Below are 72,089 nucleotides of genomic sequence, written 5' to 3'. Positions count from 1 at the left end.
GTACACCTAAAATGTTGGACTCTTATACTACTAATATGTGTCTTGATTCGTGGGGAAGAAGCAGTTTTGCTAGAGCTTTTGTGGAAATATCGGCTGAAAAAGATTTTAAAGATGAACTCTCTATAGCTATCCCGACTTTAGAGGGTGAAGGATATACAAAAGAAACTATGAAGGTAGAGTATGAGTGGAAACCCCCTCGATGCAAAAATTGCAGTGTATTTGGACATGATGATCTAACTTGCCCGAAGTATATTAAAGCAGGTACAAATGCAACAACTCGAGTGGATAAAGATGGATTTGAGGAGGTACGACGTAAAGGTAAGGCAAAGACGGGATTCAATGTCAATAAACAGAAGCCCAAATTTGAATATAGACCGATTGCCAAACCATCTGCCTCTACTAGTACAACAACTAAACCCGTTACTACAAAAAACCAGTTTGAAGCCTTGGCTGATCATGGAAAAGAACCTGTTACTGAGCTGGTTCATGATAATGTTAAAACAGGGAGATCAAGTACATTGAGTAAAGGTTATGAAACCGAAGAATCAGATGAGGAGGAGGTCATTGAGGTGTATAACAAAATGGATGAGTATATGAAGTCTCAGACCGAATCGAAGCCAAATTCTGAGGGGGCAAGCACTCCCGGTTCGAAAGGTGCTAATGGGTAGTCTTGCTGCATGGAATATACGGGGATTGAACCGTCCCCTTAAACAAAAGGAGGTTCGACAGGTAGTTAGTGAAAATGGTCTTAGTATATGTGCAGTTTTGGAATCTCATGTTGATATTTCAAAATTGTATGATGTGTGTAAAAAAGTTTTTCGTAGTTGGGATTGGACTTCAAATGGAAAGTCGTGTGCGAAAGGTACTAGAATAATTCTGGGATGGAACACCGAAGTCGTTGATGTGATGGTACTTGGCCAATCGGATCAAACGGTCCATTTGCAGGTTGTTTACAAACTTGACAGGAAATCTTTTTATTGTACTTTTATTTATGCAGACAATTACTAAATAGAAGACGAGTTTTGTGGAATGACCTTCGTGTCCATAAAGCTTTTGTAAAAGATAATCCATGGGTGCTTCTGGGTGACTTTAACTCGGCATTGAACTTAGAGGATTCTTTTTCGGGGTCTTCTAGTATTAGTATTGGAATGTGAGAATTTAAAGAATGTGTCGTAGATATTGAAGTGATGGATGTTAACTGTTCCGGTTTTCATTACACGTGGACTCAGAAACCTAAAAAGGGTGTTGGAATCGTGAAGAAAATTAATCGAGTAATGGGTAATATTCAGTTTTGTCGAGACTTTCCTGCTGGACATGCTATTTTTCAGCCTTATAGAGTTTCGGATCATAGCCCATGCGTAGTAAAACTCCCTAATGTACAAAGAGAACGTCCAAAAGCGTTTAAGTTCGCAAATTTTCTTGTGCATAAAGAGGAGTTTCTGGACATAGTAAAGAATAGTTGGAACGAGAATATTGATGGCTGGAAAATGTACAGAGTAGTGAAGAACCTTCGGACCTTAAAGCATCCGATGCATAGCCTTCTTTACCAGCAGGGTAATATTCATAATCAAGTTTCAGCTCTTCGTGAAGACCTTGACCGTACTCAAAAAGCAATTGACTCTGATCCTGGAACTGAGGGACTTCGTAAACAGGAAGCAGATATCTAATGAACTTTAAAGCTTCTGTGCTTGATGAAGATCGGTTTTTAAAGCAAAAAGCGAAGATTGATTGGCTTGAGGTTGGTGATTCAAATACTAAATATTTCCACAACTCCATGAAAGCAAAACATCATCAAAGTAGAATTGACAAGATTACTGATGTTCATGGGATCGATCATGAGGGGGGTGAAGTCCCAAAGGCCTTAGTTGCTCATTATGAATCGTTTCTTGGAAAACCAGGGCCAACGACAGAGTTTAATAGTGTAGGGGTATTTGTTAATACTCTCGATAGTACCAAAGCTAATATGATGATCCAAGCCGTTACTGATGATGAAATTAAATCAGCTCTTTTTTCTATCGATGACAACAAAGCTCCAGGTCCGGACGGGTACTCTTCTTTGTTTTTTAAGAAAACATGGGATATAACGGGGAAAGCTCTATGTCTTGCTGTTCACGACTTTTTCAAAACTGGTCGAATTCTAAAGGAAATAAATCACACCTTTCTAGCTTTAATCCCGAAGGTACCCACTCCTCGATTGGTCACGGATTATCGATCCATTTCGTGTTGCAATGTAGTGTATAAATGCATTAGCAAAATTATCACGAATAGAATCAGGGGTGGGCTGGATGATATCGTTGACATCAATTAGTCAGCCTTTGTTCCTGGAAGACGTATTTCAGACAACATTCTTTTGACTCGATGTGCGTTTAAGGTTGATATACAAAAGGCATATGACACTATTGATCGGAAGTTCTTACGAGCGATCCTGATAGGATTTGGGTTCCATACCATTATGGTCGATTGGATCATGACATGTGTAACGAGTGCTTCATTCTCTCTTAGCATTAATGGTAATATTTATGGTTTCTTCAAAGGCGAGAGGGGGCTTAGACAAGGAGACCCGATGTCTCCTTATCTTTTTACACTAGTCATGGAGGTTCTTTCATTGATTCTGAAGAAGGCTGTTCAAGAAATAGGATCGTTTAAGTTTCATAACCAATGTAAAAAAGATCAAATCATTAACATTTGTTTTGCAAATGATTTCTTCCTATTTGCTCGTGGTGATTTGGCTTCGGTCAAAGTGCTCATGGACGGTCTTGGTGTGTTTACCAAGGCATCTGGTTTGAATCCGAGTATCTCAAATATCACGGCGTTCTTTTGTAATATCCCTGATCATGTAAAACAGGCCGTGTTTGGTATTATGCCGTTTGCTGAGGGACAACTTCCAATTCGTTACCTTGGAGTCCCACTTATCTCGTTTAGGCTGCTACATAAGGATTGTAAAGTCCTTGTTGAAAGAATGGAGGCCAAGATTAGCGATTGGAAGAACAAGTCATTGTCGTTTGTCGGAAGGTTACAACTCAATAACTCTGTTCTTTCATCTTTACATATTTATTGGGCATCGGTGTTTATTCTTCCTGCTAGTATTATTAATGACTTGGAAAAGAAGATGCGAAGCTTCCTTTGGTGTCAAGGGCCGATGTCTAAAGGTAAAGCAAAAGTGTCGTGGAAAGATTGTTGTTTGCCTAAAAATGAAGGTGGTCTTGGTATACGAAGAATTCGGGATGTTAATAAAGCCCTTATGACGTCTCATATTTGGAGTGTTATTAACAAACGAAAGTCCTTGTGGGTGAAATGGATATACTCGAACAAACTTAATGACAGAAATTTTTGGGATGTACCACTTCGGGCAGGGAGTGAATGGGGTTGGAGGAAAATGCTACTCATGCGTGATGCTATCCGTCCTCATATCAAATTCTACGTGGGAAATGGACACTCGACATTTGCTTGGTACGATTCTTGGTTACCAATAGGTCCACTATGCAAATATATATCGCCAAGAGAAGTTACTTCAGCTGGATTCAGGCTAGAAGCAAAAGTGAGCAATCTGATCAATAATGGTAGTTGGCTATGGCCATCAGCTTGGTACGATCTATTTCCAGTCTTAATTGGAATGAATGTTCCTATTCTAAATTGTGATGAGGAAGATACTATTTTTTGGATTGACAAGGATGGAAATGAGGTTTCGTATTCAACTAGTAGTACATGGGACTCCTTGCGTTGGAGCCAACAACGGGTTGATTGGTTTGATATGGTCTGGTTCCCTCACTGTATCCCCCGGCACTCGTTCCATGTATGGTTAATTTTGAAGAAGAAACTCAAGACTCAAGATAAACTAAGGCAATGGGATGTTAGTGGCTCCTCTAACTTAAACTTGCTGTGTTGTTCCTTGTGCAAACGTGGTCCTGATTCTCATGAACACTTATTCTTCGAATGTGACTATTCTTCACAGATTTGGAACTTGGTACGCCCTCTTGCTATGTTCCAGCATGTTTCGTGCAGTTGGGAGAATATTTTGCAAGCTATTCTTGCTGATAATCCGAAATTAGCAAGAATGGTTATTGGGAAATTACTTGTAGCTGCTATGACATACTTTATATGGCAAGAGCAAAACAACAGGTTATTGACCCCAAATGAAAGAACTGTTAATCAGATGCAGGACTTAATCGTGTCAACTGTTAGATTGAAACTGGTGACCTTGAAGATCAAAAGGAAGACGCAAGGACGGAGAATTTTGGAAGCATGGAATATACCGAAGATGTAAGCTGGTTCGTGCTAACCAGTTAGGGCTGTACTACTTACTAGATTATGATGTATGCTGTATTTTCCACTTTGTCTGGTCTAGCATGTTAAAGTAGTTGAGTACATGCTTATAAGCGTGTTAGTTTTGCTTGATATATGCATACGACATGCCGTATGTATAAACTAATATGGTACTTCTGCCATATTACTTGTAATAACTGTTTTGGGTGATATATAAAAGCTTACCGGGGTTTAAATTCCCCTTTACCCAAAAAGGATGGGTATATTTGATACAGATGAGTGCCAGACCGATCTTTCTCCCCAGGTTTTTCAGGAGAGCTTTACTGAGAAAGAATTGATAAGGGCGAAGATTGTGAAGAAGATGTCGGGGGGGGGGGGCAGAATTCTAGATTATTGGATGATACAGGTGTTATTGTTGCACCGCCTCCGATTGTGGAGGCTGTTGAGGATGTACAGATGGAGGATGCTCCACAAGAGCAACCTAGGCCACGTGCTCGCACCATTCCTATCCCGAGTTCATTTGATCTCACACTGTTGGGACAGACGGTGCAGACTATTTATGATGATCAGCAGGCCAGCAGGAGAGCTATCAGTGACGGATGGACCAGGATATGACGTGGATAGGGTCACAGCAGGCTTATACTAACTATACTCTGGATTATTATCAGCCGATGTGGCATGCACAGTACGAGGGTCGAGAGTTTGTCAAACCCGATCCCATTCTTGATTTTAGCCCACCACCTATCCATGTTCCCACATATCAACAGGGCGGCGGTTCTTTCTTTCCTATGTCTGCCCCGGGGGACATGTCTCCACGGCCCCATGACTTGGGAGGATCTCCTAGAGGGCCAGTGCAGTTTGGCGCCTTTCAGGGTGGTGTGCAGGGTGCTGGTGCTTCATCTTCTTTGGCTGGTGGTTTTGTTGCAGGTACTTGCTCTGGATTTGCTGATTTTGCTAGTGGTTCTGGAGGATTTGCAGGTGATCAGACAGGTGGTGGCTATGGAGGGTCCGGTTTAGGGCAAGAGGAGGAGCGGAACTAGGTGACTGACCTCTTTGCTCCACCTAGTTTCCCACATGGATATCACGGTCAACAGCAATGATGACGATGATGATGATTCCCATTCGGCCCCGTGGGATGGAGTCATATGATGGTTGATTGTTATTCATGATTGGTATTCGGATGACTGTACTGTTACTTTATTTCTTATTTCTGTTGGTATCCACCCTACGGGGTGATGAGACATTGTATTTTCTTTTCTTTTCTTTAGGTTTATTTTCTGCATTGAAATAGTAGGAACTATGATATATTTGGAATTTTTGTGGTTTGTTATTGATGCAATTGAAGCAGGTTTTTCGTTATTGATGGCTATAGTGAAACTCAAGTGTGGGGGGACCCACTAGATTCTCTTCTCATCTCTATTCTATGGCATCAATGTGTTGATTGTGTGATGGTGTACGTATGCTGACAGTAAGTTCAGCGCATTATTATTGTTGCTATGTTTGCTGCACACACAACTCTCACACCATCCATTTTGGTACAAGTTGTTTCTCCCACCAAGCAAAGTGTTCTTCCTTTTTCGGAAGCGCCATTTGTGACACGGGGTCGATTAACTTGTATCAAAACGGAATGTGTCCTTATTCCGGTATGTGCTCTTATTTTTCTATGTTGCTTACCCCTATTTACCTTTGTTTGACCGAGTATGGACATTGAGGGCATTGTCCATCTTAAGTGTGTGGGGGGGGGGGGCAAAAAGGTTTAAGCTATCGGGTTTATCGCTTTTGTTGTTTTGCCATTGAGATTTCTACCGGTTTTGTTGATGTGTCCCTCTCGTAGGCCTTTAGATTCCATCTAAGGGTAGGAGTCTCCATTTCGAGCTCTTCACTGTGATGTGCATGTTTAAAACTGATGCTTTCAATTTGGCGGGATGATAGAAGTTGATATGATTTTTAACTTGAGTTGAACTTGTCCTTGTGGTAAATTGCTTTTGTCACTTAATTTATGATAACTTAATAAGCAATATTACTACAAAATTTTTCCTTGACAAAAATTTTTAATTGGCGAAGTGTGTTCTGAACGGTTATTTGGCTAGTCTTTCGGGATTGATAACATTACTTGCATACTCATATATATCCAAAACACCCAATTGTGAGATTTCATCATTTCATATATAGTTGTGTCAAGTGACGGTTTTGGTTTGATTGCCTCGTAAATACGTCCCTCTCTTAGGCTCTTGGATTTATTCGGGAGTAAGGGTTTCTATTTTGATGGCCTGCACTAGGATGTGCGTGTTTGAGGTATATCTATTCCATTTCCGAGTTCTTCTCTCGATAAGAGTATACCGGTGATGTGTTGATTCTAGAACTTGGCCTAGTGATCGTGACGAGTACATCGGATGACGAATTGGCATTTAGGTTTGACCATACTTTTTTCTTTCTTTCTTTTCACTTTTCTTTTGTATATCCATACCTCTACTATACAAACCTTTATACATATACTTATATATACATACACTCTTCTTTTCTTTGTATACCTTAGTGCAATTATACACATATACAACCCTTTTAACTTAGCCATTTCCTTTGTATAAATCCACTCATACATGTAAACTTTACCTAATTATACCTTACTATACCGATACTCTGATCTGGGGGCCATTGATTGTCATTGGTTTGTTTGGATGGTTTGGGAGAGCTTCAGTGGATTGATTAGTGGAATATTCTTGTCTATGAGAATACGTCAATGGGTCAAGTTATTGAGGATTATCTTAGATTGTTCAAACAAAGAAAGTAAAGTGTATAGACATGTTTAACATTGTAAGAGGGTACCTACTAGTAGAGTAAAAGTGGTTCAAAAAGAATAAAAAGATGAAAAACAGAAAATTAAAAAAAAAAAAAAAGAACTTGGGCTACTAGTGGGTATTTCTCATTTTTAAATGTCTAGAAGATTGTTGTATCATTATTATGGAAGATTTGGTTGATAATAAGTTTTTTGAAGTTGATACACTACAATGATGTAGGGTTTTGCTTGGTACTTTGGAGGTGTGTTCACGGGATGACATCTTAGGGGTTGGTGGTTTGTTGGCAATCAATGGTATGGGTTCGATTAGACTATTTTGTACATTTTTCATATATAACTTATACTTTTGATTATTACCTTTCATCTTTAACCTATAAATTTCCCTTCCTTCATTGTAAACATTAGTTTAACTATACAACCGACCTTTATGCCAATTTTGACGATGTACTTGGTGCTTGCGCCGTGTTGGTGGAGCGATGATCCTAGTTCAAGCCTATGGTAAAACAGTATACATCACGACCGACCTATGAGTGATTCTTCATATATTCAACCCCAAAAGTAAGTTTGTTGGAGTAGAATGATATTGATAGGTTCGTTTCTTTCACTTATGCTTAGTTGAGTTATCGTGGCTTGCGGATTGTTCAGGTATTGTCAAACATTTCGGGTTTTCATTTAAGAATAAAACTGCTTCACCCGCCTTTTGTCATTTGACATGCTTGGTGTTGCTTCTTTTTGATACTTGTAACTTGTTTTGATATTTTGATTGTCAAGGAATATTCTTTCTTAAAGTTCGAATTTGCTTGAGGACAAGCAATGCTCAAGTGTGGGGGGATTTGATGTGACCAATTTATACCCATCGCCCACATCATTATTGGCCATTTATTTAAGTGTTTTAAGTCGATTTTATGTGCATTTGGCGCATTTATGGGTTTGTTAGTGTTTTCAGGCTCTAAACCGGTTATGCGTTCATTTGGTACATTTTCAGAAGATTTATTGGCCTAGAGGTTGATTTGTATTATCGAGAGTTGTTTCAAGTGGAAAAGATGGAGAAATTCGGCAAGCATTCAAGATCGAAAAGAAATTCTTGGACGTCAGCTTACCACTGCGCCGCAGCGGTGGTTGGAATTGGAAACTGCGCCGCAGTCACCAAAAGAAGAAAACTGGACGTGGAATTTGGCTACGCCGCAGTAGGGGTATGATGTAGCCACTGCGCTGCAGTTGCTTAGAAAGTCAACAATTTCTAATCAAAGCCTTTGACTGCGCCGCAGTGGGAAGCATCACTTGCCTACTGCGCCGCAGTGGCTGCACGGGATCTGAAGTCTTTGGACGAATTCTGCATCAGATTTTCGAAGGGTAGAAATACAAACTTAAACCCTAATTCCGAAAATTATCAAAGTTCTTTCTAGGAACTGCTCTACAAGGGGTTCTATCAGGTGTCCAAGCAAGATTTCTTAGGCGGATCCACTGAAGATTCACGAGCACCCATCTAGATCTTATTACGTTACTATCTTGCAATTTTCTATTTTCTCAAACGATTGGTACAATATGTTCTTCTCTTATTTTGATTATTATTGTTATTTAATCATGAGTGGCTAAACTATTTATCATCCACCTTGATGAAACTAGACGAATGATGTGATTGCAATATTTTTAATTCAAAGGGTTTATTTAATTATCGTTGTTCCGTGATCTTGATGATTTAATTCTTTTTAATAATTATTATGATATTGGTTGCATATAAATTCTTCGTTGGTAGTACCAGTTGAATGTATGTGTGATTTTAAAATGGTTGTTTGTCTATGAGCAATTATCACCAGTTCATGGTATGATAGTGAATATCATTTTAATAAAAGAGTAATTTTGTCAACGTAATTTATAACGGTTGGTGGTACGACATTATTGTTACATAAGGTCAACTGATAATTTGATAGCCAGTCAAACTAATTATTAGAAAAGTTGTCTTAGCACTGGTTGTAACACCCCACCGTTGGCAGAAACATGAGGTGTCAAGAAAAGTACAGCACGACATGGAATTACATAGATACCGCTAAATGAAATAGAATATAATAAATATATTCCCAAAAACATGAGTTTAAGTCATAACAGTGAGTTCGTAGGTTTTATGTCAAAAGTCTAGTCAAGAAATATGTCTTTTGTCGATTCTTTTAAGTCTAAACAAGTAATTGTTCAATATATAACGAGCAGAGTTACGCCATAATAAGTCCAGAAGTCTCAAGTCTCAATGTTTCAAAGTCCGGTCTTACAGTACCTGCCTTAGTCCAATGTCTCAAGTCTCAAGTCTCCAATACACACAAAAATCACGTCAAATAAGCACGACCATCAAGCACATAATCACATACATACAATCAAGAACATAAGTACGTCAAATGGCATAAGTAACTCTATACGCACAGGCTCAATATTGAACATAAACAGAAATTGACAAAACTGTTTAAAAAGAAGAAGTATACTTTTCACTCGAAAACATGTAAAAAGAGGGGCTACGAAACTCACCTGAAAGCAGCACAAGTATAAATATCCCAGATCAACGAACAAGAACACGAACAGTCAGATACACCTGAAACAAGCTCACTATATGTCCAAAAGTCCTACATTGTCCACAAGTCACCCAGTAAGTACTTAAATTTGACTGTACTTGTCTATGTCTTATACTAGTGTCTTAGGAAATGCCATTATGTCTTGTCAAATGTCATAATATATATAATAGTATTGTTGTCCTTATAAATTGTCCAATATTAATGTCACGTCTTATGTTTATATCTCGTCAAGTATTCATTTGGAACGTCACGGTATAATTTGTCAAATTCGGAAAGTCGTATGATTTGTATTGTCTTTATAAAGTCCTTGGATATATATATATATATATTTATAGTCATAAGTCCATATTAAATAAATCCTTGTATGTATATCGTATGTCCATATCAATTTAATACCATGTATATCTAATTAAATTAGTCTTTTTGTATATATTTATTTATGCTTATATATATATATCCATATTAATTCCATTATCATGATAGTTGGGATTTAATTTTAAAAATGAATCAAATATATAATTTAACTTTATTCTAAAAGACTTTAATTTTGACTAAAATACCAAAATAATACCCAAATCCAATTTTTGAACCAAAAACATTTCCTGGCTGGTTTGACCGGCGTTGACCAACAGTTGACCGGCGTTGAGCAAAACGGAAAACCACAAACAAGTCTAGATTCGATCGGAAAGAAGAAAGGAACAAGATTTCAAAGTGATACATGCGACTACAACTCGGATCTAACCTAGATCTAACCGAAAACAACCCAAAAGTCATATGTAAATTCGGATCTAAAAAGTTTTTGTATCATAGTTTCCGGATTTGGAAGATTTCGGGTTTAAACATTCCGGATTTAAGGATTTCGGTTCATAACTTTTCGGATCTAAAAGATTTCGGATATACATACTCATTTTCATACACCAAAACCGAATTACATATGTTTTAGTGACACTTTTCGGGTTCAAAGCCATGTTTTAAGAGGAGGAAGAAGATTCATAACCGAAAATATACACATATATATATATCGTATATATATAGCCTCATATATATACAAAAACCGATTTTTATTATTGAACAATCATAGATTCATTCAAAACTTACCAAAATCTATAAGAAAATAAAAAAAATGATGAATATTGATGGTGGTTCGTGGTGGTTGCAGGTGGTCGGCCGGAATTTTTAGAGAGGAAGAGGGGGGGGCGGCCACAAGAGAGAAAGAGAGGAGGAGATGTGTGTATGAGAAAGGGAAATGAAAAATGGGAGGCTAGGGTTGAGAATTTTAGGGTTTTGTTTATTCTTTTCCTTCCTTTGACCGAGTTTGACCAGCTTGACATTCTAAATTATCATTTGACTCGACAATTCAAGAAGACTCATGACCCATAAACTTATTTTGTTGACATATTTGAATGTAATATTTCAATAGCTTTCCAACAATAATAAATATGTCTATATTTGTTCATTAAATCTTTAATTGATTTAAATTTAAGTATTTTACTTAATTTGACATTTCTACAAAACAACTAGTATTCCTTCCGTTCTCGAGTCCATATGCAACTATTCTACAGTCTAAATGTTCATAAAGCCCGAATAAAATATAAATCCATTATTTATTCAAATGATAAAAGTCTTAAAAACTAATGACGTAGATAAACGAAGCGAACTAAATTACGACCAGAAAGTACTTCGGGAAAATACGCTCAGATGACGGTTGTGACAGCATTACCCCGTTAAAGAATTTCGTCCCGAAATTCAACTCGAACTAGTCCCATTAAACATTTGGGGGTATTTTGTCTTGAAATGATCTTCCCGTTCCCAAGTATACTCAGGCCGTCGCTTTGAATTCCAACGAACCTTGACAAGTATATACTTGGTTTTCTTTAGTTTCCGCACCTTGCGATCCACAATCTCTAAAGGTCCTTCAACGAAATTCAACTTATCGTCAATTCGGATCTCGTCCATAGGCACATGACGATCTTCTTCAGCTAGATATTTTCTAAGATGCGACACATGAAATACGTCGTGAACTCCCTTAAGCTCTTCCGAAAGTCTCAATCGATAAGCTACCTCGCCAACTCTTTCTAGTATCTCTAAAGGTCCAATAAATCTGGGTCCGAGTTTTCCACTCTTGAAAAATCTAACTACTCCTTTCCAAGGGGAAACCTTAAGAAGTACACGATCCCCGACACTGAATTCTAAGGGTCTACATTTGACGTCAGCATACTTCTTTTGACGTTCACGTGCTAGTCTAAGTCGCTCTTTAATCTGGATTATTTTCTCGGCAGTCTCTTCAATAAGCTCAAGCCCAACCAATTGGCTACCGCCAAAGTCAGACCACACGACAGGTGATCTATACTTCCGTCCATACAATGCCTTAAAAGGAGCTATATCAATACTCGCGTGATAACTATTATTGTAGGAGAATTCTACCAAATGTAGATGATCATCCTAGTTACCACCAAAATCTAATACACAGGCTCTCAACATGTCTTTTAAAGTCTGAATTGTGCGCTCACTCTGAACATCGGTTTGAGGATGGTACGCCGTACTCATATCTATCCTAGTCCCAAAGGCCTTTTGAAACCCTCGCCAAAACTGAGAATTAAAGCGAGTATCTCTGTCTGAAATAATCTAAACTGGTATGCCATGTTTTGATACGACTTCCTTTACATACTTCCTCACCAATTTCTCTGTGGGGTCTTTTTCACGAATGGCCAGGAAATGAGTAGACTTTGTCAATCTATCGACGATCACCCATATCATATCATGACCCTCCTTCATCCTAGGTGGTTTGGTAATGAAATCCATAGTTATGTTCTCCCACTTCCATTCAAGAATTTCTGGTTGTCTGGGTAATTTAGCAGGCTTTTGATGTTCCGCTTTCACCTGTAGACATGTCAAGCAACGACTTACAAACTCAACAACATCTTTCTTCATGCCAGGCCACCAATATAACTCACGCAAATCATAGTACATCTTGTCAGTGCCCGGATGTACGGAATACTTTGTATTATGAGCTTCGTTTAATATCAATGTTCGTAAATCACTAGTGGAAGGAACCCATAGTTTGTCCACAAAATACAAGCCGTCATCGTTTCTTCTGTCCAAATGTTGTTCCATTCCTCGTAGTTCTTTCTTAAGAAGATCTTTATCGCCAACAACCACCAATTGTGCTTCTATGATTCGATCTCTAACACTTCTTTGCACTGTAATACTCATAAGACGGACTCGTCTAGGCTTAACCATTTCCTTATGACTTAAGGCATCGGCCACTACATTGGCTTTCCCCGGGTGATAACGAATGTCACAGTCATAATCACTGAGTAACTCAAGCCATCTTTGTTGTCTCATATTCAAATCTTGTTGATTGAAAATATGTTGTAAACTCTTGTGATCCGTGTAGATTACACACTTGGTTCCATACAAATAATGCCTCCAACACTTTAATGCAAAAACCATTGCTCCTAATTCCAAGTCATGAGTTGTGTAATTCTTCTCATGGACCTTCAATTGTTGTGAGGCGTATGCAATCACCTTGCCTCTTTGCATGATCACACAACCTAATCCTTGACCCGATGCATCGCAATACACTACAAAGTCATCAGATCCTTCAGGCAGACTCAAAATCGATGCATTACATAGCTTATCTTTCAAGATTCGAAACGCTGCTTCTTGTTTTTCACCCCAGACATACAGCCTATCCTTCTGGGTTAATTGCGTAAGCGGCAATGCAATCTTAGAGAAATTCTCGATGAACCTTCTATAGTAGCCATCTAGTCCAAGGAATTGTCTGACTTCAGTCGGTGTCTCTGGTGTTCTCCAGTTCTTGACTGAATCAATCTTGCTAGGATCCACGTGTATTCCATCCTTACTCACAACATGTCCCAGAAAGTGTACTTCATCAAGCCAAAACTCACATTTAGAAAATTTTCCGTACAGTTTTTCCTTTCTCAGCAATTCTAGTACTTTTCTCAGATGTTCAGCATGTTCTTCCTTTGTCTTTGAGTAAATTAGGATTTCGTCGATGAACACAATTACAAACTTATCCAAATACGGTCGACACACTCTATTCATCAAATCCATGAATACTGCTAGTGCGTTAGTCAATCCAAAAGGCATCACTGTGAACTCAAAATGTCCATATCTTGTTCTAAAAGCAGTTATTGGTATATCGTCCTCGTGTACACGCAATTGATGATACCCCGAACGTAAGTCTATTTTTGAGAAACACTTTGCACCTTGAAGCAGGTCGAACAAATCATCAATCCTAGGAAGGGGATAACGATTCTTCACTATTAACTTATTCAGCTCGCGATAGTAAATACACATGTGAAAAGAGCCATCCTTCTTTTTGACGAATAAGACAGGTGCTCCCCATGGTGACTGTTTAGGTTTGATAAATCCCTTGTCTTGAAGTTCTTTTAATTGCGTGGCTAACTCTTTTAATTCAGTTGTTGCTAATCTATATGGGGATTTTGCTACAGGAGCTGCATTAGGAACAAGACTAATGCGAAAATCAAGTTGTCGAGACAGAGGTAAGCCATGTAAATCATCAGGGAAAACATCCTGATAGTCCCGAACGATGGGGACATCAATCAAGCTAACCTCTTTAGCAGACGCACTCATGACACGACCCTCAAAAGAATCAGTGACCTCGCCCTGAACTTCTAGTATCTCGCCATTTGGTAAGGGAATTCTAACAATTTTTGCACTACATAGAATCGTCGCATCGACCAAAGACATCCAGTCCATACCAACAATAACGTCAAAACTCCCCATTTCAAAAGGTACTAAGTCAATAAAGAAAGCATGATTATTAAGAACTAATGTGCACGAACGGATGACTTGGTCTAATCTGACTAACCCAGCATTAGCCATTTCTACGTCAAAACATAAATACATAGGCCTCGGCTTTGCACTCAATAAAGGAACGAAACTAGTCGTGACAAAACTATAATCAGCTCCAGAATCAAAGAGAACGGTAGCATAATGACCATCTAGCAGCTGGAGCCTGATTGCCCCTATTCTGATTGGGTCCAGTAATATATAGCTGGTTAGGATGAACTGCCACTTAAACCTGTTGCCCAACCCATTGAGGACACGTGTTCCGATAGTGATCAGTGGCCCCACATTCATAACATCCCCCACGAACTCCGGTTGGTCTTCTTTGATTCAATGGTACAACATTCAATGGTGCTCTATTCAATGGTGCCACTTGAGTCCTTGGTTCCCTACAATAGTTTGCCAAATGCCCAGTCTTATTGCAGGTGTAACATGCTAAGCAATTCTGATTTGCTGCATGGTGAAGATTGCACTTGGTAAACTTAGGGTGAGGACCCACATATTCTTTTTTGCCAGCATCAGTCATTCCAAATACCTTGCCTCTATTTTGTCTTTTCCCATCAGATCACCAAACTTTCTTATTATTACTCGTCCCACTGCTTTCCTTCTTTTTCGCCCCAACAGCACTAATAGTTCCACACTGAACAAACTCCTCTATCATAGCTTCATACCTCAATATAGCTTCCTCTAAGGTAAGTGGGTGAACAACAGCCATAGTCGACCTAACCTGAGGAATTAACCCACGAAGATACTTCTTTATACCTTTGTTCTTAGGTTCAACCAAATGTGGAACGAGCCTTGAAAGTTCATTAAAACGGGTAGTATATCTAGCATGATCAGCACCGACCATCTTATGTTCCAAAAACTCTCGTTCTAGCTTCACCAGTTCGGTTGCTGTTCAAAACTTTCTCATCATCAACTCTCTGAAGTTATACCAAGACATCGCCTTTGCCGCTAATCTGCCTCTGATTCGGCACTGGGTATTCCACGAAGACAAAGCATCTTTAGTGAAAGAGTTTGCCACATACTTAACCCTTTGTTCAGGAGTACATTCACTAATACCAATCACAACTTCCATCTTTTCTAACCATTGGATAAAATTGACTGCTCCACCTCTACCATCATACTCTTGCATGCCACAATCCTTGAAGTTTTTGTAAGTACAAGTCTTGACACCACTTCTAGGTCCCCTTGGCACATTCCCAATTCGAATTCCTTGATCAACATCTTCATAATATTCACCATCCTGATCATTCTCTGCGTCCTCATACTGAGCATCATCATACTGAGCATCCTCATACTAAGCATCTTCATTCTCTACATTTTGTGCATTTTGGCATTTTGTGCAAGTATAGTATTAACCACTTGGGTAATCATGGCAGTCATGGCTAGGTCTGGTTGCATTCCAGCTTGCTCATTATTAGTTTCATTTTCAGCTCCACCACGACCGCGTCCACGACCATTACCTTGGCCGCAACCGCGGCTTGCACCACTACCAACGCCACGGCCAGCACCTCGACCTACACCATGTTCATTTCCACAACCAGCACCACAGCCAACACCTTGAACTACCTCAGGCCCAGTGCCACGACCAATACCACGACCTCCACTCTGTCCAGTCCCTCGACCAATACCACGACCTTGGCCAGAGTCTTCGTTTTCAGCAAGGCCTCTTCCACGACCGCCGCTAGTTCCAGCACTAGATCTTGTTCTCGCCATTGTCCTATAACCACGCATCGTTAGTCGGGAAAGAATACACTCGACGATGTTAATATCACAAGATACTCTTAGTAAGCCCTCTCGTCTTATGGTCTATGGGATGCTATCTAGAACATAACTAGTCATGCAATTCATGCCAATGCAATACATATATATATACTAATAATGTATAACCTTAAATCGCAGTTAAAATGTGGTCCGAATCTAACACCTATATCCGTTGCACTAGTGGTGTATGTATACAGGGTGTACCAGCGGCTAACCCTCCACACCCCTAGTACATCTAATGTAAGGTCTGATCACGGTACTGATATGCTCTCTAGGTTTTGGCTAGGTATGTATACAGGGTGTACCAGCGGCTAACCCTCCACCCAACCAACACCCATTAAGCATCCAGGATTGCTACCACACTCTCACTACAAGTGCAATCCATTAGGTCAAAAACTATCGTAAAATAGGGAGATAATCGCAGAAAGTTGATCAGGCTTTTCCTTGCTATCTTTCCTGCAATACTAGTTAGTGCCATCATTTCATCTTGCTCTATTACACATAAATAATCACAACAGCACCAAAAACACACAGTTACCAAAAGTACACAGTCACCAAATGATAGTCATAGTCAAATAAGGAAAGGGATAATAAGTCTCAATAGAATATGAACTCAAAATATAAGCAACGTTAGCACGTCTATAATGCATCTATGATTCCTATTGTAAATGCTATACAGGGTTCTTAGGTTATAGTCTAGGTCTTTCCACCTAAATCTCTACAACCACGGCTCTGATACCATTTTGTAACACCCCACCGTTGACGGAAACATGAGGTGTCATGAAAAGTACAGCACGACATGGAATTACATAGATACCAGTAAATGAAATAGAATATAATAAATATATTCCCAAAAACACGAGTTTAAGTCATAACAGTGCTAAAATAGCTTATCACAAACAAGTCCATGAAGAAATAATCCAAGGCTAACAACCTTTAAGTCTAACAATAAATAACGGAGCTCTAATCTCCGAAGTCCAAGCCTAGCACCTGAAAAGTATACTAAAACGTGTTAACACAAAGGTTGGTGAGTTCGTAGGATTTATGTCCAACGTCTAGTCAAGAAATAAGTCTTTTGTCGATTCTTTTAAGTCTAAACAAGTAATAGTTCAGTATATAACGAGCAGAGTTACGACATAATAAGTCCAAAAGTCTCAAGTCTCAATGTCTCAAAGTCCGGTCTTACGTTACCTGCCTTAGTCCAACGTCTCAAGTCTCAAGTCTCCAATACACACAATAATCACGTCAAATAAGCACGACCATCAAGCACATAATCACATACATACAATCAAGAACAGAAGTACGTCAAAAATCATAAGTAACTCTATACGCACAAGCTCAATATTGAACATAAACAGAAATCGACAAACTGTTTAAAAAGAACAAGTATCCTTTTCACCCCAAAATATGTAAAAAGAGGGGCTACGAAACTCACTTGAAAGCAGCACAAGTATTAGATATCCTAGATCAACAAACAAGAACACGAACAGTCAGATACACCTGAAACAGGCTCACTATCTGTCCAAAAGTCCTACATTGTCCACAAGTCACCCAGTAAGTACTTAAATTTGACTGTACTTGTCTATGTCTTAAACTAGTGTCTTAGGAAATGCCATTATGTCTTGTCAAATGTCATAATATATATAATAGTATTGTTGTCCTTATAAATTGTCCAATAATAATGTCATGTCTTATATTTATATCTCGTCAAGTGTTCATTTGGAACGTCACGGTATAATTTGTCAAATTCGGAAAGTCGTATGATTTGTATTGTCTTTATAAAGTCCTTGGATATATATATTTATAGTCATAAGTCCATATTAAATAAATCCTTGTATGTATATCATATGTCCATATCAATTTAATACCATGTAAATCTAATTAAATTAGTCGTTATGTATATATTTATTTATGTTTATATATGTATATATTTATATACATCCATATTAATTCCATTATCATGATAGTTGGGATTTAATTTAAAAATGAATCAAATATATAATTTAACTTTATTCAAAAAGACTTTAATTTTGACTAAAATAACAAAATAATACCCAAATCCAATTTTTGAACCAAAAACATTTTCTGGCCGGTTTGACCGGCGTTGACCAAAACGGAAAACCACAAACAAGTCTAGATCCGACTGGAAAGAAGAAAGGAACAAGATTTCAAAGTGATACATGCGACTATTACTCTGATCTAACCTAGATCTAACCGAAAACAACCCAAAAATCATATGTAAATTCGGATCTAAAAAGTTTTTGGATCATAGTTTCCGGATTTGGAAGATTTCGGGTTTAAACATTCCGGATTTAAGAATTTCGGTTCATAACTTTTCGGATCTAAAAGATTTCGGATATACATACTCATATCCATACACCAAAACCAAAATACATATGTTTTAGTGACACTTTTCGGGTTCAAATCCAAGTTTTCATAGCAAAACCGAAAATATATATGTATCTTTCCAAAAACTCGAATCTATATATATATATACATATGTATAACCGAATATATATAATATACAAAGATTTCGGATTCAAGAGGAGGAAGAAGATTCATAACCGAAAATATACACACATAAATATATAAAAATTCGTATATATATATAGCCTCATATATATACAAAAACGGATTTTTATTGTTGAACAATCATAGATTCATTCAAAACTTACCAAAATCTATAAGAAAATAAAGAAAAATGATGAATATTGATGGTGGTTCATGGTGGTTGAAGGTGGTCGGCCGAAATTTTTAGAGAGGGAGAGGGGGGCGGCCACAAGAGAGAAAGAGAGGAGGAGGTGTGTGTGAGAAAGGGAAATGAAAAATGGGAGGCTAGGGTTGGGAATTTTAGGGTTTTGTTTATTCTTTTCCTTCCTTTGACCAAGTTTGACCAACTTGACCTTCTAAAATATCATTTGACTCGACAATTCAAGAAGACTCATGACCCGTAAATTTATTTTGTTGACATATTTGAATGTAATTTTTCAATAGTTTTCCAACGATAATAAATGTCTATATTTGTTCATTAAATCTTTAATTGATTTAATTTTAAGTATTTTACTTAATTTGGCATTTCCACAAAACAACTAGTATTCCTTCCGTTTTCGAGTCCACGTGCAATTATCCTAAAGTCTAAATGTTCATAAAGCCCGAATAAAATATAAATCCATTTATTCAAATGATAAAGTCTTAAAAACTAATGACGTACATAAACGAAGCGAACTAAAATACGACCGGAAAGTACTTCGGGGAAATACGCTCAGATGACAGTTGTCACACTGGTGGTATCGGCTTGGGTAATTTAACTAGTAACTTAGGTGAATTGGTGATTTGTTCACGGTTGGTGGTACCACGTGAGCACCTTATTCTTTTCACGACTATCCTTAAGCTCAAATGAATTTGGTCTTAATTTAATGCAATCACATTTGAAGTCGAGTGAATTCAAGGTGGATGACTTTCGTTTATATTGTCTGAGACTTTCTTTACTTTTAATGCAATTTGTCTTTCAAATTTAATTTAACTTTATTGTCAAAAATATTTTTGAAGCAAACACCCGTTTTTCCAAACCATTCAATCATACAACTAGCTCAATCCAATCCCCGAGAACGAACACGGCCTTACCTTTTAACTATACTGCAAACGGTCGAGTACACTGCCCGATACTGTGTTGTAGCTAGTTCTTAGGTGATTCTAGTTTATATTTTGAAAGCTTGATTTGTAACACCCCGACTAAGGCGGAAGCACGAGATGCCACAGAACGACATGGTACAAAAGATTAAATAGAAAACATCATCATGAAAGTCTTAAACATCATCCCAAATCATAAGGTTACATAGTTCAAATCAACATTTTTAAAATACTATAACAAAAACCATATCCAAATCAAAAGATAATTGTTTGCATTACAAGCCATCGCATACAAGCCATCGCATAACAAACAAGTACATCGTCCAAGAGGCGGTCCTTAAAGCTATTTACTGCTCTAAACCTGAAAAGCATGAAGAAAAAGTGTCAACTACGAGAGTTGAGTGAGTTCATAGGTTTGTAACTAATAACAATTCATACTTCAATCATAACCAAGATATTAAGTCACAAAGAAAGGACTTTCAAGTATTCTTACGAATATTCATTTCCAAAATCGTATGTTCAAATCTTAATATCCAATCATATTAACTCTAATTTCTTTTAGCCACAAGGGCAAAGCTTAAATATTCTTTTTGATGAGTAAATACTTGAGCCACTACTACTACCATTTTCAAGTCCAAACATTATATTACTTCTTTTCTTTGCACAAGCTGTCAATCATATTACTTCTTTTCTTTGCACAAGCTGTCAATCAAGTGCCTTACTTATATTTGGGGTCGTGCCATGGAGACGACCGATTAAACTTAAGTAGCTAGAACACCGTGCTGGTTAAACTGGAAGTGATGGTTGTCACGAAGGCAACCAACCTTCCACCGTTACGCTCTGGGTGGGTGGACGACTCCTAGTTGCGCAACTATCTAACTACAGGCCTCCCTTTTTCGGAGTAAATAGTAGTGTACCGAAAGAAAATGGGTTGACAGAACTCAAGCTCATCATATAACATTTAACAAATTGAACTTACAATATAATTCCATATCACAAACTTTCTTTCAAGAAACACTTCATATATAAAAAGTAACTTTATTAATCATGCTTTTCACCCCGAAAGTAAAACACATAAAAGAGTTTGAAAGGGGGCTATGACTCACTTGATTGAAGAGTTTAGGGGCTGATCAAATTAGATTTCCTTGGCCTAGAGGTGTTGATTCCCGAGCAAGCCTAATCATAATATAATTTCACGACGTAAGTTCGCGTGGCATGATTTGGTGTGTTAGATCATGAGATGATTACTAGTAGACTTGCTCATATTTGGTTGTTGCTTAATTATTGAACTTATGTACATTATGATGTCCACATTATTTGGTTAAACGGAATTTGGTGGTAAGAGTAGTTTTCGCATTATACGTTTTTGTGCGTCTATTGGAATTTCGGTAGTTTGGCTTTGATACGTATGATTTCCTTTGTACACTTTGCTTAATAATATTATTTGACATTAGTATGTCATAATGTTGATATTAAAGTATATTTTCTGATTTATAATCATTTCTTTGATTTAATATTATTTAATTAATTATTTATTCATTTTATTCATTTATTAATTAAATAATTTCTTATAATTATTTTTAAGTTCTTAAATTGTCTTTAAAAATCATGGATAATTATACTTTGATTATCTACTGACTTTTATGCTTTTAAATTTGTAATATTAGAATTTATACATTTATTTGAGCATTATTTTTATTTATTTAATAATAGCGATTAGTTAGTGATTTTTACTTAATTATTTACTTTTAAATTATATAAAACTTGGTTCTTTTCTTGTGATTATTTTTCTCCAGTAGGTTTTAGTTGTTTTTACCATTGGTTATGTAAATTTAGTCAAGTTCATGATTTATATAAGTTATTAATTAATTTATATATCTTTTAATTACCATTTAATCCATTAAATCATAGAAACACTTGGAAATCACCACACAAGTTCTTATCCAAAAATCTCAGGCCTTTCTAGGCAAATTTTATCAATAAAAATGTATATCAATTCAACCTCTCTTGTGTCTTTGTATTTTGAGGACTTTTAAGCATAAAATCATTTACCGAAATAGTGATTTTTGCCTCATTTATCAAGCAAATTAAGTACTTAAAAATAGGTTTTTGTCCTTGTTTCATTTTGTCCAGAATATTCATCATATTTTGGTGTTCCAAGTCATGGTAGTGGTGGTGGTGTGATATGTGTAAATTTGTGTATTCGGTTAGTGATTATTTGACCTGAAAAGGCGATTTTTGAGCTTAATCTTGCCATACATCAAATGAATTGAATTTTATAACTTTAAAACACTTTATTTCCAGTAAGTTTATGATATTATTTTGTTCATTTGATCAAAGTGCAAGTGTGTGCTAAAAATGCATTTTTGCATGCTTTCGGTTAACGATTTCAAGCATATTTTAACAAGTTTTGATTCAAGCTTTATATCCTTGACATTTTACAAATTTTTCCAGAATATTAACATAACTTTTAATCTATTTTTCACTTAGAACAAGCCTAGCCTCATCTCATGATTCAACAAAAGATCCAACCTTCTTAAATCTAACAAGCATGCAATTATCTCAACTTTTTAACAATAAATCTTTATCCATCTTTCATTCCACTACAAAACAATATTCTTTTCTTCAAAAATTCCAGAAAATATGAACACAAAAATTATATAAAACATATTCATCTTTCGTCAAAAAGTCTCTTTACAAACTATCATCCTATAACCACACTTTTTGATGCAAACTTTTATAGATCTAATTATTCAACCATAAAAGTATATTTTTCTATAAATTTCCAGAAATCATATCTTCAAAATATACATAAATATAACCATCTTTGAAAGGAAAAATCATTTTAAAAGCTATATAATCTATAACTACACTTTTGGCTCTTAAACTAGTTAAATCCTTGGATCTTTCTTCATGGATTCAACATGCATGAGCATGGAAAGAAAGATCCTATCAACTTTGCCCTCATCAAGTGTATATTCAAAAGAAAACATGAACTTTTGATAAAACCTTTTTAATATGAACAAGAACAAGATTAATCTAGTAAAGAGATGAAGATATATACCCATGAAGAACACTTTTTGATGAAGAAATATGGCAGAAAATTCGTGGCCTATATAGCCTCCAACAACCCTTATTTCAATCTTAAAATAACCCTTAATCCTTAGCTTAATATAACCCTTACTTAATCTTGCAAGAACCTTTATTATTACTATAAGTTTTAATTGATTTTGTTGGTATTTTCTTGCTATGGGGGCTACTGAAAATGATGAAGAAAAGAGGGAGAAGGAGTTTTTGAGAGAGAATTGATTAGTGTGTGTGAAATAGGTGTGTAGTGTGTGTTGGAGTGGTGAGTTCCAAGACTAAAAGCATACAAAAATTTGAAATGAAAAGTGTTTGTGGGTGTGTAAGGGGGGACGACCAAGAGGGGGAATGAAGGGGTTTTTCTCTTTCTTTTTTTTCTTTTATAAAAGTTGTGTAAGTATATATGTATAAGTTATATGTATTTGTTTTATATGTGTAGTATAGTTTTACTTATAAATTAATTAATAAATTATATAAATCATGAATTGTTATAATATTATATATGTGCTAGTTGTGTTGCCTATGATCCCGCAAGCCATAGATATATTAGAAGCTAGTAGATAATGTCCCTAAATTAGCAATCTAAAACTATTATTTAGTTGGCTTGGTGGTTACATTGTTGGACATTTGTAAGAATTTTTTATTGTTATCTCAACTTGTGCGACTCGCTTTATTATTTACATAACTTGATTGATCAACATATAAATTTTGTTCAATGGTATTTTATTTAAATTGAATTTAGAACTAAATAATAGCTTTAGATTGCTAATTTAGGGGCATTATCTACTAGCTTCTAATATATCTATGGCTTGCGGGATCATAGGCAACACAACTAGCACATATATAATATTATAAAAATGAGGGTTGTTACACGATTTAGCACATCAGATACCTTCAAATTTATATGAAACCCTCCAGAAGAAATTTCACGAAAAGAAAAAAGGTTAGATAATGGACCTAAGTCACACCAAGAATCGAACTATGCCAATGCTAAGTCACCATTCCTAATTTGATGCTAGAAAAGTCGACGTATGATAGGTCTGATTTGAAGGATTTTTCTCGAGCTCCAAGACATATTACCACGATAAGGAATCTCCCAAAAACTTTTGTCTTTTATTTTATACATATGGATCCACCGCACCCATAAAGACTCTTTTCTAGTAATAAGATTCCATACATGCACAGATAACAGAGCCACATTAAAATCATGAAGTCTTTGAATACGTAATCCTACTTCTGATTTCGGTAGGCATACAACCTCCCAAGCAACCTTTGCCTTTCCTTTCTGAAGGGGACCTTGAGACCAAAGGAAGCCTCTCATTACTTGTTCAATTTCATGAATAACGACTGTCGGGAGCATAAACATACTACTCCAACAAACATGCATCGAAGATAGAACTGACTGTATTAATTGAAGCCTACCAGCAAAAGATAAGAATTTATTCTTCCAATCCAAAACTCTGTTCTTTACCCGTTCAATAAGCTCTCGACAGTCATTATAGATCAATCTAGAAGAAACCTAAGGCACACCCAAATATTTAACAGGCAACAATTCTTCCTCAAAAGGTAAAATAGCTAGAATATCACGCTAAACCAGATTCTGAATATTACAAAAATAAGCTGTACTTTTAGGAATACTTGGCGCCAAACCTGATACCCCTTTAAATTCTTCCAAAGCCTCCATAATTACCCTTGCTGAATTAACATCTCCATGTAGAAATATAATCAAATCATCAACAAAACATAAATTAATAATATCAAGCTCAGCACACTTAGGATGAAAACTAAACTCCTCCGCTTCACGTACCCTTCATTTCAAAATTAAAGTAAGGATCTCCATTACAAGGGTAAACAAGTATGGAGAAAGCGGATCACCCTATCTCAAACCCTTTTTTCCAGGAAAGAAACCATGAAGAGAACCATTTATGTTAATCGAAAAAGATGACGTAGCCACGCATGTAATTATCCAATGAACCATGAAAGGATGAAATCCAATTTCAAGCAGAATGTTCTTCAAGAAACGCCAATCAACTGTATCATAAGCTTTTTGAATATCAACCTTAAAAGCACACCGTGGAATTCCTCTATCCGAATAATAGTTATGCATTATCTCCTGAGTCAAAAGAATATTATCTGAAATACTACGACCAGGAAGGAAAGCTGATTGATTATCACAAACAATATGTCCCACACAATCCTTTATCCTATTTGCAATAATCTTCGTAATACACTTAAAATGACATTGCAAAGAGATATATGCCTAAAATCAGTGATATCGGAAGGAGATTTAACTTTGGGCAGTAAAGAAATAACAGTATGATTAACCTCCTTTAAAATCCTACCACTTCGAAAGAAATCCTGCACAACTGATACTACATCTGATCCAACAATATCCCAAGCATGCTTGAAGAAAGCAGCTGAAAAACCATCCGGACTAGGTGCTTTATCATCACCCATATCAAACATAGCCTGCTTCACTTCTTCACTCAACACCGGTAATATCATAGCGTTTTCCTTAGCATCAGACAATCTTTTTGTAAACAAACCTTGAGTATTAAGATCAGAAATCAAACCTAGAGCACCCAAAAAAGCTTTATAATGGGCGACAGCTCCAACCCCCTCGCCATCAATTCTCACTCCAGATGCATCAATCACCGAATCAATTCTATGTCTAGCTTGCCTTGCTTTGACTACCTTATGAAAATATGCAGAATTTGAATCACTAACATGAAGCCAATTAACTTTAGCTTTTTGCTTTAAAAGACATTCTTCATCAATAACACCATCATTACAGGCATGTAGGTAAGCTGCTTCCTCATCTCTCAGATCTAAATTGGATGGATCCTTATCAACAGCCTTCTGAACAACATCCAACTCAAACCTTAGCTTTTCCACTCTATCATGCAAATTTCCTTTGTCATACAAAACCTTGCGCAAATAAGGCTTCAAAGACTTAAGTTTCTTGACAAGCTTATACATAGGATAACCATCATATTGTGTATTCCAAACATTCGAGACAACCTGCTTAAAATTATTATGATAAACTGGAAAATTAAAAACTTTAAAAGGTCTTGGCTTGAATTTTGTCACCAACGGGAAACATAAAATGGCTGGTGCATGATCCGATATTCGAAAAGGTTGAAATAAAGCATGAGCATCCACGAAATCAGACAAAAACACATGGTTGGCCATGATTCGATCTAGTTTCTTCAACACCCCACCCCTCCCTTTTGGCTTTTGGGTCCATGTGAAGTGGAATCATGTTCTATTAACATCCACAACTTCCAGATCATCAACGCATTCTTTAAATTCTCTTGTTGCTTTATCAGTACGAGATGAACCAACATCGTTATCGTCAAGAAAAAGAGTAGCATTGAAATCACCAAATAAGACCCATGGTTTATTTTGGACAAAATTTTTATGCATACACAAATTATTCCACAGTTCCCTTCGATGTATATAGTAATTGTGAGCATAAACAAAAGAACAAAACAAAGTTTTCCTATCAGAATTAAGGAAAACTTGCATGTGGACTACTTGATCAGATTAAGCAATCACCATAATCTCCACAACATTAGGATCCCAACCCAAAATAATCCTACCATTTTTATCACAAACATGGCCATTCGTGGTCTACCTCCAATTGTTAAACACACTACTACAAAGCATATCCAATTTTGAGACACAAACGTGCGATTCGAGAATAGCACAGACAGATAACTTATTCTCATTAATTACCTACTGAACCTCAGATTGTTTAGGGGAGTGGTTGATGCCCCTAATATTCCATGACGCAATACTAAACATGAGAGTCATTTTGTCCGGGAGTGCTTGCCCCCTCAGATTGTGCAATATATGCACCAGTTTCATTATAAACGACTTCCACCTCATCATCATCACTTCCAATCTGATGAGGATTCGACTTCGGTATCACACCATTATCATCATTCAGAAACACTTCAGCATCATTACCTTGTAAAAAATCATATTTGTTTTGGACAGGTACGCTACTACGAGGTGGGTTACTAGTTGATGCACTCTTTGTACCAGATGAACTAGCATTATTCGAGTTGTTATGAGTTTTCTGAATAGGCCTATACTCGAATTGAGGTTTCTGTTTCTTAACAGGAAACCCGGAAAAATTCGCTTTTTTCTTCTTTTTTACTTGTTGGAACCCATCCTCATCAACGACGGTGGTTATAGTTTTTCCTTTATTCCTAGTAGGGCAGCCTTCACCATCGTGACCAAAAACCTTACATGTCAAGCAATGTCGGGGTTTCCACTCGTATTCGACTCACATCGTCTCTTTCACATATCCTTCCCCTTCCATGTTAGGAATAGCCATTTTCAAATATTTTTTTAATTCCTTCTTGGCTGATAATTCTACCAATGCACAAGCATAACTACACTGCCCCCATGACTCCATACACATAGTAGCTGTGTAGATATCAAGTAATTTTGGAATTCCAATCTTTGTTGCAAGCATACTTAGACCATCTTCCGTATTGGCAGCCAATGGAACATCATGAACTTTGACCCACACTGAAACGTTCTTTATTTCGTCTTTTCTAAGAGTAACAGATGGAGACCAAGTGTTCAGAAATATAGGCGTATTACGAATAATCCATGGACCACCCTCTATCACACCTTGCATACCCTGTTGATTTGTAAATTTGAAAAAGAAAAACCCATTTGTGTTCATCATGACACGTTGAATACCATATTTCGCTCATGAGATTAATGAATGAAGTGTTGAGGCCTCTTATTGGCAAGTTTGTGGTTGTATACTTTGATGGTATCCTGGTTTATTCTCAATCTGAGAAGGAACACCTGGAACATTTGAAAGCTGTGTTTGAGCTGTTAAGAAAACACCAACTCTATGGCAAGTTAGAGAAATGTAATTTTATGGTTAGTAGTGTTGTATTATTGGGCTATGCGGTTTCCAAGGAGGGCATTTCTATGGATCCATCCAAGGTTGAAGCAATCAGATCCTGTACCATTCCTTCTTCTATTACTAAAGTCAGAAGTTTTCATGGCTTAGCATCATTTTATAGAAGGTTCATTAGAGGTTTCTCTACAGTTGTAGCTCCTATAACTGACTGTCTACAGAAAGGGATGTTCAGTTGGCCTAAGTCAGCTCAGGCTGCTTTTGAATCTTTAAAAGAGAAGCTGAGTTCAACTCTTGTCCTTTCTTTGCCTAAATTTGGTTAACTCTTTGAGCTTGAATGTGATGCTAGTGGTGTTGGCATTGGAGCTGTGTTGATACAAGATAGAAAACCAGTTGCCTACTTTAGTGAGAAGCTGAATGGATCCAAGCTGAATTATAGTACTTATGATAAGGAGTTCTATGCCATTATTCGAGCTGTTGATCATTGGTCTCACTACTTAAAACCAAAGTAGATTGTTTTGTGTTCTGATCATGAAGCTCTCAAGTACATTAATGGGCAGCACAAGCTGAATCAAAGACATGCTAAATGGGTTGACTTTTTGCAAACGTATTCTTTTGCCTCCAAGCATAAGACTGGTTCTTCTAATGTTGTTGTTGATGCTCTTTCAAGAAGACATTCTATGCTATCTATTTTGGAGTCCAGGGTTCTTGGATTTTCATTTATCAAGGAATTGTATGAAACTGATCCAGTCTTTGGCTCTATTATTTGTTCATCTCCAAATGAAGCTAAAGGGCCTTATGTTATTCAAGATGGATTTCTGTTCAAGAATGGTAAGCTGTGTATCCTAAAAGGCTCTATCAAAGATTTGTTGATTAGAGAAACACATGGAGGAGGTTTGGCTGGTCATTTTGGAATTACTAAAACTATGGAATTTCTAGGTGAACATTTTCATTGGCCTTCTATGGTAAAAGACGTGCAAGATATAGTCAAGAGATGCTCTACTTGTCAGCAAGCTAAGTCTACTTTTCATAAGATATGCTCTGCTGTTCCAGTTCCTAATCAGCCTTGGGAAGATCTGAGTATGGATTTTATTATTGCTTTACCTAGGACTTAGCGTGGCAAAGATTCTATAATGGTGGTAGTTGATAGATTCTCAAAGATGACTCATTTCATTCCTTGCCACACTACTAATGATGCCACTACAGTAGCAGCTTTATTCTTTCACGAGATAGTTCGACTTCATGGAATTACAAAAACTATTGTCTCAGATCGAGATGTAAAGTATTTGAGTTATTTTTGGGAGACATTGTGGAAGCTGATGGGTACTAAGATGTTATTTAGCACTTCTCACCATCCCCAAACTGATGGTCAATCTGAAGTAACAAACAGAACTATTGGGATGCTACTGAGAACACTAGTGAAGAAGACTTTGAAGGATTGGGATCTGAAGCTCCCTCAAGCTGAGTTTGCTTTCAATCGAGCTCCTAATTATTCCACTGGAAAATCTCCTTTTGAAATTTTTTATGGTGTGAATCCACTAACACCCATAGACATGATTCCTTTTTCCATTGACCTAAAGTTTGTTTAGAAGCTGAAAGTAGGGCTAAGGAGATAAAGAAACTCCATGAACAAGTCAAAGCCATAATTGAGAGGGTGAATGTTGATTACAAGGCCAAGGCAAACAAGAATATAAGACAACCTACTTTTGCACCAGGAGATCTGGTTTGGTTCCACCTCAGAAAGGAAAGAGTCCCTTCAAAGAGAAAGAGTAAACTGATGCCTAGAGCTGAAGGTCTTTTCAAGGTGTTGGAAAGATGTGGAGAAAGTGCCTACAAAATGGAGCTGCCTGAAGATACCTCAGTCTCAAGTAAGTTTAATGTTGGTGATCTGATGCCATACCTAGAGGATGATTATCTTGAGGACAAGTCCAAGTTTAGAGGGGGAGGATGATACGAAAATGCCCCTGAGTTACCCTGAACTCAGTTCAGACATAGTCAGCTTGGACTCAGCTCAAGCCATGATGATAACTCCCTCGATGGCACACTTTGGGAAGATGATTGGTGATCCTATCTGCCCCCTAAGATTCACCTTACTTAAAAGGAAAGACTGAAATGTGGGGGGAAGTTTGAAGATCAGCTCACAAATTCGTTCAATCTGGGTTAGGTTGGGCAGAGTTAGCTTGGAACTGAATCAGCCCGGGATTTTCAAACACTTATCTAACTTGATGCTTTCAATAACCAGGTCAAGTCATGTGATTAGCACGTGTGTGTGGTTGTTCTAAATGAATCTGAATAAGGATAAGAATACAGTTGTGTATTTTTGTCTTGTTTTGGTGACACCTGATTCTGGGAGAATAAGAATACAAGTGGGGACCAAAGAGAGAACCTTCCCCAACCCTATAGCTGCATATTGTGTTCTCTATTCCTATTGGTTGTTTTATAACACCCTTGTACTAGTTGTCTAGGGTAGAATATTCATTGTCCCTTGTATTTCCTTTATAAATAGAGGCTACCTTTTATTGTAAAAATCAGAGTGTGTTTATAAAAGTTTGATAGAGCTGAATTTTATTCATTTTAAAAATCTTCTTTATCTTTATGGATCTTTGATCTTGGTGGTTTGAAGTGGTCACTTTATCAGTAATCTTGGTGGCATTGCCTTTATAGATTATTGTCGTGAGATCTTAAAATCTTCATTACTTTTATCTGTATTTGTGGTGGCTCAGCCTTTATCAAATATAGTGGTGGTTTTGGAGTGTTTCTTGTATTTGATTCTGGTGGTTAAGTCCTTTACGAGTCAAGTATTAGATTCTTATCTATCATTGTTTATTCGGTAAAGGCCGTCACCCCTTGCTAACTTTTATATCATCACAAATAAGAACAGGCAACTTGGTTGAATACCAAGTTGGCTTTACAGCACATCCACGCATAAAGCGATTACATAAAGAAAAAAGATGCCAAAACCCAAAGCCTAACTAGACATAAGATCACTATCAGCTAGAAAACAAAATAACACATTAACGAATTAGCGAGACAGGTTAATCCCAAGCTGTTAAGAACCGCTCAACACGCCTTGTCCTCTTGAATCTGCACGTAAGGAGTTTGAGCCTTACTGTCTCAACAATAGCACCAATTAATTGATCCCTCGTTCTTTTTTGTTGACGAAATAATCTTGCATTGCGTTCATCCCATATAAAGTATGTAGATGCAGCCAAAACAAGTTTTGCAACAACGCTTTGCACAAAGGACTTGCTTGCTATAGGAAGAATTGCAGCAACAATAGACATCCAATCTGGAGCAACATTATTCAACTCCGCTCTAGACTTGACAGAATTCCAAACCTTTGAAGACAAAGGGCATTCAAAAAACAGGTGGTTATGAGAATCCGGTTGTAGCTCGCACAATGAGCAGCAAAGAGAAAGAGATCTATTCACATCCCAATGTGCCATAATGTCTTGAGTCTTCAACTTTTGTTTATAAATCAGCCATAAGATAAAATCATGCTTCGGTACATTCTGATTAAACCAAACAATCGGGAACCAATCCACTACAGCAGCTTGAGGACGTAGATCCTCCCACACCACATTGACCGAAAAATCCAGCAGATTTTGGTTAGAATCTTTCCACATAAGTCGATCCAATTCCAAAGTATTCAAAACAGGAATCTGAATATTTGGGAATCTATCCGTCCATTTGCTTGGCCATTTCCAGGTATTATCAACAATAAATATCCGCTACCTTGTCATTGAGAGAAAATCCAGCACTAGTGATCATCCTAGGAGATAAATGATCTGAAAGAGGACACAGAGAACTCCAGGAATCATACCATGCCGAAGCAGTCATGCCGTTACCAAGAACAAACCACAAATGTTTACGAATTAACCATCTCACCTGTAGTATCTTCCGCCAGCTCCAAGACAAGGAGCCACGAGCAGGCACATCCCATATCGATCGTCCTTTTAACTTGTAAGAATGAATCCACCGAACCCAAAGAGATTCCTTATGAGCTACAATATTCCTTATATGGACCGAAATTAGAGCATTATTGAAAGCTTCAATACATAGTATACCTAATCCTCCTTCAGTCTTTGGAAGACACACAACCTCCCAAGCAACTTTGGACTGACCCCGTTTATATTCACCACTACTCCATAGGAAATTTCTCATCATTTGTTCAATTTCGTGGATAACTTGAGAGGGAAGAATGACAGCCGAAGACCAATACACATGCATAGAAGCAATAACAGAGTTGATCAGCTGAAGGCGACCTGCAAATGATAAAAATCTGTTCTTCCAATCATTAATACGTTGTTGCACTCTTTCCAACAGCCCCCTACACTCACGATATCGCAGTCTTGAAGACACCAAAGGGACACCCAAGTACTTAACCGGTAAAGTGCCTTCATCAAAAGGTAAAACATTTAGAATAGCAACCTTTACATGATTAAGAACATTGCAGAAAAATGCAGTGCTCTTTGGGAGACTGGGTGCCAAGCCCGACACTTGTTTAAACTCATTCAAAGCTCTACTTACAACCCTTGCTGATTCGACATCTCCATGCAAGAAGATAAACAAATCATCCGCAAAACAAAGATTAATGATCTTCTGTTTATCACACTGTCGATGATAGTTAAATCCATTAGAGTTTCGAACCTGTCTCTTCAGAATCAAATTCAAAACTTCCATAACCAAAGTAAATAAATACGGAGACAGAGGGTCACCCTGCCGAAGACCTCTCTTACCTTGAAAATAGCCATGAGTAGTACCATTAAGAGACACCTAAAAGGTAGTAGTAGTCACACATTCCATGATCCAAGAAACCATGCGAGGGTGAAAACCAAAACCAAAAAGAATGCGCCTAAGAAAACCCTAATCAACCGTATCATATGCCTTTTGAATATCGACTTTGAGAGCGCATCGAGGGGGACCCCGGTCGAGATGATAATTGTGCATCAACTCTTGAGTTAAAAGGATATTATCAGTAATCCTTCTGCCCGGTACAAACGCTAGTTGATTATCACTAACCAAATCCTTCAAAGAATTCTTTATTCTGTTCGACAAAATCTTCGTAATGCATTTGAACAACACGTTACAAAGAGAGATTGGTCGAAAATCCGTGACAAAAGTAGGAGTCTTAACTTTGGGAAGTAATGCAATAACCGTATGATTGAGTTCCTTGAGTAAATTGCCTGATGAAAAAAATTCTTTAATCGCCTTAATAACATCAGCACCAATAATACTCCAAGTTGCTTTAAAAAAAAAACAGCTGAAAATCCATCCGGTCTCCTGGAGATTTATCATCTCCCATATAAAACATGGCACTTTTCACTTCTTCATCAGTGACCTCAGAAATCATTAGCAAAGCTTGCTCCTGAGATAATCTGTTATCGAATAAATGTAGAGAATTTAGTCTTGAAACCGGCGCACTTTGACCCAAAAATTGGGTATAATGCGCGATAAAAGCATTCTTTACATCATCACCATCAAGAAGCCTTCCATTAGAGTCAGAAATCGTATCAATCCTATTACAAGCTGTTTTCCCTTTGACAACCTTATGAAAGTAAGCCGAGTTAGAGTCACCAACCCTTAACCATTCACCTTAGCTTTCTGTTTCAAAAACCGTTCCTCATCCAGAAGTGCTTCATTAAAGGCATTAAGGCAGGTAGCATGGTCCTCCCTAATCACAGAATTAAATGGATCCGAATCAAGCAACTTTTGCACCTCATCCAAATCCTTTCTACACAGTTCTACCTTACGATACAGATTTCCTTTATCATACAGAAGTTTACGTAAAGGTTTCTTCAAACTTTTTAGCATCTTTACCACACAATACATTTGGAATCCTTGCACGTCAGTTGTCCAAGCCGAAGCAACCACTTGGCTAAATCCTGGATCCTGAATAAGAACATTGGAAAACTTAAACGGCCGAGGCACAAACTTAACTTTCCTTGGCAAACGCAAAATAGCCGGAGAATGATCAGATATTCTATAAGGTTGGAAGACAGCCACAGCACCCATAAAACTATCCAGAAATTTATCATTAGCCATAATACGATCAATCTTTTTAAGCAAACCATCACTACCTTGTGGTTTCTGATTCCAGGTAAAGTGTAAACCAGCCGTATTAACATCAGATACCTCAATCGCATCAACACAATCTTTAAATTCCCTCATGGCAATATCCACATTAGAGCTTCCAAAAGATTTGTCTTCCAAGTTTAAAGCTGCATTAAAATCGCCTAAAATATACCATGCATTATTATGGACATAAACCTTATGCATATCCAGATTACGCCACAGCTCACGCCTTTGAGAATAACGATTGTGGGCATAAACAAAAGAACACAACAGAACCTTCTTTTCATCCTTGAAAATAATCTGGGTGTGTAAAACCTGATCAGTTTGAGATACAATTATAATATCAACAACATTAATATCCCATCCCAAAATAATACGAGGTGCTTTAACACAAGAACTAGCGTTTGAAGCCCAATTCCATCTAGGAAACACCTTAGAACATAGGCTCTGAAGATTATTAGAAAGGACATGGGATTCTAAAATTGCACAAACACATAATTGATTTTCAACAACAATCTAACGAAACCGGCTGTTTAGGAGTGCTTGCCCCTATATTGTTCTTAACAAAATCCGCATACTCATCATACACGTCTTCCACTTCATCATCATCACTACCAAATGAAATATTCGAATCCCGAGCATTGTTCTTCAACTTTTCAGAATTCTGCATTTTGAAACCATCCATTGAAAGTTCCTTATCACCAAACTCATCTAACACCGAGTAAGGATTACTCGTACTAACTTCAGCATTTGATGGATTTTTAGAGGAAGTCGATGAATTAGAGACAGGTTTACTAGGAGCCTGTTTATGAGAATTCGACTCACCTTTTGTCGATTGTCCAGTTTGTTTCTCTAGATATATAAACTTCGGTTTAGGCTTAGAGAAATTTGATCTCCCCCACTTGCTTTCCACTATTTCTCTTCTTCTCCCTACTAACCTCGATAAAATCATCCTCCTTTTGATTTTCAGAAACCACCTTAACTTGCATCGGGCAGTTATTATCCTTGTGGCCAAAAACTTTACAATGAGTGCAATGTGGTGGTCGCCATTCATATTCAATGGACACCGTTTCCTTGGAAAATCCCTCCCCATTTACATTAGGAATGCCAATTACCAAGTTCTCTTTAAAACCTCGTGTAGCATCAATTTCAATCAACGCCCTTGCATACGAGTGCCTACCCCAAGAGTTCACACACATATGACTAGTATAAGTATCAAGTAAAATTGCTCGACCCAATTTGGATGCCAACATGCTTAGACCATCCTCCGTATAAGCTGCCAATGGAACATCATACAATTTAACCCACACCGGAACATTGGTCATGTCCACTTTAGCCAGTGAAATATTAGGAGTCCATTCATTTAGGAATATTGGTATAGACTGTATCATCCATGGTCCTTTTTCTAAAACTTGAAGCATTCCTTCCTTTGACTCGAACTGAAAGAAAAAGAATCCCTACGTATTCATCATGACCTTTTTCAAGCCAAATTTCGCCCAAGCATTCTTAACGTACATTTCAACAATAGGAAAAGCCAGCCTATCCCCCAAGAAATATCCATAGAGAGAATTTGAAAATCGACTATTAACCTCAATAACAGAAGCAAGAGGGATCAATAAATCGACACCTTCTGTAACAGATTCCACATCGATCAAACGAAAATTTACCTTTTTAACAGTCTCATTCTTCTTCATTGCAGCTGCATACGACCCACTAGTCTTTTTCTCACCATGCAAGTATTCATTCGATTTCTCCTTGTTTGCATCAACATTGTCAGGATGAGAATCATGCCCATGCAAATCCTTATTAAACGATTCATTATCAACATTTTTAGACGAAGTAGCTGCTCCAGCTTCAGTACTATTACTTTTGTCCTCCATAATATTAAAACTCACCTGCGAAGCAGTCTTCGAAAGAACCCTAATTGGCTTTCTACTACTCAAACTATTTAATTTATTTAGCGAGTTGCAAAAATTTGATAAATTAAAACTATAATCTCTCATTCAAACACCACGAAACCAAGAATACTACCCCATCAAACCGCACAGCCACAGAAAGTATGACAAACAGCAAACAAATAGAACCCTAAACGACAATTCAAACTGACAGTCAACAAAATCAATTAGAAAACCAGGTTAATTCGAAGATATGCTACGTCGAAAGCAATCCAAAAGAACCCAGTTTGCTAACCAATCAGTCGAACCAGCAGAGAAAACGTCGGGTGAAAAAGAAAAGAAAGCAAACCCTAAAACGAGAAGACACCTTAAACACGCACGTCAACAAACCGTCAAACTCACGAGAATTCAAGGATCTATGATAGGGACATATTTACAAGATGATCAAATCGAAATAGGGTAAGCAGGAAAAAATTGCCATATTCAAAACCTTAAAACGATCTTGCACCTATAACCGGAACTGTTCGATTTTTATCTATCATTGTTTATTTGTTTCATTGTTGTTGTACTATTTGTTCATATAGTCAGCTTGGGTGTGTTTGTTATAAAATCCAAAAAATCATACAAAAATAGTTCTAATTCCGCTGTGCTTGTGTTTTGTGAGTTGACTCAGTCTGACTCTGAGTATTTCAGCTTAATTTCACATCAGATGTGAAGTTATACTTATATAATGTGATTATGATATGATGTTATGCTTATGCTATTTCATCACGAAATGATGATATGCTTAAGGAATGATTGCATGTGTGGCTTGATCATTTAGTCACTAGTCCTTTGATTAGGGTTACCATGTTCACGTGCACCTTAAGGGCCCAAAAGAAATGATGTTATGTGATTGACTTAGATGAAAGTGTAGCCAAAGTTGATATTAAAGTAAAAGAAAGAAACATGTGACTAGTTTAGGTGAAAGTGTAGCCTAATCTAGTATAAAGATAATAAGTCTCGAGCAATAAATAAAGTTGTGTTAAGCTTAACCCGTGCTAGTTGTAAAGCTAGTGCATACGTGGTCACTTGAGTTGCTCCTTGTGGCATAGTTATGTTTGTTTATTCCGGGTAGAGTAACTAACCACCAATGCGTAAAAGCATAAACGATTTATTTAGTTGGAAATGACTTTGTCTTTCTTTAATGACGTCGATGGACCCCTTTATGGTTACTCATCGTGTCGGGTGTGAGGACTCCTTGTATGGTCTCTGACCGCCTACACACAACCCCACATCCCTATGTAAGTGGCATAAGTCACTTAGCCTACGTCTAGGCAAAGAAACAAAGAAAAGATAAAAAGTAAAGAAAGTTACGTAAGAAAAGTTAGGCACAATTAGGATTATGATGTTCCTAATGTGTTATGCTATATGATGCTTATGATATTCCTGATGTTTCTTATGTTATGATGCTCATGTGATATTAACATATAACGATGATTTGATTTTGTTAATATATCTAATCGGCATATGTTTTCAAATATGTTATTCTTACTTAGCTATTTTATTAGCTAACACTTGCTCTTAGAAAATGTTGTGCCATCAGATTAGGTGAGTTTGGAGCTAGAGAAAGGATACCTTGGTGAGGGGTAGAGACATTAAATACGATAGCATTTATGTTTTTAATGCTTAGACTACCCTTAGCCTTTTGTTTGGCTACTTCATTCACGATATTATCATTTAAGACCATGTAATAATGCTTGGCATTTATGTTGGTGCCAAGACTTGGATTTTCTTTTATTATTTCAATGATGCATCCAGCAACACCAAATGTTTTCAAATGTTTCATCCGGTTACGGATGGATAGATTTATATGAGATCCTTTTCCGCTATTATTAAACGTCGTTAAGCAAAATTTTTTGGAAATCCTTGATTTTAAACGATGGGTGTTACAAGTTGGCCCTACAAACTGACACTTATTATACAGATAAAATAAAATAAATAAAGAAAAAATAAAAATAAGAACTAAAAATACAACTAAACTACATTATTTAAATACAAGAAATTCTAAGTTACCCCTAATTTCGTGAATTCTGGCTGATTATGGGGATTTTGTGTGGTCATTGTATCTCTATGGTGATGTAATCATACTTAATTTCTGTATTTAGTTTAGTTTTTTACGTTTTTAGGGTTTTTCGTCCCGCCTCTTAATCTTGATCTTGTTGTCATCTTTTTCCCTGATTGATTACTAGGCTTGTGATCGCGGCTAACTTGATTAGTCCAGCGAGATTAATTGAGCCTGTTAATTGATTAAGGGGACTGATCAACTTTTTATGGGTTTATCGTCTAGGGTAGGGTTTCATTTTTTTCTACTATTGTTTCGTTCTTTTAGGTTGCATGGTGTTTTGTGCTAATGGAGAGAGGTCAGACTGTTAAACACCCGGCGGGTGGGCTTGCTACTAGGATTAAAAGTATTGATGGGAAACGTTTGCCGGTTCGATCAATTCTTAAAAACCCTAATGCGAAGGAAAGAAATGATAATAAAATTCCAGTTAGGGTTTCTGAGAAAGTAGGGGAGATAGATACGCCAAGTGGTAGTCCTGCTACTAATAAAACTCCTGGGTCTCCTTATCCAAAGAAAGTGTCGTTTATGGGTGCTCCTACTTTTGAAATTCCTGTTGATAAGATTGCTGAGACTGTTATTGATTTGGAGAAGGAAAATGGGGCGCATTTGGTTAGAGAGGATAATCAGGATAATGCTAATAAGCCTCCTACACCTGAGAAAAAGACTTATGCTGGTGCGGTGCGAACTGAAAAAGTGACAAGGGTTGCAAATTTCAGGTCTTTATCTTTGAAAGGTGAAGTGGAGGGAGCTGATGTAGTTATTCCCAGGTCGGTTGTTGAAGAAGTACATTCTCGGTTTGAGAATACTTTATATGGGTATTTTCTGGGTACTAGATTAGCATTTCCTGTTGTAGAGCAGTATGTTAAGAATACTTGGGCGAAATTTGGTATTGAACGTCTTATGATGAATAGTGTGGGATTTTTCTTTTTTAAGTTTGCTACAAAAGATGGTATGAACAAGGTGTTGGAGAAAGGACCATGGTTAATCAGGTCACACCCAATTATTTTGAATTTGTGCTCACCAAATGTTAGTTTAACCAAATCAGAAGTTCGTGTGATTCCGGTTTGGGTTAAGATATCAAATATTCCTCTTGTGGCATACTCAGAAGATGGTTTGAGTGTAATTGCTACTAAAATTGGAAAGCCTATGATGCTGGAATCTTATACTAGTAGCACATGCTTGGAATCATGGGGACGTAATAGTTATGCTCGTGCTTTGATTGAAGTATCTGCAGAAAGTGAACTAAGGGATAATGTGATTGTCGCTATTCCATGCATGCAGGATACGGGGTTTACTAAGGAAACGGTAAAGGTCGAATATGAGTGGAGGCCTCCAAGGTCTGCTACTTGCAAAACGTTTGGTCGTAGTGATCAGAAATGCCCAAAGCAAGTACAACCTGTTGAGGCACAACCTAAAGATGATGGCTATGAGGAAGTGATAAAAAAGAAGAGAAAGGGTAAGGGTTCTCAAAAGATTGAATGGGTTAAGCTTAATAAACCCGCTCCTCAGCTTATTTATAGGAAAAAGCAGCCTCAACCTGTGAAGAACTCATTTGTGGGTGGAAATTCGAATACAAAAGCTGGTCCGGTCTTGCATAATAAATATGAAGCTCTGAACACTGATTTTAATTCGGGGTCAACCAGTAATATACAAAAGAGTGATGGGAATATTGAGAGTGATGATGATGAAGTAGAGGATGTTTACAATGAGTATGAGGAGTATAATCAGAATTTGGGTTCCATAGGGGCAAGCACTCCTGCTGCAGTGGTATCCAATGATTAATATAGCCTCCTGGAATATTAGGGGGATGAACCAAGCCCTAAAATCAAAAGAGGTTCGGCAGGTAATTTCTGAAAATAAATTAGTGGTTTGTGCTATTTTGGAATCTTATGTGGCTTCGGATAGACTTGATAAATTGTGTTCTAATCTGCTTTGGAGATGGCAGTGTACATCTAATAACAATTTATGTGCTAAGGGGTCTCGATTCATTTTGGGTTGGGATCCTGATATTGTGGATGTCATGGTTATCAACCAAACTGATCAGGTGATACATTCACAAGTGTATATTAAAAAAGCTAAACTTATGCTGTTTTTCTCTTTTATTTATGCACACAATAATTACATTCATAGACGACCGCTTTGGCAAAGTCTGTGTATGCATAAACTGGTTGTTAAGGATAGACCTTGGTGTCTTCTTGGGGATTTTAATGCCTCACTTTATTTAGAAGACAAAACTGTAGGGCCTTAAGTGGTGGATATTTCAATGAGGGAATTCCGTGATTGTGTTGATACTATTGAGGTCGTTGATGTCAATATGGTGGGATTGAAGTATACTTGGAACCAAAAACCAATGGGGGATGACTTGCTTAAAAAGATCGATCGTATCATGGCTAATATTGAGTTTTCAGACAAGTTTGCTGGTGCTATTGCTATATTTTTACCTTATCGACTGTCTGATCATATTGGTGCCCCTGCTGTTATTCGTATGCCTGTGGAGGTGAGGTTCAAACCGAAGCCTTTTAAATTCTTTAATATTCTGGTCCATAATGTTAAATTTAAGGAGGTCGTTCGACAATCATGGATGCATGAAGTTGTTGGGTTCAAGATGTTTATGTTGGTTAAAAAGCTCAAAGTATTAAAGCAACCATTACGCAAGCTTATGTTTGATCATGGTAATATTCACAAAAATATTGATATCTTGAGATTAGAGTTAGACGAGGTTCAAAAGGCAATTGATAAAGACCCTTTCAATTCGTTGCTACGAGAAGAGGAGGTTGCATATCTGAAAGCTTTCCAGGATGCTTTAATCACTGAGGAAAGTTTTTTGAAGAAAAAAGCAAAAATTGAATAGTTAAGGGTTGGAGATTTGAATTCGGCTTATTTTCATAAAGTGGTTAAAAGCAAGACAACCCAGAATCGTATTGACTCAGTGGTGGATCCGAATGGGGTTATTGTGGAGGGGGACGACTTAAACAATATGTTCCTTGATCATTATAGGCAGTTTCTTGGTAATTCATCTCCGATTTCTGTTCTAGATACTTCTTCTTTGTTTACAAATGTCTTAGCTCAAGATAAAGCTGAAAGTATGGTGTGTGAAGTGACTGATTAGGAAGTTAAGGAAGCTATCTTTTCTATGGGTGATGACAAATCCCCAGGTCCTGATGGATTTACAGCGGCTTTCTTTAGAGAAGCATGGGATATTGTTGGGAGTGATGTGATCATAGCAGTTAAAGATTTCTTTTTAAGCGGGAAACTCCTTAAAGAGGTGAATCACACGATCATTGCGCTTATTCCAAAGGTACAAACTCCTAATCGGGTTACTGATTTTAGACCTATCTCTTTATGCAATGTTATCTTGAAATGTATCACCAAAATAGTTGAAAACCGATTAAAGGGTAGTCTTTCTGATTTGGTTAGTATTAACTAATCAGCTTTTGTTCCTGGGAGAAATATTGCTGATAATATTTTGCTTACCCAAGAGCTATTACATAATTACCATTTGGATCGAGGCCCAGCGAGATGTGCTTTTAAAGTTGATATTCAAAAGGCATACGACCATGATTGGGTGGATTATGGAGTGTGTATTGACTGTCTCTTTTTCGTTGTGCATTAATGGTACTATTCATGGGTTCTTTAGCGGCAAGAGGGGTCTACGACAAGGGGATCCATTATCGCCTTACTTGTTTACTCTTGTTATGGAAATTCTTACATTAATGCTATAAAGAGCCGTAAGGGATTCTGATGTATTTAGATATCATCAACGATGTGAAAAGGAGCATATTATTAACTTATGTTTCGTTGATGATCTTTTTATTTTTACACATGGAGATGTGGAATCCACAAAGATCATTCAATCTACTTTGGAGGAATTTAAGCAAGCTTCAGGGTTGGCACCTAGTCTCCCTAAAAGCGTTGCTTTTTTCTGTAATGTGCTGAATTATACAAAAATTGGTATTTTGAATATTATGCCTTTTGTGGAGGCAAGTTTGCCGGTGAAATATCTTAGGGTACCTTTGGTTTCCACTAGGCTGATCTATCGAGACTGCAAGGAGCTTGTGGATAAAGTGCAACGAAGAGTAAGCAATTGGAAGAATAAATTCTTGTGTTTTGCAGGAAGGTTACAACTTATTCAATCGGTTCTTTCGTCGATGCATGTCTATTGGTCGACGGTATTCTTCCTGCCAGCTCGTGTCATTCACGATATCGAGCAAATCATGAGGAACTTTCTATGGTCTCAAGGAGATTATAAATGAGGTAAATCCAAAGTGGCGTGGGATATAATTTGTTTACCTAAGGATGAAGGTGGTTTGGGTATTAAAAGTCTGGAATCGTTTAATATTGCGCTTATGGCATCTCATATTAAACGGCTGTTTACTTCCAAAGAATCGCTATGGCTTAAATGGATCCATAGTTATAAACTTAGAGGGAGAATTTTCTGGGATGTACCGATGCGAGGGCTGGAGGAAATTACTACAAATTAGAAATGTGGTTCGCCAGTTTTTTTGGTACCGTATAGGTAATGGTAAAACAATTTCAGCTTGGTTTGATAACTGGTCTTCATATAGTCCTTTAAATGACCACCTGACTGGAAGAATGATTATGATTGCGGGTTTCCATGGAGGAGCTAAGCTGGCTGATATTGTGCATCATGGTTCTTGGAAGTGGCCGATTGAATGGAATGATAGATTTCCTAATGCTATTGTTCCTACCTTTGATATTCACAAAGAAGATGAACTGATATGGCGTGACTCTAGTGGGATATTAAAGGATATTTTGGTACATAATGTGTTGGAGGATATTAGACCCAGATCCGCTAAAGTTACTTGGCATGAGGTGGTGTCGTTTAATCACTGCATTCCGAAGCACGTGTTTGTTTTGTGGCTGATTATGCTTAAGAAACTCAAGACTCAAGATTTGTTGTAGCCTTGGGATATTCAAGGGGGAGCGAGCCTTTCTTGTTTTCTTTGTGAGTCACAACCTGACTCGCATACTCACCTCTTTTTCGAGTACATGTTTGCAGCTGATGTGTGGAATAACATCCGAGTAAAGGCAGGTATCCAGAATTTTAGTACTTGGGACGACATTGTAATGGGCCTGGCTTCAAATGCGCACAAGAGATCTATTCAGTCAATTATTGCGAGGCTGCTGTTGGCTGCTTCTACTTATCTCATCTGGAAGGAACGTAATGATCGATTTCACAATATGGTAAAAGATCGAGCAACCAGATAATAGAGGCTATTAACAAACACGGTTCGACTCAAACTTCTGACAAGTCAGTATAAGAGGACGAAGCGTGTGGAGCAATCTTTGTGTTAGAAATCCAAAAGTAGTGATACATTGTAATTTAAGTTATGGACTTACTTGTTGATTAAGTCATGAGTTGATAATTTCTAAGGTTGAGGGGCTAATTGTGATTATTAGCATAGTTTGTTTAGACTATAAATAGCCCTCAATTCCTTAGAAATCATAACTTTTGAACAACACTCAACACTTAACACCTGAATAACACACTCTTGATCCAAATTCTCTCTCAAAACACACACAAACACCAAGAACACACACACTAACCAAACGCCATTGTTGATGTGAATTCAAATGATAAAATCGTGTTGCTACATGTGGTATCAGAGCAAAACCACCTTTTGATCTCGATCCATAACTGAATTCAATCACAAATCATCACACATTCACCTTTAATTCTGTTTTCATCCTGTTTCTGTTTGTTTTTTTTTTCCTCACTGAAAATTCAATAATAACCTCTCAAATCACATAAAATCACAAATGTTTGTTCATCGATCGATTTCTCATAGTTAATAACATAATCCTCTCAAGTTTCGTGTTCTAATTCGATCTAGATCAAAAGTTCATATTTTGAGTTTTTGGCGCTAAAATTTGGGATTTGATTCTGTTGTGTTATAAGCTAAATTGTGTTAATCGGATCATTGCTGAGGTGAAAACAAACTGTTTGCAAGTGGTTTCATGTTCCAATTCTCAAAAAATCAAAAGATATTGAAGTTTTAAAAATCGTCAATGGAGTTGTTCATGTTCAGAGGTTGAAGACGACCTTGTGAAACTAAAACGATCTCATTTAGATCGTTTCAGTTTTCTTTCCTTGATACTTACATTTTAGTGGTGTGGCTTGTAAAACGATTCAAATTTGATCATTTTGACAAGTGTGGTTGTGGTGAGAAGAGTTGATTGTGGCTAACTGATCCTTTGGATTGGTTTTGGTCAATTCAATTTCTTGAAAATACTCAAGTTGTTGAGAAATCTTGAAAAGAAACCAAAACGATCTCTTTTAGATCGTTTCAGTTGTCTTTAAAACCAGAACGATCTCTTTTAGATCGTTTCAAGTTTTACTTGAACACTTTCTGGTTTGAGTAATTTGTGAAGAGTTGTGTTTGGGAATCATAATATTCTTGGGTAACTGATCTTCGTGATTGGTTTTGCTCAATTCATTTCATTCCAATTCATACCAAAACTCTGCCCAAATCATTTCAGAATACTTAGAATTTTTCTTCTTCTCAAGATAGTTTCAATTTTAAATCGTTTCACTCCAAGTTCAATTTAGATCGTTTCAAGTTAGATCATTTCATTCCTACATTTAGATCGTTTCAATTAAAATCATTTCATTCCTGCACATTTAGATTGTTTCATTCTCACTTCTTCTAAATTGTCTCATTTCACTTTCTTAAAACAATTTCAATTCAGATCGTTTCATTTCATTCCAAATTAGATCGTTTCAATTTCTTCTTCAAAAATCAATTCAATTCTCAATTTAAATCAATTTCAAATGACTACTCGTGAAGCATTGTCTCTAAGTACTGATACAAGACCTCCAGTTCTTTATCGTGGTAATTATGGACTTTGGAAGAAAAGGTTCATGGATTATGTGGAACGTCAGACTAATGGTCACATGCTTAAGGACTCAATCATCAATGGACTTGCTATGCATCGTCATCCTACTACCGGTGCTATTTTGACTCCTGATCTTTTGAATGCTGAACAAAGAGATCGTACTGCTGCTGACAACAGAGCTAGATCATGATTATATCAAGCACTTCCTGATGAGATCTATGGCTCAGTTGATTCTTATGACACAGCAAAGGAGATTTGGGATGAAGTTGCTAGACAAATGGAAGGTTCTGATGTAACCTCAACAATTCGACTGACAAATGTCTTAACTGAGTTTGACAATTTTCAGAAATCACCAAATGAATCTCTTGAGTCCGTCTACTACAGATTTTGCAATGTAATCAATGAACTGAGAAAGAACAAAGTCAAGAAAGATGAGATTGAGCTGAACATCAAATTTATCAAAGCACTTGGTCCCGAATGGGAAGATTATGGGACTCAAATCAAACAACATCAAGATCTGACCAAATTCACCATTCATACTCTTTATGAATCTTTCAAGTTGAATGAGCCACGAGTTCTAAGCAAATATTCACTCAACAAAGTGCCAAAAGTTGTATCTACTGATCCTTTGGCATTGGTTGTTGAACGAAAGGTTTCTGAGGCTCTTAAAAGACAAATGACTATTGTTTCTTCGTCTGATGAGGAGGGAGAAGATTACTTGGCTCCAAGAGATGGTGTTCCTGATGAATTCTACCAAGCTCTTGCCGCTGTGACTAAGCATTTCAAGAAAAAATATTTCAAAGCGAGGCCAACTAACAACAATCTTCAAACTTCATCAACAAGTGCATTTCCAAAGAAGGAACAATATCATCACAAGAGTTTTGAACAAGGTGAAACAACTGGTTCCAAGAAAAGAGACAAGAAAGCAGAAACTGAGAAACAAATGGTGGAGAAAGAAAAGACATCTGACAAAAAGTGTTACAACTGTGGAATTCCTGGTCATTTTGCTGTGGATTGCAAGCTGCCTCACAAGAAGAATTATGAATACTACAAGAAGAAGATGCTCCTGGCAAAGCAAGTTGAAGCCGGTCAAGCCTTGATTGCTGAAGATGACAAGTGGCTTTTACTGACTGATGATGAAGATGAAGATCTGTCTGCCAATGTATGTTTCATGGCAAGGTTGAGCAAAGACAAAGTGTTGGAGGCTGACAACAGTGACGAGGAATATCCCGATGATGAGGTAAATCTCGACTCTACTTTTTCATCAATTAAGGATAAAGAGTCTTGTAGAATTGCCTTATCAAACTTGACGAATCATTACACTTCTTTAGCCAACAAAAACAAGAAATTGAAAAATAGCATTTTATTTTCAAAAGGGAGTACACAAAACTTCTTGAAGAAAATTCTAAACTACTTTTTGAGTATGATGCTATGAAACAAAATTTCAAAACTATAAAGAACAAATGTTGGTTAAAGAATGTGAAATGAATGCGTCTCCTGACTCTAAGTTATTGGAAAAGTGTCATAATTTAGAAAAGACCATTCTTGATCTTGAAAAAGCCAATCAAGATCTTGAAGTTCAAAAGACCAATGAATGGCTTCATGCAAATGCGAGACAAATGGATGTTGATATTCTGAATAAGAAGCTTCAAGAAGCTACACCAAAAACAATTGAACTTGAAAGAAAAGTTTCTGATTTAAATCATAACTGTTTTTTAAAAGGCATTGAGATTGAAAATCTTGAAAGACAAATTGAGGAACATAAAAAGAATATACTCTTCTATCAAGAAAGGTTGTACAAAGTTGAACAAAACCCTCTTTTGGATTTCACTGCCTATTTCAATAAGTCAAAGATTGATAAATCAGAACTTCTTCTTGGGTTGGGATTTGAGAATATCACTCCATTGCAAAAAGCCAAAGACAAGATCGAACCCTTGTATGATGAAAAGTTTTTAAGACTTGGTATGGTTCAACAATTCATTCGTCCATTGGATGACGAATTTGAGACTGATGAAGTTGAGAAAATTCAAAACAATAAATTTTTGGTTAATTATGATGCCATCAATACTTCTTACGAAACGAAAAAGTCATCAATTTTTGAATTAGAAGAGATTGCATCTAATTTTCAAAACCAAGAATCTGTCGTTTCCCTACCTAAACCAACTAAATTGTATGTTCCATCCACATTTTTGGAAAAACAAATAGAAGGTTTACAACAAAAGGTGGAATCTCAACAAAAACTTATTAATAATCTATAGTCTCAAAAACCGAATTCAAAGAATGAATCAGTTGTTGTTGATATCAAGAATGTTTGTGTTAATGTTTCTACTCGAACTAATTTCACTCTTTTAGTAGATCATTCCACTCAGACTACTTGTGTTTCATCTACTGTTTCCTCCACCCAAACCTTGACTGATTCTTTTGAGTGTTCATGTCAAAATGCTGCTACTGTAATAACTGATGATTATGTGCAATCTGATTTATCTTATGACGAACTTGCGCATAGTTTAGTTTTGATATGGTACTACTTTAGGTTTTTCACTTGTGAGTTTCCTGAAGAGTTAGTTGTTCACCCTAAGCTTTGTGCTAGTATAGGAGTTGATACTTCTACTCAATTTTCGTGTGAAACCAAGGATGTTTCAGTTCAAGTTGATTACATTCCTGAGATTACCAATAGTGTGAAGTTGGAAAACAAGACTCCTGATTTTTCAAAATTCTCTCCGGTTTCACCATTCACCAAAATGATTTTGATAAATTCATGGAGGGAGAATATGTTTTTGATTCTGAAACTGAGAAAAAGATTAAATCTACCAAAATCAAAGTTGAATCAAAAGAGGAATCTCCAAAATCGTTTTTCAAAGCTCCAACTTCATATTATTCAAAGAAACGGGTTATTTCCAAACTCATCAAGACTGAACCAAAGACTGTCACCAAACCAAGAATCAATAAGTTAAAAACAAAGTGTCCTACCCCAGAAAAGCATGTTAAAACCAAATAAGATGAGACCAATCCCAAAATCAAATACAACAAAGTGAAACTTCTGGAAATCAATTCAAATGTTTCTTCGTCTAGCTCTCATTCTAGTTCAATTTCTAAAGTGTCTAGGTCTATCTCTGTTTTGCTAACTAGGGATACTACAAATGGTGCAACTAGATATAGGGATAGATATGGCTGGTTTTCTCACGATAAACCTAAGAAACAAGAAGTTTCTGCACCTTCAAAAGAGTCTAAAAAGATAAAAGTGCTTCAAAACTCTCGTTCTAATCTTCTTAGTGTCAATCCAACAGGTGGAAAGAGCTTGATTAGTGAGTCTAAATGGGTAGCTAAGTCATTAGTACCTAAGATCACTAAAGTTGAGAAAAAGAAGAAAAGGCAAAGGAGAAAAGCGGGTAGTAAGAAGAAGCTTGTTTCTGATATTTCAAATAATTTATCTTTTAAGTCATATTTGAAAACAAATGTTAATGATGCCAAGGCAATGCCTTGTGATGGTGTAAACAATGTTAATTCTCGCTTTTATTTGTATGGTTTGAATGGTGGTAGACATGTTACTTTTGATTCATGTGTTAATATTCGTTTGCTTAATCCAAATGTACTTGGTGACAATGTGCTTGTTAACAAGTATGTTGATTCGAAAGCATGTTTGTATGCATCTCCTAAGTTATACCCCTTGCCTATGTTAACTAACCACAAAGGACCCGTCTTTAAGTGGGTACCTAAAGTTGGTTAAATTTTTGATTGCAGGAAATAACCATCTGTGTATGGATACTCGATTCTGGGTGTTCAAAACACATGACTGGCAATAAATCATTGCTCAAGAATTTTGTTGAAAGATTCATGGGAACTGTTCATTTCGGAAACAACAATTTCGCTCCAATTCTAGGTTATGGAGATATTGGAAGAAACAGAATTGTCATTAAGAAAGTTCATTATGTTGAAGGTCTGAGTCATAACTTGGTCAGTGTTGGACAGTTCTGTGACAACAACCTTCAAGTTCTTTTTCGACAATCTCTGTGCAAAGTCCAAACTCTAGATGGAATTGATATCCTATGCGGAGATCGTGAAGATAATCTTTTCACAGTTAATCTTGATGATAACCAACCAACTGATAATATCTGTCTTGTTTCAAAAGCTACTTCGAAGAATTCTTGGTTGTGGCATAGAAGGCTGTCTCACTTGAATTATCAAACCATCAATGCTTTAGTCAACAAGCAACTTGTTATAGGCTTGCCAGACTACAAATATGAAAGTGAGCATGTCTGTCCTTCTTGTGCAGTTGGGAAGATCAAGAGAACTTCTCATAAACCAAAGAAAATTCCACACACTTTGGCACCTCTTCATTTGCTTCACATGGATCTTTGTGGGCCTATGAAAGTACAAAGCAGAAACGGGAAGAGATATATTCTGGTTATCGTTGATGATTATTCAAGATACACTTGGGTCAAGTTTCTTGCTTCAAAAGATGAAACAACTCAAATTTTGATCGATTTCATCACTTCCACTCAAGTGAATCTTCAACTTCCAGTCCGGTATATCCGTTTAGATAACGGTACTAAGTTCAAAAATGCCATCTTCAATGAATTTTGCAAATCAAAAGGCATTACTCACCAATTCTCTACTGTTCGTACCCCGCAACAAAATGGTGTCGTTGAAAGGAGAAACCGTACGCTGGTGGAAGCAGCAAGAACAATGCTTGCTTATTCCAATTTACCATCAAACATGTGGGCTGAAGCTGTTGACACTGCCTGTCACACTCAAAATCGGTCCATCATCAATCAGCGTCATGAGAAGACTCCTTATGAGGTTATTAACAAACGCAAACCCAACATCAATTACTTCCATATTTTTGGGTGTGTTTGTTATACTTGAATGATAGGGAAAATGTTGGAAAGTTTGAAAGGAAAGGTGACGAAGGTTACTTTGTTGGTTACTCAAAGACATCGATTGCATATCGCATCTTTAATCGTCGAACAAACACGATTCAAGAAACCATGAATGTTTGGTTTGACGAGATGTCTGGCATGATATTTGAACAAGAAAGTTTGCTACCAACAATTAGTAAACCAAGTACTTCAAGTGCTTCCTCAAGGACGTCTACCTTAGCTTCAAAGTTCAAGAAATATCCAACTCCAACAAGTGAAGAGCTAGATATTCTTTTCGAAGAATTCTACAACTCAAAACCGATTCAAGAAAAGGAACCTCAAGTCATCAATGAACCAATTCCGAACAATGACCCTATTCAAACAAATGAATCAGTTCTGACAACAATCATGAATCATCTTCAAATTCTGCAGAGCAAGAAGAATCACCTTCAAGAGATATTTATTCTCAAAAGAATGTTCAAGAACAACCTTCTCAAATCATCCAAACAACAAATCCATCAAATACTCCAAATGTGTATGTGCCACTGGATTTTGATCATCCAAACTTTGAGGAAAGAGTTCTTCCAAGCTATGATTCCATTTCTCAACAGAACTCTGGATTTAATGATGATAATGTTGACATTCATCAACAAGATCTTCTTCCTCATGACAACAAGTGGTCACGTATGCGCAAAGATCATCCTATAGAACAGATCATCGGAGATCCACAAGCTGGTGTTTCTACCCGTACTACAGTCAATGAGTGTCTTGTTTCACTTTCACTGAGTAACATCGAACCCAAAACTGTCTCTGAAGCTCTTTGTGATCCAGAGTGGGTTAAAGCAATGCAAGATGAATTAGCTCAGTTTGAGAGACTGAAGGTATGGAGATTGGTTCCAAATCCAAGGAAAGAAGAACCAATTCGCACTAAGTGGATTTTCAAGAACAAGAAGGATGAAAATGGAGTTGTAGTAAGGAACAAAGCTAGATTGGTTGCAAAGGGTTACTGCCAACAACCTGGTGTGGATTTCGACGAAACATTCGCTCCTGTTGCAAGAATGGAGGCCATTCGTATTTTCTTAGCTTATGCCGCATTCAGAAACTTCACTGTGTTTCAAATGGATGTGAAGACAGCATTCTTGAATGGAGAACTCAAAGAAGAAGTTTACGTGGAGCAACCTGAAGGTTTTGTTGATCCTAAAGGCCAAACCATGTCTACAGGTTGGACAAAGCTCTCTATGGTTTAAAGCAGGCACCCCGAGCATGGTATGATTCCTTATCTACTTTCTTACTCAAAGGAGGCTTTACCAAAGGTACTATTGACCCTACCCTGTTTATTCGTAAGCAAGGTAAACATGTTTTACTTGTCCAAATATATGTTGATGACATTATTTTTGGGTCAACCAGTCAAACTTTTTGCCAAAATTTTTCGTCTCTAATGGTCAATCATTTTGAAATGAAGATGATTGGGGAAATGAATTACTTTTTGGGATTACAAATCAAACAATTACCAAATGGTATCTTTATATCACAAGGTAAGTACATAAAGGATATGTTGAAAAAGTTTGATATGACTACATGTTCTTCAATTTCAAACCCAATGGCTGCTCGTACAAACATTAATGCTGATAAAAATGGGAAACCATTTGACCAAAAGAGGTATAGAAGCATGATTGGTTCATTGTTGTATCTTACAGCATCTCGCCCAGATATAATGTTTGCAACATGTATGTGTGCTAGGTATCAAGCCTCTCCGACTGATTTACATTACCAAGCTGTGAAACGAATTTTTCGTTATTTGAAGGGTACACCCAATCTTGGTCTCTGGTATCCAAGGGATACTAGATTCAATTTAACTGCCTATTCAGATGCAGATCATGCAGGTTGTAAGCTTGATCGCAAGAGCACATCTGGTACTTTACAATTCTTAGGGGATAAGATTGTAAGTTGGTCATCCAAGAAGCAAAATTGTGTATCACTGTCAACAGCGGAAGCTAAATATGTGGTTGCTGCTAGTTGCTGTGCTCAAGTGTTATGGATGAAAACACAACTTCCCGATTATGGTCTGAAATATGATCGTATCCCTATCTATTGTGATTCTCAAAGTGCCATTGCAATTGTTGTCAACCCAGTCAACCACTCATGCTCAAAGCACATTGATGTGAGATATCATTTTCTCAAAGATCATGTTGAGAAAGGTGACATCGAACTCTACTTCGTGGGAACTGACTACCAACTCGCTAATTTGTTCACAAAACCACTGGACGACAAGAGGTTTAATTTCTTAATCTCTAAACTTGGTATGCTAAATCTTGATCCTTGATTCACTTTACCATGGAATGAATTCTTGATTCATTTTTCAAAAATCATAAAAAGTTGAAAAACAAAAATCGAATACAAAAATAAAAAATTTTGAAAAATAACAAAAAGATTTTTTTTCTTTTCATTTATTTCAAAGTGGCTTGTGAAAAATAACAAAAAGATTTTTTTTCTTTTCATTTATTTCAAAGTGGCTTGTGAAAAATAACAAAAAGATTTTTTTTCTTTTCATTTATTTCAAAGTGGCTTGCGTATATTCTGTATGCAACCTGTTCTTCATTAAACTATTTATTTTAAAGTAGCTTACATATGCTATGTATGTAACTCGTGCTTAAATGATGTATTTATTACTTCGTGGCTTATGCACACTCAGTGTATAACCCGTGCTTATTTGTGTTATTTATTTCAAAAATAGTTTGCATATACTCTGTATGCAACCTGGTTTTAAAAAAAAGAAAATTATTTATGTTTCAAAATTGGAATTAATTCATGTTATTATACATATAAATTGATATAAGATAACACGGAATTGAACGCCTTTGTGTACTTCCAAGTGGTCTTATATGAATGTATATGTGTAATACAAGATGTTGATTGTAATTTTGTTACACCTGTTTCAAAAAACTCTCAATTGTTGATATGAGAAGCAAAGGATTGAATGCCTTTGTGTACTCCTGAGTTGTCTCATCTTGAACAATTGATTGAGTTCACTTTTCATAAAACTTGTTTTGATTTCACACAAATCATTTTTGCTCCATTTTTTTCTATGAAAATCTTTTTGATCTATATTTGCATAGATTAAAGGGGAGTTTGTGATTTCAAAATCTCTTTCAAACTTCAAATGTGTTGTTTAAATATTTTTTTTTCACATTTGATGATTTTTTTTTCAAAGGAAGTTCGGTGTTTAGTTTGCACATGAGCAACTAGGTTTTTCTCAAAAATATACTCCATGAATTTCATCATCGCCGATGAGATCTAACCCCGGAGTATTCACTTCTTTCATTAGAAAGTGAGGGTATTTTTGAGTGATGATGAATTTGTGCAACTAAGTTGGAGGGAGTAAAGTCGAAAAGTGAGAGGTTATGGTGATAATGTTGTGAGAAAAGGGTTAAAAAAATTGATATCCTTCCCTAAAATTCTCAAATTGCCGGGTAAAACACATTTCTATCGAATATCATTTGTTGATATCTCGATATTGAAGAAGCCTTCATGGACCCAATGAAGCGATGCACATCTTTACCTAACCACTCAAGTGTTTCTTAACAAATGCTTGTTTTACTTCTCACGGAGATTTTCTCATTTCTATTGACTCTTCATTTGGAAGACGTTAATATTGAAAAAGGGTGACACTCTGCTCCAGTCCCTGACTTCATTTGATCACTTTGTGTCTAGAGCTCTCATAATTGATCATTAATTTGATCGTTATTCATTCTTTAGGACACATTTGCGTCATATCTTTGTGATATACATGGTTATCTTTGTGATATAGCCGGAACATTTGTAGTGATATCTTAATTGATATTTCACGATGATCAAATGGAAATCCTACCATTGCTAACATCATTTCCAGCTTTGAACATAGGTCTCATAATTGCATTTTTGTAATTATTGAGTTAACAAGAAGTCTATTATGACCTTGGATTTTTCCTAAAAGTCTTTAAGGATAGTAGAACATGGTTATCGAAAGCTTAAGTGACACTGACCATGGTTTACATTCTTTGAAGCAATCTTGAGGTTGGAAAGCCAAAAAGACCAAACTATGTTAGAGGTTTGCTATGTGCATTTCACAATGATACATAGGAAATCCGATAAATGATATACATTTCTTTCGGTCATTTCATTAATCCTTACGATTTTTGAATGCAAACGGATCATTCTTATCTAGTTTCTTTTCTCATCACCCCAACACAGAAAACACCAACACCATGCTAAAATGTTTATCCCAACAACTTCAATCTTACATTTTAGTCACCCATAGGAACAATTGGGTTGGTTTATTTGGTTAGATTGATGTTTTGATGGTTGATAATTCTCCATGTGCATAATGTCTAGATTTTAGTCATGATTATTTCTTTTAACAATCGAATCAATCAATGTTTGCATAATGAAATTGGTTCCCAACTTTGTCATTATGAGGGGGAGAAAATAGTATGATTGATTATTGATTAGGAGAAGAAATTAGAATGATTGATAAGGACAAGGAGAAAAGTTTGTGTTTGGTTGTTTCAATTGCTTTTCGAGATACTATCATTCAGCTTCTTGTTGGAAGTTTTCAAGTTTATTTGGAGTTCTTTTATCTCAAATTTCATTTGTGACATCAACTCATCATTCTTCTTCAAAGTTTGTCTGTCAATTTCATTCCAAACTGCAAGGGTTCCTAATTCAACTTGAAGATTATTCATCTCGAAAGAAAAGGATATACATTCAAGATTTAACAAGAGATTTTTTCAAAAATCAAAGAGACTATGATTACTCATGAATTGAAGGGGAGCATGATTACTTCATAAGAGACTTTTCAAATCCTCATTCAAATGTTTACTCTCAAAGTGCTTAAGATGATGTGACAAAGATCAAAGCTTCAAAGGACAAAAGATTGAAGATTCAAGACAAAGAAGAAAAGCTTCAAAAAGAGTCTTCATCAAATTAAAGATCTTCAAGTCATACAACAACACCTTACCAAAAGCTACATTGCACATATCAAGGGGGAGAGTACATATTTCTGAAAATTCATTCCAAGACTTCAAAGAAAAGACTTCAAGATTCGAAGATTGAAGAATTCAAGACAAATTCATATCTTCCGCATTTCAAAAGACAACTCTGATCTGTGATTCAACAATCCTCGAAGATTTAATACACACACACTCATCATTCTCTGTTCACAAAGAACATTGAGAATCGACAAATGATTTAACATCAAGAAGTCCAAGACCAATACTGAATCAAGTTCTCCAAAGACAATGAGAAAGCTTTGAAGGCTTGTTTCAACTCACCAATTGTCTTCATCACCGGGCTCATCAAATTCAGTCCTACAAGACAAAACAACACGTACTTCAGACCTTACAATATATCACTAAGGGGGAGAATGTTAGAAATCCAAAAGTAGTGATACATTGTAATTTAAGTTATGGACTTACTTGTTGATTAAGTCATGAGTTGATGATTTCTAAGGTTGAGGGGCTAATTGTGATTATTAGCATAGTTAGTTTGTTTAGACTATAAATAGCCCTCAATTCCTTAGAAATCATAACTTTTGAACAACACTCAACACTTAACACCTGAATAACACACTCTTGATCCAAATTCTCTCTCAAAACACACACAAACACCAAGAACACACACACTAACCAAACGCCATTGTTGATGTGAATTCAAATGATAAAATCGTGTTGCTACACTTTGGCAGCTTGGGATCTTCCGGTTTCTTTAATTAAGGAACCTTAACCTCCATTCATCATTTATCTAGATGTTAGGTTGTCATGTATAAGGGCATTGTTTAGCTGCGAGTTTTTATTTTGAGTTGTACAAGGTTTTTTTTGTACATGAGTATGTAATAGCCAATTCAGAACTTTGTTGGATTGCCTGAACTTCATTGTTATTAATAAAATTCTTACCAGGGGTGACAGCCTTTTTACCGAAAATTTTTTTTTTTCAGTTTATGCAGATTCGATCAGATTAGTAATTATATAAGCCTGCGAGTGAGAAATAATTCTCTCATTGTTCGTTATGAACAGTGACCCAACCACGATTACCGGTATGTTTGTCCTCTTAAACACTTGGTACTTCCAGCTTCCTTTGGTTGTGACACTTTCGTATTACTTGAGCCAAGGACAGTCACCATGTAACTTAGTAAGTTACTCACGCCACATTTCAGTTTGCGAACTTATGTTACCCACATTGAGATATATTTCCATAATCGACACAAGCACTAAGATAACATAAATTCAATATATATTCAAAAACATCCTTAAATAAACCATGAGACACTTTTTAGATTCGGTATTGTCATCTTTGCATATTTATTGGTCTTCCGTTTTCGTTTTACCAGCCAGAGTCATCAAGGATTTGGAGAAATTAATGAGGGGTTTCCTTTGGTGTCAAGGTCCTATGATTCGAGGTAAAGCTAAAGTCTCCTGGAAAGCTATTTGTGTTCCGAAATGTGAAGGAGGCTTGGGTATTCGTAGGATTAATGAGATGAATAAAGCTCTAATGACTTCTCATGCGTAGAGTATTCTCACGAAACGGGAGTCATTATGGGTCTCTTGGAATTATGATAATAAGTTGAAGGGATGTAGTTTTTGGGATATTCCTGTTCCGAATAACTGCTCTTGGGGGTGGAGGAAATTACTACAGTTAAGGCCTTCTATTCGGAGTCATATTTGGTCTAAGGTTGGTAATGGTGTAAACACCTCTGCTTGGTTTGATCGATGGGCTGATATATGTCCTATCTGTAATCTGGTGTCACCTAGGGATATTCGTATGGCTGGTTTCTCGCTCAATGCTTCAATTGCTGATATTATTTCGAATGGGGTGTGGTTGTGGCCGGATGCTTGGTATGATCTCTTCCCCGTTTTAACTAATATACATGTTTTACAGCTTGAACCGAATAAGCAGGATACTTTGGTATGGAAAGGTGTGGATCATAATGAGTGTACCTACTCTTCTTCTACTGCTTGGGACTCAATTCGCAGTAAAGAGAAGCTTGTTCCATGGTATAAACTCATTTGGAATGCCCAGTGTATTCCCCGACACGCATTTAATATGTGGCTTATTATGAGAAATAAGCTTCTAACGCAGGATGTCATTTTATCATGGGTACCGCCTCGAAGAAAGACTATGGATATGATGTGTTGTTCACTATGTACTGCTGATTTTGACTCGCATTCCCATCTGTTTTTCGAGTGCTTGTTTTCCACTCAGGTTTGGTTTATGGTTCGTGATTTGGCTGACTTGCATACTGTCCCCCTGGTTTGGCAACAGGTCATCGATGTTCTTCTGCAGCATGCCTCCTCAAAGTTGCCGATCAATGTTATTCGGAGGCTTCTTGTGGCAGCAGTGGCTTACGTTATGTGGCAGGAAAGGAACAATAGAATGTTTGGAAATCAGAGTCGTCCACCTGATATACTGTGCAAGGAAATTCTACATACGGTCCGGTCGAAGCTAATGGGATTGACATTTAAGAAGACAGATTGTGTTTCTTCTCTTCTTGATCGATGGGAGGTGCATGGTGAAAGCTTATTCAAGAGGTTTACTTAATTTTCTTTTATGTCGAGTTATTTTGTCTATCTAGTTTTAGATAGACTAGTTATTGTGGTGTATTTGGATGTTTTTCTTTGTTACATATATGGGGTGTGTCCTATATATGAACTAGTGTGATATTTTGTCACACTACTTGTACTTCATTGAATTTGGGTTGTTATAAAAGTTACCGGGGGTAAATTGCCCCTTATACCCAAAAAAAGAGACACTTTTTAGATTACAACATTTAATATCTTGTGATATAACTTAATATGCTTTTGCATTTCATTATTTATAAATAACCCGTAATTTTCTATGAGACCCATGTAGCGAACTTTGTGATAACCTATCCCAAGTTGGAAGCTTTAGGTAGACTAGGTATACAAAAACACCCCGAGGACATACTTGTCTGAATCTCAAAGACCACAATAGCCCCTTAATTTATATATTTCATTTGCATAAACAAAATAACAATATCACATTTCCTTTCATGCTCATGATTTATATATCACATTGTCTGAACTAAATAGTTATATTACGATTAAGCAGGCTTAAAAGCTAAGTATCCTCACTTCTAATCGACTTAAAGCATTAACTTAAATTTCTATCTTATTTATTTTGATTTTCTGATTTTTCACATTTTTATGACACTAATTATATACTGACTTAAACTAGACACTCTTTTTTGTATTTTTATGACTCTAGCTATTTATAGATAACTAAAACACTAATAAATATACAAAAATAGTTCTTTGAGAGATCTAATATGAATCAGTATTCTTAATACCATTGAGAAGAATCAGCTTCTCAAAGCAAGTCTTATCAAATGCTTTAGTATACAAATCAGCTAGATTATCGTCAGTTATAACATTCTCCAAATGAATTAATTTCTTTTGGGCACAATCACGCAAGAAATGATGTCCAATATCAATATGCTTGGTGACTTTATGCATGACAGGGTTATTTGTAATATCTATAGCTGACTTATCGTCTATTCTAATAGGTGTGTCAATAAAATCCATACCGTAGTCACGAAGTTGTTGCTGAATCCACAATACCTGGGAACAACAACTACCTGCAGCCATATACTCTGCTTCACACGAACACTGAGCAACACATGTCTACTTCTTACACTGCCACGATACTAATCTCCCACCTAAGAAATGACAACCTCCAGTCGTAGACTTCTTGTCATTGTTACAACCGCCAAAATCCGAATCAGTATATGCAACAAAATCAAACGTTCCTCCAAAGGATACCATAGACCAAGCCCTTGGTTACCCTTTAAATAGCGTAGGATACGCTTTGCTGCAACTAAATGTGACTCTTTCGGACTAGCTTGGAATCTAGCACTGAGATAAACAACAAACATAATATCTGGACGCGAACCTGTCAAATACATTAACGAGCCACTAATAGCACGATAATAAGTTGTATCAACAAGCGTATCTTTCAGATCAAGAACTCCTAAACCATGATTTTGCTGAATAGGAGTACCATATGTCTTGGATTCTAATATTTGAATCCTCTCTAAGATATCATCGACATACTTAGACTGGTGAATGAAAAATCCATCTTTCCTTTGATCAACCTGTAGTCTGAGGAAGAATTAAAGTTCCCCCGTAACACTCATTTCAAACTGCTTTTTCATGCTCATTTCAAATTCTTTGCACATCTTAGTGTTAGATGAACCAAAAATGATATCATCCACATAAACTTGTACAATCAAGTAATCTCGCTTCCACCATTTGATAAACAACGTGTTGTCTATCGAACCTCTTGTAAAACCATTTGTCAACAAATGTGTCGACAACTTTTCTTACCACACTCTGGGTGCTTGATGCAATCTATAAAGAGCCTTATCAAGTCTATATGCTCTTATTGGATAATTAGGATCTTCAAACCCCGGTGGTTGGTGAACATAAACTTTTTTTTAGCTTCTCCATACAAGGCACTCTTACCGTCCAACTGATACACCTTTATACCTTTAAAGCTTGCATAGGATAAAAATAGCCTTATAGCTTCAATCCGGGCAACTGGCGTAAAAGTTTCGTTATAGTCATATCCTTCCCGTTGTGCAAACCCCTGAACAACTAAGCGTGCCTTATTCCTTGTAACAATCCTTTTGTCATCTCGTTTGCATTTAAATACCCAACGAGTTCCAATCGGTTCTTTACCTCTAGCCACATCTACTAACTCCCATACTCCAAGTTTTTCAAATTGAGCTAATTCTTCTTGCATAGCTTCAACCTAAAAAGGATCTTGTAGAGCCACCTTAACATTCTTAGGTTCTTCTTGTGAAATGAAACCAGAATACAAACACCCAGTTATTAATACTGAGTCCTTCACTTCACAAAGCAAACTAGTCATCTCCTTATTTAATTGATTTCTAGTTCGAACAGGCTTTGAAGCATCACCAAGAATATTCTCAACTGGATGAGCCTTGTTAATTTTATATTGAGGAGCCGAATCAACATTCAAGTTGCTACCCTAATTCGATTGAGTATGCAATTCAGGCGAACTGAAATCATCTTCCGACTCATCAGAAATAGGATCATCATCAGGTAATGGAAATCATCTTCCGACTCATCAGAATCTTTGAATAGTGTTCTCGGGTTCAAAAACATCTGAATCTGATGTCTTATCCTTGAACTTACTACTTTCACCAATAACAGTAGGAGACTGAACTTTGGTTGGAGTAGTATCAACATTCTAAGTAGGATGAGATGTAGGAGTTGAAACATTATCCATATGATCTATTAAAATGATCACATCATCAACTATGTCGGGATCAGAAGCAGGACCGTGTAAAGAACGAAACACACTTTCATAATCGAAGTTCTTGCCAGTTCCAGAATGTATAGCGGGCTTATGACTGACAATCTTGACATTAGTACCCAAGTCAACTTTGCCGGTTTGTTTGTTGTAAACCCGTCGAATTGAAGTACCCCGTTTATAACCCATGAAAAATCCCTCTTAAACCTTTGGATAAAACTTTGACCGAGTAAGATATTTCAAGAAAGTACACGGTACACCAAATGGTTCGACATTCTGTAAATGTGGTTTCTTCATATGTAGAAGCTCATAACATCTCTTATTAAGACGCTTAACAACTGAAACCCTATTTAAAATATGACATGTTGTATTCACTACTGTTTGGGGCAGATTTTCTATAATTAGGTTCTTGACCAAGAACATTGCTAAATTAAGTTTCTGTTGTACATGATAATACTTTTCGTACTTTGCAGGATCCTGAGTTCAACATCAAGATCTAGGATGTTCGAAACATCTCCAACGGTCGAAAATATGTCAACATTTATTCAGCGAAAGAGTAAACAAGCAATCCAAAGAAAATCGCAACTGACTTGAAGAATAAACGTGTCAAGGAAGACTCAACGTCTATTTTTCAAATTCAACACGTTGAGAGAGTTCACACAGAAGATCCCGGATATTTCGGGAAGTTAGTTTGATTTTTGCATTATAAATAACGGGTGATTGATCGAAATTAGAGATCTGCTTACACTTGTATTCACACACACCTAATCACTGCATTCTTACTTTTGTTAGCTCGATCAATCCACTCTCACTTTCATTGTATTGTAATCGATAAAAATAATAATAAAACAACTAAGGAAGGGTCGATTGCATCCTCCCGGGTTTTTTTTACCTAAGATCACTTAATTGGATCAAGGGTTTTTCCTCGTCAACAAAATTCTGGTGTCATTATTCTTTATCGCATTTCTTTATCGCATTGCTTTAAGATGTTAGCTTTAATTTACATTAATTTACATTATCTTCAACCATTTTCTTAATTACTCAAAGTATTTCCATATCAAAGATCTTCTTAAAACTCTCTTTAAACCTAAACTCATAGTTTAGTAACTTTTGTTAAGAAAACTTCAAATTGAAGATCCTTGAACATCAAACCCCATTTATAAATCTTCGGTTCTTGAGTTGTCTAAAACCCTTTCTAAAATTATCTTAGGTAATTTTTGACCGAAACAACTGCCTCCCCCCAAAACATAGTAGGGAGCCCTAAATCAGCAAGAATTGTTCTGGCAGTCTCAATTAGAGTCCTATTCTTTCTTTCAGCAACTTCATTTTGTTGTGGTTCATACGGTGCACTTAATTGATGTTGGATTCCTTTGGATAAGCAAAAGACTTCCAACGTTTTATTCCCAAGAGAATCTAGAGTAATCATAAGTAACCACCAAATAGTAATACATCCCACCTATACTTCTTACATTCACAAGACCAAATAAATCCATGTGAAGTAACTCAAATGGACTGACAATATAATTTTCTTGCATTGGTTTATCTGAAGACTTTTGCTGCTTACCTTTCAAACAAGGTACACATTTGTGTTCCATTTCAAACCTTTTCACTGGAACACCTCTAACCAAACCATGTTTTACAATTTCATTCATCTTTTGGAAATGAATATGTCCAATTCTTCTATGCCATAACAAAAAAACAGATTCACTTGCTTTAGTTAACAAACAAATTGGCTCCTTCGAGTTGTCAACACCTAATATAAGGCCATAGATGTCTTTCTTCCTAGGAGCTTTCAGTCGGATCCAGTCTTTAGGAATAACATATCCCGGTTTCAAAATAAGTGCTTCCTTCTCACTAAAATGGACATGATTACCCTTGTCACAAATCTAAGAAACACTCATCAGATTATGAGATAATTGTTTCACATAATTGACTTTTTCCAATGTAATTTTCCCATTGACAACATCACCTTGGCCTGAGATGTTACTGTCATTGGGACCTGCGAAACTAACATTAGAACCAATAATATCTTCATATTTGGAAAACAATTTCTTGTCCTTTGTCATGTGCCGAGAGTATCCACTGTCAACATACCAAAGACTGATAGGCTTCCTTGGTTCTCCCTGCACATATATTACAAAATAAATTAGTTTCTGAAGGGTAGCCAAACCTTCTGAGGTTTAGGATTACCGAACTCATCTCTCATAATTAATTCGGTCCAATATCCATTGCTCTTTGATGGAGCCTTGGATGAAGATGGTGTCACGGGCTGTTTCCTATTTGGTGAAATGAAACATGCCTTAGGAGGAGAATTTTTAGGCGAATGAGAACCAAACCTAGGTTGACTTCCTAATCGATCATAAAATTTAGAAGCATTTTCATTTCTAGGAGTGGGTGACCGATTCTTTTGAGCATTCTTATTCCTAGGTGAATTACTCCTCTGAGGTGTACAAGGTCGACTTGGACTTCCACTTCCATGCCTACTAATAGTAGCATTTTGTGACTGTCCCTGTCGTTTAGGGGTCTTAAATCCATTGTTATGAGCAGCAACCTCAGAATCACTAGATGCTGTAGAGGAGACACCCTTCTCTAGACAACGTCTCTTCCTATTCGGACAACAGCTATATACGTGTCCCACTTCATAACAATAAAAACATGATCTACTTGCCCTCAATTTTTCTAGCTTTAACATCAGACTCTGCAGAAGTCACGCCTAAACACTCTTTTAGCTGAATTCTGGCTGACTCTTCTTTTGACAAACCTTTTGACTCATTCTCATTTGAAGACTGTACTTTATTTTGAATCTTTGGTTGAGTCGAGAATGGGGTTAAGGTAATTCCACTAGATGTAGATTCATCCTTATTTCAAACTTTATCAATCTTGTCATGATCTATTTTCTCAAAATCAATTTCAGTGGATGTAAAAACAGTATCACATAGAAAGACCCTATTTCTCTCTCCCTATATGGCGATCATGAAACCTGTTTTTTTTTTTCTTCCTCTTTTCTCTACTCTAATTTCGTGTCCTTCTAACTGATTATGGTAATCATTTGTGATCATTGTATCTCTTTTGGTGATCTGATCATTTTCGATTTACTATTTTTAGGTTAGGTTTCACGTAGTTTAGGGTTTTTTCTGTTTCATTTTCGTTCAAGCCCTAGTTTGTTATTTCTTTTTCCTGATTTCTTACCTGGTCTGTAATCGCGGCTACCTTGTGTAGTTTAGCTAGATTAGTCCGGACTTGTTAAGGGATTAAGGTGATTGATTTACAATTTAGGGTTTTCTAGGGTTAGGGTTTTGTGCTGGTTTGTTTAGATTGGTGGTTTTCTTGGTCATTGGTTGATTTGTTTTCCTTGTTCTTGTCTATTGTATGAAAAGAGATAGTATTTACAACATTGATGCAGTTCAAGAACGTTTTAACAGGATAAAAGAAAGAACACTTAACATGGGTTCAAATAAAAAGAAAAAGAATTCGAATCCATCGAAATCCAAGAGCACAGGTGGTGGTAATTCCACTAATCGTGTTCCTTGTGATGGGCAATTGAAGGAGGGTCAGCAGATTGAGAATGAGGAGACAGTCCCAAATCCTAATGAAGGAATGAATTATACTCCCCATGCAACTGTAAAGGAGGTACAGTCCGTTGGACTCGATGAGTATGGTTACCGGCTGAACAATACGGAAGTTCCAAGAGTCTTGAAAAAGGCAGATTCCGGTTCGAATTAAGGTGATGGATTGGCAAATTTAAACCCTAATTCTGAATTTAATGATGAGCAAAATACGAACCTTGGGGATTTCATTGCTCCACTCAATTTTGGAGATGATGAGGGAAAGGATTATCTAATGCATGGTTATCCCCCCCTAACGCCTTTAGCTGATAAGAATGAGACGTCAATTTTGACACCGAAAGATGCTAAAAAGGATGGTTTGGAAGAGGATAAATCTGATAAAGGTAAAAAACATGTGGAATTTGCTGTGAGCATGGAAGATAAAAGGATGCTGAAGTAAGTAAATTGCCTGATGGGGCTGATCGGGAGAAGCCTTTCTCGTATTTTAAGGCTGTGCAATCTGAGCCTATCACCAAGAAGAAGGTTAATTTTCGATCTTTATGGGTAGACTCGAATATTGAGGGTATTGATTTGCTTATTCCAAAAGAGACTATTATTTCAGCTTATAGCAAATATGCTAATACCTTGATTGGGTTTTTTCTTGGAAAACGACTTGCTTATCCCGTTGTTGAAAACTATGTAAAGAATGCTTGGGCTAAATATGGGTTTCAGCGTGTTATGATGAATTCATCAGGACTCCTTTACTTTAAATTTTAGGAGAAATCGGGGATGGATAAAGTGTTGGAATTAGGACCTTGGTTAATCCGTTCAATGCCACTTTTCCTAAAAGAAAGGACGACTAATTTTAGTATGTCAGATGTTAAAAAAGTGCCTATATGGATCAAATTACATAATGTATCACTTGTAATATTTAATGAAGATGGACTTAGCATGTTGGCGACCAAGATTGGAAGACCAGTGGCTTTGGATGCTTATACAACCTCGATGTGTACTGAATCATGGGGACGTAGTAGTTATGCAATGGCACTTATCGAGTTGGATGCTGAAAATGATATTAAATCAGAATTGATTGCTGGAATCCCTAATTTGGTTGGAGATGGTTTTTCGAAACAAGTTATTAAAATTGAGTATCAATGGAAACCGCCTCGTTGCGCTACATGCAAGGTGTTTAATCATGAAAGTGATCAATGCCCTAAATTACCTAGCAAGACTATTTAAGTCGAGAAGTCTAGTAATACTAATCAAGTCGAGAAGTCTATAGATGAGGCATTCATTCAAGTTTCAAGGAGAAGGAAAAAAGGAAAGGCTGTTCAACAGGAGAGACGAATTGAGGGTGTTAAACTAAATAAACCTAAACCAAAAATTATTTTATCGCGTTATACAACCTGTTGGTAGTGCTAAATTGCCGTTGATTAATTCAGAGGCTAGTAGTAGTTCACATAAGAAGGCAAGTAACCCTCTTGTTAGCACTAGCAACCCATTTTCTGTTTTAGGTGATGATTTGGGTGGGGAAGATGGTGGGCTTTCTTCTTCGGCCCCAGGTCGAGACTTGGATGGATTGGATCTCATCCAGAAATTTAATAAGGCTTTTAGTGTGTCTGATTCAGATGATGAGGTGGAAAACATATATGATGAACATGTTTCAGATAAGGTAACGGGTGGTGATACAGGGGCAAGCACTCTTGCTGATTTCAGATCATACACTAGCAGTGCTTCGTATTGCTGATATTGTCAAGTATAAACCTAAACCTTTTAAGTTTTCTTATCTTCTAGTGTATAATACAAAGTTTAAAGATGTTGTTGCTGAAGCTTGGAAATTGGAAGTGCCGGGGCATGCTATGTACTGCTTGGTTCGAAAACTTAAGGCTACTAAGAAACCACTTCGTAAGCTGATACGTAACTACAGTAATGTACATGACAAGGTTGTTGTTTTGCATCAGGAGCTTGATAAGGTGCAATTAGCTTTAGATAAGGAACCTCGCAATGCTCTTTTAAATGAGGAACATGCGGTTCATTTAAGTGCCTTTACTGAGGCTTTGCTCGAAGAAGAAAGGTTTCTCAAACAAAAGGCAAAGGTTGATTGGCTCAATGTGGGAGATTTGAATTCTGCTTATTTTCACAAGGTAGTTAAGTCTTGGGCCGTAAGGAATAGAATTGATATGATACTTGACCCGCAGGGTAATCAACATGATGGAGATGATGCGGCTAATGCTTTTGAGGCTCATTATGTTGGTTTTCTTGGCCAACCAGGTTCGGTTTCTGTTCTTAATTCTGGGGATCTTTTTATTAATAGACTTGATGAGGAAAAGGCTTTAGCAATGGTGGATGATGTTTCTGATTTGGAAATAAAGGAAGCCATTTTTTCTATGGGGGATGATAAGTCTCCAGGTCTGGATGGTTTTTCGGCAACTTTCTTTAAAGGGGCTTGGGATATTGTGGAATCGGATGTCATTAAGGTTGTTCGAGTTTCTTTGTTAGTGGTCGGCTTCTCAAGGAACTAAATCATACGGTTATTTCTCTTATTCCGAAAGTTGATTCACCTTCTCGCATTAATGATTACCGGCCCATCTCTTTGTGTAATATTATCCTGAAATGTATTACCAAGATCTTGCCGAATAGGTTAAAGGGATGTCTTGATGATTTGATTAGTATTAATCAATTAGCTTTTGTTCCTGGTAGAAGGATTTCGGATAATATCCTTCTGACTCAGGAATTGATGCATAATTACCATTGGGATAGAGGACCTCCACGAGCTGCTTTTAAAGTTGACCTTCAAAAATCTTACGATACGGTTGATTGGGGTTTTCTTTATGACATTTTGGTCGGCTTTGGATTTCATGCTCGAATGATTCATTGGATAATGGAATCTGTGTCTACCACTTCCCACTCTCTTAGTATCAATGGTAATTTGCATGGTTTTATGGTCAGAGGGGTTTAAGACAAGGGGATCCTCTATCTCCTTACCTTTTACTCTGACGATTCATCGAAATGTTAGAAATTCGGACTCTTTTCATTTTCATCCTCATTGTGATAAAATTCATCCTCATTCGGATTCTTATTCTTATAAGGGGATGTCGAGTCGAAAAAGATTGTTATGGATTCCCTTGATGAATTTAAGATAGTTTCGGGCTTAACACCGAGTATCCCTAAAAGTACGGCTTTCTTTTGTAATGTACTTAATCATGTAAAGTTAGCTATACTTGATGTGCTACCATTTGAGGAAGGGCTATTACCGGTTAAATATTTAGGGGTTTCGTTGGTCTCTTCTAGATTGATGTTGCAGGATTGTAGGATACTTATTGAAAAGGTACATAATCGAGTGGATGATTGGAAGAATAAATTCTTATCTTCTACTGGTCGTGTGCAGCTTATCAATTCGGTTCTGTCTTCTATGCATGTGTATTGGTCCTCAGTGTTTATATTGCCTTATCGGGTTATTCTTGATATTGAGCAAATTATGAGAGGGTTTTTATGGAAGGGCACGTTGAAGAAAGGTAAAGCTAAAGTGGCATGGGATATTGTTTGTCTTCCAAAGGAAGAGGGGGGCCTTGGTGTTCGGAAATTATGTTAGTGCATGATTCTTAGTGACATGAGCATTCTAGATATGTGAAGTATATATTTGTGTATATGTTCAAGTCTTGTAATTATCTTGTAATTACTGTTTGTCTTAATATTACCCTGGCATATTTTGTTGAGCCAATTGGGATCCAACTTATGTTTATATGTTTGTTTATTATTTGTATTTTGCAGGTTTTAGACATAACATATAAAGAGTCTTTAAGTTATTATCGTTTCTGCGTATTAACAGCAGTTGAGATATTAACTTAATGTACTTCTAGAAGGAAGTTAAGATAATTGTGTTTCTGCGTATTTACAGCAGTATAAACATTATCTTATATACACACTTCCAATAGGTAATATAGACGACATTGTTTATGTGTATTTACAGCAGTTGAAATGCTGTCGAAGGCTAATGCTAGTTCTGCGTATATTTAGAGCAGTTAAAACATTAGTTGAGTTAATGTCGGTTCCGCGTCTTGACAGCAGTAAAGACATTAACTCAGAGTACAATGTCTGTTCTGCGTCTTGACAGCAGTAAAGACATTTGCTCAATATATCCTAAGTGTTATTTGAGGGTTCTTAGGAACAAGCAAAAGATTTTCTTGTTCAAAGTAAGAACACTCAAATGGTCATTTCAGAGTTTCTGAGAAACAAGCAAAAATACGCTTGTTCTCAAGAACTCTCAAATGGTTTGAGAGTTTATGTGGAAACAAGCAAAAGTATGCAATGACCATAGAAACGCGCAAACAGGCAAAAACCGTAATGGGCCTTGGGCTTGGAAACATGCATGGCCCTGCGTGTTTCAGAACACGCAAATGGCCATTTGCCACAGAGTGTACCAAACCTCGAAAAAAGAATTCGGAGTACTACAAGTACAAAATCATGTTGGCAAAGCAAGAAGAAAGTGGAATTGCCCTTTCAGCTGAAGATGACAAGTGGCTTCATCTCACTGATGATGAGACTGATGAACTAGCAGCAAATGTCTGCTTCATGACAAAGATCAAGAAGTCAAAGGAGCTAGATGATGAAGCTGCAGATTCTACTGAAGAGGATGATGAGGTAATCACAATTCCCAAGAAACTTTTAGGTTTTTACATGGATAAAAGTGAAGCAGCTATTCAAGAAGGTAAAAAGGAAAACAAAGAGATTTCAAAAATAAACAATGATTTGAAAGAAAAAGACCAAATTTTACTCAATTTTTAAGTTAAGTTTGATCTTCGTCTAAAGGAATTTGACAATTTGAAATCTGAAAAAGTTGCAGTCACTTTTACTCCAAATTCCAAGCTTCATCTTGAAAAACAAAAACTTGAAACCAAAGTTCTTGAATTAAACAAGATACTTCGGGCAAATGCTTTGGCAGAGGACATAGTGTCATTAAATATCAATTTGAATGAGTCTACCCCTGGGTTGAAAGAATTGGAAGATCAAATTTCTAACCTAAAATATGATTGTTCTATAAAAGATTCTCTTTACCAACAACTTGAAAAGACAAATGAAGAACACAAAACTGAAATAGATTTTTATCAAGAAATGTTGTATAAGGTAAATCGAACTTATCAACATATCTATTTGAATAGGCCAAGAAATTCAAAAACTCAATTCAACTCAGGGTTAGGATATGTCAATCCAGAACATTTGCTCAAAGCACAAGAAGAGGTTCCTTCACTGTATAAAAATCTCATATGAAAAGTGGGATGACCAATCAATTTGTGAGACCAAGTCATGGTGATGTTGAGGAAGATGATTTTCTAAAGATGGGTGCAAATGTTTACTTCAATTATGAATTAATTGATGAGTCATTTAACTTTTTAAGTCGCCCTGTGTGTCAAAGTAATAAAGATAATCATGAGGTAGAGGTTCCTGAAATACTTGAGTGTTTTAAGGAAAAACCTTTGGATGATTCAACTTCATTTCCAAAACCTGAAATTGTCAGACCTTATATACCACAAGTGTTTTGGAAAAAGAAATTGATGATTTAAAAAAGTCTCTTGATAAAAAAACATGCACTCATAGAAAGTCTGAAGGCTCAAAATCACTGTGATAATAAAAGAAACCCATCAATGACAAATACTTCAATCTGTGACCAACCGGGGTGAAATCATGAATGAATCTGAGCAAAATAATTCTGAAAACTTTAAAACTTCAAATTAGTCTACTTGTTCTATCTGTGAAATTTTGAATGCATCTGTTCAAACTGATCTTGAAGTTGTGAATGTTTCTGTTCAAACTGACTGTGCTCAGGATGAATGTGATGCTGATTCTGTTGATCCAACTGATATTTATTTTGATACATCAATTCCTAAGTTTTCAGAGGACAGTCAAACTTACTTTAATGAATTTTATGATGCGATCAAAAAGTTTGAAAAGGAAAAGGATCAACGAATAAAAGTGGTTGAGGGATTAAATAAAGTTAAAGTGGAACTAACTTTGACAAAATTAAAACTTCAATCATTTTTGGACAAAGAAAAAGCATCACAATCATTAAAGCAAAGTTCAAGTCCGACAAATTTGACTGAAACGAGTGTGAAATTGGAAACAGAATCTCAGCAATTCAATGATTTTATGGATGGAAATCATAAATTCACTCCTGACTTTGAAAAACTCTTTGAGATAAAGCAAAACAAAACTGCTTTTGCTGAGAGAAAGAATCCAAAATCATACTCTTCAGCACATACCCAACAAGGTAAGAAGACAAAACCAAAAGTCACAAAAGTTTTTCAAATAGTCAAGACCACTGGTGACTCAAAACCAACTAAAGTCAAAACTGAAACGGAGTCACCAAGAGTTGTGAAAGCTCACAAGTGTTCAAAGAAGGTGAAGAATGAATTATTAGGTAACACACAACCAAAGACTAACAAAACATCTAGTACTCCTAGGAAGCCTCGGACAACCTTTAAGTCCACTTTGAAGGTAGTTAGAGACACAACCTCAGGGATTACTAAATATAAAGATCAATATGGTTGAGTGTCATCTAATAATATTAGAAAACTCAAGTGAGCAGTGAAACCATCAAGAAGAATCCTGGAAAGAACTCAAAGAAAAACTCGTTTTCTAATTTAAAGAATGTTCATGTTTCAGGTGACATGTGCTTAACTAGTAGCAGTAAATGAATTTCTAAAGATAGATTTTTACATGCTTCTAGAAAAATCAATCTTGATGGCATTTCAACTCAAATCAAACAAGTGTGGATTGTTTGTAGATCAAATTCATTAGATAGGGCCAATCCATCTAGAACTACTCCCGCTTGAATCAAATATTGTGTTTAAACTTTGTTTGTTTCTGTAATTCGTATGTCCAATTTAAACAATTATGTGTGCTTTTCTTGTTATCTTTGAATAAATTCATGTTTGTGTGCTCTTGTTTGTGTTACTTTAATATATGTGTATTTGCATTTTATATCCCTCTCTCACCCGAAAGGACCCAGTATATGTGGGGACCTTAACATCATAACTTGTTTCTGCAGGAATATCTGATTTGTGTATGGTATGTTGACTCGGGATGTTCTCGTCATATGTGGGGACCTTATCACAATCTTTTTAGTGTTGGACAATTCTGCGACAATGATCTTCAAGGGCTTTTCAAATGATACGAATGCAAAGTTCAAACCGCAGACGGGGTAGATAATCTCACTGGAACAAGGGATAATAATTTGTTCACCATTGATCTGAATAATGTTCCAAATCTAGATTCTGACATTTGCCTTCTCTCAAAAGCATCTGCACAAAATTCATGGTTGTGGCATCGTCGTTTGTCTCATCTTAACTTTCAAACTATCAATGCTTTAGTAGACAAACAACTTGTTGAAGGTCTTCCTGACTACAAGTACGAGAGTGAACATGTTTGTCCAGCTTGTGCTATTGGCAAGATGAAGAAGGCATCTCACAAACGAAAGAAATATCTGAGTACCGAAGGTCCTTTGCATCTTTTGCATATGGATTTGTGTGGACCAATGAAAGTCAAAAGCATTCATGGAAAAAGATACATTCTTGTGATTGTTGATGATTTTTCTTGTTACACTTAGGTTTTCTTTCTTCATGCTAAAAGTGATGCTCCAAAGGAAATCATTGATTTCATCAAACAAACCCAAGTCAATCTTCAATCCTTAGTTCGAATTGTTCGTTACGACAATGGCACAAAATTCAAGAATGCAACAATTGATTCTTTCTTTAAATCACTAGGCATTACTCATCAATTTTCTGCAACAAGAACACCTCAACAAAATGGAGTAGTTGAACGTCGAAATCGCACTCTTGTTGAAGCAGCTAGAACAATGCTCGCATATTCAAAGCTACCTCCAAATCTTTGGGCTGAAGCTGTAGCTACTGCTTGTTTTACTCAGAATAGGTCCATTATCAACAAGAGATTTGACAAAACTCCATATGAGGTGATCAATAAAAGAAAACCCAATGTGAACTTCTTACACATTTTTGGATGTGTTTGTTATGTTCTCAATGATCGAGACAATTTGGGTAAATTTGAACCAAAAGGTGATGAGGCATATTTTATTGGTTACTCAAGAGAATCGATTGCATAGCGTGTGTAAAATCGTCGAACGAAGAAGATAGTTGAGAGTATGAATGTTCGATTTGATGAACTCTCTGGAATGGTTCTTGAACAAAACAGTTCAAGACCCGAACTTAATCGACCACAACTTTCCGCAACAATAACTGTATCCAATGTCAAATCTCAATTCAGTACTTCAACCACAGAGGATTTGGATATTTTATTTGAAGAATTTTACCACAATCATCCAAGAATGTCTGAACCCGGTTTAGATACTAATGCAGTTTCCAGTACCATGAATACTTCTTCAGCACCAAATGGAGACGATGAGTCATCACCATCACTCAATTCAGATATATCTTCTTCATCATCTGAATATCATCTTCATGCTGCCACTTCTGAATTACAAGGTCAACATACTCATATTTCTCAAGTGACAAATCCTGCAACTAACCCAGAAGTTTATAACAGTGAAGACTTTGTTGAACCACTCCGACGTTTATTGATACTGAAGAA

The 72,089-nt window shown here is 36.7% G+C and overlaps 5 protein-coding genes and 1 long non-coding RNA gene across 6 annotated transcripts in view; 3 read left to right on the top strand and 3 right to left on the bottom strand.

The window, feature by feature from the left end:
• Positions 1-668, top strand: part of LOC122601316 — a 972-nt gene extending 304 nt beyond the window's left edge. Inside the window, exon 1 of the mRNA XM_043774084.1 lies at positions 1-668. This exon is cut by the window's left edge and continues 304 nt beyond it. Coding sequence (XP_043630019.1) covers positions 1-668 — 668 coding nt within the window.
• Positions 669-1,666: 998 nt separating this feature from the next.
• LOC122601315 lies at positions 1,667-4,878 on the top strand. The gene is made up of 3 exons (XM_043774083.1): positions 1,667-2,179; positions 2,372-4,260; positions 4,596-4,878. Exons 1-3 carry the CDS (start codon positions 1,667-1,669, stop codon positions 4,876-4,878), a joined length of 2,685 nt encoding a protein of 894 aa, XP_043630018.1.
• Positions 4,879-15,771: 10,893 nt separating this feature from the next.
• LOC122601314 (period circadian protein-like) lies at positions 15,772-16,173 on the bottom strand. Its single transcript, XM_043774081.1, has one exon. It carries the CDS (start codon positions 16,171-16,173, stop codon positions 15,772-15,774), a length of 402 nt encoding a protein of 133 aa, XP_043630016.1.
• A 3,843-nt stretch (positions 16,174-20,016) lies between these two features.
• On the bottom strand, positions 20,017-23,015 carry LOC122598913. The gene is made up of 3 exons (XR_006323777.1): positions 22,916-23,015; positions 20,958-21,027; positions 20,017-20,212 (listed from the first exon to the last, which is right to left on the bottom strand). It is a non-coding gene; the product is annotated as an uncharacterized LOC122598913 (long non-coding RNA).
• A 7,843-nt stretch (positions 23,016-30,858) lies between these two features.
• On the bottom strand, positions 30,859-35,778 carry LOC122601312. The gene is made up of 8 exons (XM_043774080.1): positions 35,488-35,778; positions 34,801-35,337; positions 34,425-34,700; positions 33,419-34,345; positions 33,085-33,371; positions 32,699-32,870; positions 31,559-32,599; positions 30,859-31,485 (listed from the first exon to the last, which is right to left on the bottom strand). Exons 1-8 carry the CDS (start codon positions 35,776-35,778, stop codon positions 30,859-30,861), a joined length of 4,158 nt encoding a protein of 1,385 aa, XP_043630015.1.
• A 7,129-nt stretch (positions 35,779-42,907) lies between these two features.
• On the top strand, positions 42,908-57,186 carry LOC122601311. The gene is made up of 2 exons (XM_043774079.1): positions 42,908-43,102; positions 56,158-57,186. The coding sequence occupies exons 1-2, from the start codon at positions 42,908-42,910 to the stop codon at positions 57,184-57,186; spliced, it is 1,224 nt and encodes a 407-aa protein (XP_043630014.1).
• Positions 57,187-72,089: the final 14,903 nt, after the last annotated feature.

Source organism: Erigeron canadensis, chromosome 5 (genome assembly GCF_010389155.1).
Source record: "Erigeron canadensis isolate Cc75 chromosome 5, C_canadensis_v1, whole genome shotgun sequence".
Taxonomy (NCBI): Eukaryota; Viridiplantae; Streptophyta; class Magnoliopsida; order Asterales; family Asteraceae; genus Erigeron; species Erigeron canadensis.
Note: the sequence above shows the minus strand (reverse complement) of the source record. Positions and strands in the feature narration are given on the sequence as shown.

Coding starts and splice junctions, on each gene's coding strand:
- LOC122601312 (XM_043774080.1), bottom strand. CDS start 35,778: ATGGAGGACAAAAGTAATAGTACTGAAGCTGGAGCAGCTACTTCGTCT. Junction 34,701..34,800: donor AGAGAAATAGTGGAAAGCAA/GTGGGGGAGATC, acceptor TCTCATAAACAG/GCTCCTAGTAAACCTGTCTC. Junction 32,871..33,084: donor GACCGGATGGATTTTCAGCT/GTTTTTTTTTTA, acceptor TTTGTCGAACAG/AATAAAGAATTCTTTGAAGG.
- LOC122601315 (XM_043774083.1), top strand. CDS start 1,667: ATGAACTTTAAAGCTTCTGTGCTTGATGAAGATCGGTTTTTAAAGCAA. Junction 2,180..2,371: donor TTCTAGCTTTAATCCCGAAG/GTACCCACTCCT, acceptor TGTGCGTTTAAG/GTTGATATACAAAAGGCATA. Junction 4,261..4,595: donor GCATGGAATATACCGAAGAT/GTAAGCTGGTTC, acceptor TTACTGAGAAAG/AATTGATAAGGGCGAAGATT.
- LOC122601314 (XM_043774081.1), bottom strand. CDS start 16,173: ATGGCGAGAACAAGATCTAGTGCTGGAACTAGCGGCGGTCGTGGAAGA.
- LOC122601311 (XM_043774079.1), top strand. CDS start 42,908: ATGTTTGCAGCTGATGTGTGGAATAACATCCGAGTAAAGGCAGGTATC. Junction 43,103..56,157: donor ATGATCGATTTCACAATATG/GTAAAAGATCGA, acceptor TCTCATGCGTAG/AGTATTCTCACGAAACGGGA.